Source organism: Bombyx mandarina, chromosome A1 (genome assembly GCF_030267445.1).
Source record: "Bombyx mandarina strain Sakado chromosome A1, ASM3026744v2".
Classification (NCBI taxonomy): Eukaryota; Metazoa; Arthropoda; class Insecta; order Lepidoptera; family Bombycidae; genus Bombyx; species Bombyx mandarina.
In genome coordinates, this window is record NC_143234.1 from 2745085 (window position 1) to 2817173 (window position 72089).

A 72089-nucleotide genomic window follows, 5' to 3' on the forward strand; every position below is an offset into this window, starting at 1 on the left:
AGTAACATTTTGAAGGGCATTTCATTTTCTCACCAAGGGCTACAATTCCAATAATCATCCTCTTTAGACTTAAGATTCCGATCTCCAACTTTTTGACATATTACCAATCAGTTACTTACAGTTAGCCTAACCAATCGCTGTTTGTTGCTTTCAACAGAGAGCCAATTGCTTGGAAAATGAATTTGTTAGAATTTGTTGTCTTTCGAAAAGTCTCTTTCCAGGCTAGTCGAGCGTCGTGAGGCGAGGGTAGAGGCCGCAGGCAGCGAAGACTCGTTTCTATAAATCTACCTTATCACAAAAATGTTCCGCCCTTCTTTAAATATACAAACATGTTCCAGGGGTATGTTTGGAGAGTTTCCATATTACCGTTTGCTTTGTTTTAGAAAAAAATATTCAAGCTTTAATTATACCATATTCAGTGATTTAAACAACAGGCCCGATTAGTAAGATGCTCTTTCGTGTCCATTTATCTCTGGCGAGACCCGTACCAATGTTCATATATATCTTTCTTTTTTTATTGCCCTTGTAGGCAGACGAGCATACGGCCCACCTGATGGTGAGTGGTTACCGTCGCCCATAGACTTCAGCAATGCCGGGGGCAGAGCCAAGCCGCTGCCTATCGCAAACCTTCAATCTGCTAAATTTTCAAAACATAGAAATAATATGATCGAAAAATGTAACCCGGCAATGTTATATCATTTCGCGTAATTATTGATGGTAGGTATTCCGTCGAGAGGATTCCTAGTGGACCGACCAAGTCAAGACTACAATGGTACCTTAAATGAGTACAGCAGAATTGCCTTAGAAAGTGATGGCGGCAACAATAAAATCTGCCCCTCCTATACAATGATATCTCAAGGTGGGTGGCGCATTTACGTTGTAGATGTCTATGGGCTCTAGTAACCAATTAACACCAGATGGGCTGTGAGCTCGTCCAACTATCTAAGCAATAACAAATTTAAAAAATATACACGACAACTATGTCAAGAGTGAAAGGACTAAGTAGAAGAAGTGTGCCTAAATTAGTAGGAACAACTTTCGTTTTTTTTTTGTGGGCGTTTGAAATTTACTGTTCTTTGGGCTTAAAGCTCTCTGCTCCAGCTTTCACCGTCAGATCTTCGTAAATCGCTTCATGTAGTCAACGATTAAGCTCAACATCGCGCTTCATAGACTCCATCGTAATTGAAATCCACATCCTAATTCTTTGAACTGTGCCAATAGGATTGAATCTCTGACGCATGACTGATTGCTTGCCAAGGTAACAGAGCTAGATCTATTGTTTGGCTACTTTGAACTATTCGAACTTCTATTGCAAACTTCTACATATCATCATCATAATATCCAGACAACACACTTATGTTTATATGTTGGGATCTGTGATATATCTAAATATATGAAAATGAATTGTTGTTCGTTAGTCTCGCTAAAACTCGAGAACGGCTAGACCGATTTGGCTAATTTTGGTCTTGAATTATTTGTGGAAGTCCAGAGAAGGTTTAAAAGGTAGTGAAATATATGAAAATGCTCGGAATTAAACAAAAATAACAATTTTGTTTTTCCTTTGATGTGTCCTCCGTTGGACGGATTCCTTTTGTTTGTTTTAAGTTTATTTTATAGAAAAGTTTAGGTCTTTTATTTATCGATTGAGGCACTAAGAAGTCTGCCGGGTCAGCTAGTATAACATAAAAATTAAAGAAAACCTTCAAAATCTTATCGACAACATAAAAACAAAGATCCGCTCTCGCCCTTAACCCGTTCGACTGAAAAGTCCCTCCCCTGAATCTTCAAAAGGCAATTAAGTACCTATATTAAATGAGCAGGTAAAAGAAATTCTGTCCCTTGCAAAAATTAGCCCCGAGGGAGAAAGGACTAGGGGTAGGGGGGAGCTTAAGAGCATCCCGAAAAGGGGCTATTGTTTCGAGTTTTTTTTCCCCGTAAGTGAATTTCGGAGATAATTTCATGTTCAGCGCTTCGTTTAGATTTTTAATTGAATTCAAAATAACACGAAAGTCCTCTTTGGCATTTATATATGAAGTATATTTATGAATTTATGAAATACCTACCAGCGGCCCGCTCCGGCTCCGCTCGGGTCTTTAACAAAAATTTCAACGTTGGTTTATTTTTTAAAATAAAAGAACACTTATTGCTGCATGACTATAATAGTTAGACATTTACTGTCGTGACACTTTTTGTAAATAATAATATGTTCTACAAAGTCGTAGTATATTATTTTATTCTATCATTAATAGTTTTCGCAGGGCACGCGATGTAAAGAATATTTTAGGTATTTTTTTTACACCGTGAGTTGATGTAATTATTGGAGTTTTAATAAGGGTCCCTAATTTTTTTCAAAAAAGATTATAGCCTATGTTACTCGGAAGTAGTGTAGCTTCCAAGCAGTGAAAGAATTTTTCAAATTGGTTCAGTAGTTTCGGAGCCTATTCAAAACAAACAAACAAATCTTTCCTCTTTATAATATTAGTATATAGGTAGAGTATAGATATGGTTAATTTTTTTTATGAAGGAAGGACTACTGGTGACTCGGAGGACTTTCCAGACAGGTGGGCAAGCATATTATACCTAGTTGATGCTTATGTTAGTCGAACATTTGTTGAATTTGTTGGTAGGTGGTAGGACCTCTTGTGAGTCCGCGCGGGTGGGTACCACCACCCTGCCTATTTCTGCCGTGAAGCAGTAATGCGTTTCGGTTTGAAAGGTGGGGCAGCCGTTGTAACTATACTTGAGACCTTAGAACTTGTATCTCAAGGTGGGTGGCGCATTTACGTTGTGGATGTCTATGGGCTCCAGTAACCACTTAACACCAGGTGGGCTGTGAGATCGTCCACTCATCTAGCAATAAAAAAAAAAAAAAATTTTTGCAACATATATTGGTAGATATTGCAATATATAACAACCATGGTAAGTCGTCGTGGCCTTTGCAAGTCGTCGTGGCCTAAAGGATAAGACATCCGGTGCATTCGTATCTAGCGATGCAACGGTGTTCGAATCCCGCAGGCGGGTACCAATTTTTGTAATGAAATACGTACTCGTCAAATGTTCACGATTGACTTCCACGATGAAGGAATAACATCGTGTAATAAAAATCAAATGATATAGGATTATGGATGAAGAAAACATGTTGCGCCGACCCCAGGTGACTGATAGAAGGGCAGGAGAATGATGATTAGCTTAATATGTAACGGAATCTTTGAACATAATTTTTAAAAGCTTCAAGTCGTCGGATTAATTTGTAAATTTTCACACGCATCAAGGACTGACAATAATACAATAATTTAATAACTTCGCCCTAAAATTCTATATTAACCGGTATTAAGAGGATAAACATAAAGATGAAATTAAGAGTTAGTCTGATTTGCTATTTACGTCTGTTTTTTATTTTTTTGTTTTTAAACTACTAATCTTATTTAGTATATAAGCACGGCGAATATAATAATTATACCAGGCGTTTTACTTATTAGAAGACAGACGTCCGTGGATATTAGCAAAATTCAAATAACAAGTACCCTTATTTGATTCGTAGATTGGAAATCGGTTCACTAAAGTTTAAGTGATAAACGAATTATTACACTGGACGCATTAGATGGAAATTTAAGTGGCATCTTAACATCGATTAACCCGTGCTTCAAATATAGGTTGATTTGCGTTAGTAACAGACTGTACCGTAGCATTGATCCGTGTATGCACTACCATGCGTATTGGTCCTAGACATATCCATCAGCATTTACTATTAATGACGCCAAAAAAATAAATTCCATCAATGTTGTCGTAGATTTTTTTTATCTTTCGTTTCAAGCTTTTCATATACTCAAATACGCGTAAGCTCTCCTCGAGAGAGGGTCCCTATCGGGCCGAACTTGCTGTAAGGGATTAAAATATTTATTTTTGCGATCCGGAAAGAAGGTCTGGTACAGACGCGCACGTAATATAAACAGTGTTTCATTAATTTGTTTTATTCTGATTTGATTATCAATTAAGATTATTAATTCAACAGAATAGCGTGGAAGAACAGTGTGTAATCTAGCTCTCAATACGGCTTATTACCGTCACATTAATCACTAGTGACGTATAATTGGGGATATCATGGTTTTTAAATACAATCACAATCTCATGCTATGACGATCACCTCAAGTTGCTATACAGCACCAAAGATTCATCGGTAGAGACTCGCAAAACCAATCGGCGTATCTCTGCGATCGATGGTTAAGATAAATTAAGCAAAGCTTTTTATAGAGGCTTGGTAACATTCTGCATTAAATAGGTCGCGACAAGACCATTAACCCCAAAAGACAGCGGTAGTTAAAGGTAGCGACTTGCCGCAGCCCCTGGCATTGTTGACGTCCATGGGCGACCATAACCACTCATCATCAGGTGGGCCGTATGCTCGTCTGCCTTTATGGGCTATTAAAAAAAGACAGTTCCAAACAGAGAGTCAAAAATAAATAAGTATGATCTGCTTAAATAGTAATCTTATACCTTTATACTAGCAATTCTTTTATATATATAATCTGAATCTCGGAAACAGCTCCAACGATTTTCATAAAATTTAGTATACAGGGGATTTCGGGGGCGATAAATCGATCTAGCTACGATTTATTTTCAGAAAATGTTGTTTTATTCGTGTTTTCAATAATCAACTTTATCGATAATCAACTTTATGACTCTTTCCGACATCAATTGGCGAATAATAATACTATGTTTTCTTGATTGAGGGCAACTAACCCCTTTAAAGACACAACAAGATGGCGTAATAAAAAAAAAAAAAAAAGGTCATCATCTAGTTTAATATTAAGTGCGTCTCCCTCTTTTGCAGTTTACTAGTCTGAAATAGCTGACGACGTCACAAGTAATTTCATAGGCGACTGTACCGAATCATTTTTCACAAGGCCAACCATGGAGACGATAATCAATTTAATTTGACGAAAAAAAAACACAACTAAATATTTTTGCATGTCGTTAAAAGAAATTGATGTTTGAAGGTCTGTCTCTGAACCAATTGGAGATAGCTGAAAGAATTTTCAACAAACAATGTAGATTATCCGGATAATTTTTATCGTCATGATAAACGTCGTGACCGGATTTTTTTTTATTGCTTAGGTGGGTGGACGATCTCACAGCCCACCTGGTGTTAAGTGGTTACTGGAGCCCGTAGACATCTACGACGTAAATGTGCCATCCATTTGAGACATAAGGTCTCAAGTATAGTTACAACTGCTGCCCCACCCTTCAAACCGAAACGCATTCTACGACGATCTAAGCCGGACCTGCTCTAGTAAAAAATCGTTGGCTTATTCTTATTCGCGGTTTTAAGTACTAATAAACTTAAAAGACTTAGTAGCTTATAAATCAGAGTTAGAGAAGCAATTCTGTACTTAGTGAGTCTATCAAAATAGCCTAAGTAAATAAAATGCTGTTGTGTAACTTGCATTAGACATATTGTCTCGGAAAATGTAAAATAATGTAACACGCAAAATTATAATTTGCGTAATTACTGGTGGTAGGACCTCGTGTGAGTCCGCATGGGTAGGGCCACCACCCTGCCTATTTCTCCCGTGAACCAGTAATGCGTTTCGGTTTAAAGGGTGGGGCAGCCGTTGTAACTATACTTGAGACCTTAGAACTTATATCTCAAGGTGGGTGGCGCATTTACGTTGTAGATGTCTACGGGCTCCAGTAACCACTTAACACCAGGTGGCCTGTGAGATCGTCCACCCATCTAAGAAATAAATAAAAAAATGCATGTCGATTAGCGACTCCATCACCTCTACTCCTGAGACCCGTCTAATGGAAAAAAGGATAAAATTTTCGGGGTATCCTTTTAATATTTTTTTCATTAAAGTTTTTAATATTAATGGAAACGTATCAGAGCTACGGTAATTATTTTCCGGGGCTTCCGGTTACACGGAACGCGCGTAAAGTTTCGTTTACACGTGCGAATTAATAAAAAGCTTTCGTAGCTACTACAGCTTTCATAGTTTAACGATAACGATTATAATTGTGGACTAGCTGAGTCCCGCGATGACGCTGCGGGGCGAAGCTAGTCTAAAAAAGTAGCCTAAGTTACCCCTTATATCATCAGCTACCTATCAGTGAAAGTCCCGTCAAAATCGGTCCAGCCGCTCCAGAGGTTAGCCGGAACAAACAGACAGAAAGACAGACAAAAATTGTAAGAAATGATATTTTGGTGTTCGTACCGTATATATATTCATATGCATGTAATAAAAAGAGGCTATTTCAATATTACAAACAAACACTCCAATTTTATTTATATGTATCGATGTATAGATTATAGGAAAACGGATAAATTTTTTAAAACAAATATTTATTAGTTAGCACGCTAACTGTCATGTAGGTCACCGGTGTCCTACGCGGCGCAGTGAAGTAATTATGTCGATTCCTATTACTAAAACTTTAATTGTTGCCGATGTCCATGGGCGATGGTAATCACTCACCATCACATAGGCTGGACGCACGTTTGCCCATAAAGAGAACATCATCATCCAGACGTCATCTGTTTTTATTTATATTTATTTATATTACACTAGCTTTTGCCCGCGACTTCGTCCGCGTGGAATAGTTCAAAAATAATGCTTTATTTTAGAACAAATTTGGTTAGCATAAAAAACGTTATAGTGAGCCAATGTTAACATATAGACATATTATGCTGTCGCGGACCTTTTTTTTTAGATCTTTTTAACGGGAACAATTCTGTAATATATTATATTATTTTAGCGAATCTTTAACCGTTACCGAAGCGCACGCAGCGGAAGCTCTCAAAAGGAAAAAAACCAACATTCTTTATTGGTGCTCCGCTTGTATTGGTCTTAGTGTGAAGTTATATAGCCTTCCTCAATAAATGGGCTATCTAACTCTGAAAGAAATTTTCAAATCGGACCTCGGACTCGGAGTAGTTCCTGAGATTAGCGCGTTCAAACAAACAAACTCTTCAGTTTTATAATATTAAGTATAGATTGCGTGTTACTTTACGTCAAGAGTGTCTGACTAAGAAGATGAAGACATTACTTAGACTGTGTTAGTTGAAGGCGATAATTCGATTTCCATCGGCATCTGACTCCTATGGTCTATAGCAGGTGTTCCCAAACTTATTTTGTCTACTACCCACTTTGAGGATAAATTATTTTTAGCGCCCTCATTTATTTTTTCACCTATTTAAAAACCACTATAGCGAGACCTCAGTCAGTGTATAATAGCCCTCCTAGATGAAATTACAAATCGCCTCCCAAGCCTCTACACAACGCCCCCTTTTGAAGTGAAACTTTTTTAGGCGCATGAGGGTAAAATTTTTATAGAACGTCATGCAGGTATGCAACGGAAGTGACATCAAACTACTATTGAAATTAAGTACTTGTCAAATGTCAGTAGTAGTAGTTGTTGTATTTTTTCAACTGGAAAGGCAAATGTATCATACCGTACAGTCTAATATTTTATAATTTTTTTGTGAAAAATGTTAATAGGAATTGAAATGAAATGAAAAGAATTTGGAACATTAATCAAATAGCATGAAATTAAATTAGTCAATTCAATTGGCAAAATATTAGTCATTTACAATTTAGAAATCTAAACATAATGTGACTGTCAACACTGAGGTTTGAGATTGACATTTGACAAACTTTTGGCGGGAACATATCTTCCTTTTTCCCTTCCTCTAAGTCTCGGAAATCTAAAGTTTTAGATTTATATAAATACTAGCGACCCGCCCTCGCTTCGCTTCGGAAACATTAAAAGACACATGAAACCAAAAAAAAAATAAAAAAAATAATAAAAAAAGGAGCCTATGTTCATCAGGTACAATGTCGGCTTCTAATGGAAAAATAATTTTTCAAATCGGTCCAGTAGTTTCGGAGCCTATTCGAAACAAACAAACAAACAAATCTTTCCTCTTTATAATATTAGTATAGATTATATAGTATAGATGTAAGAAGTATAGATTTTTTTACATGATTTTTTTACACCTTGGGTTACATTATTGGAGTTTTAGTAAGGATCCCTAACTTTTTTTCGCAGGGCACGCGATGTAAAGAATATTTTAGGTGATTTTTTACACCTTGGGTTACATTATTGGAGTTTTAGTAAGGATCCCTAACTTTTTTCAAAAAATATTATAACCTATGTCACTCGGAAATACTGTAGCTCCTAAACAGTGAAAGAATTTTTCAAATCGGTTCAGTAGTTTGGAAGCCTATTCGAAACAAACAAACAAACAAATCTTTCCTCTTTATAATATTAGTATAGATAAGCAAGGCTTATAAATTAGTTCGCCAAAAAAGTTTCACTTCTGACATGTGTACTTTGTACGCACGCACTTTTTTTTTTCTGGGACTCTTGCCCTTTACGTCTGTAGCGCCCTCAAGGGGGCCTTATCGCTGACTCTGGGAAAGGCTGGTCTATAGGCAGATAAAACGCAATGGATACACTGTGAGAGGTGTGTGAAAGCATCCTTACTGGTTCATACCTTCCCATATAAAGCGATTGCAGGCAGGTATTAAATTTAATTTGTTTTTGTGAACTGTCTGCTCCCAACTTAGTTCCAGACCGACGGGCCGGCGACTCAATTTTTCGGTTGTGTACTCGGCTGAGCTTGTTTTCTAATTAAGTACGTGTAAGCTCATTAGATTGTGTATTATTATTATTATTTTTGTATTTAATGCCTTATGGCCTGGTTATATCTATATATTAATACGTGACGCAAAAACTTTGTACCCCTTTTTACGAAAATTGCGCGGACGGAGGAGTCTGAAATTTTCCACACTCATAGAGAATATAGAGAAGAAGTGCAGGATGCTAATATATTTTTTTAAATTATGCATAAAAAATACATTAAATCAATAAAGAAAACATTACACACACTACCATGTTTTTGACGTATAAATGTACTCTTTGTGTATTGTCAATTGTGAAACTTTTGTTATTGTTTAAAGTATGTGGTCAAATTGAGAATAGATTAATATTGTTTGTCTTTATTATTATTCTGTATTATATAGAATATATAAATATCTGTATTACTACTATAGAACTATAATAGTGTTTGACAATATAACCATAATAATAAATAAAAAAATAACTTTTAATTTCAATTAATTATAGTCGAATTTCGACTACTGCGGGGACCACTAGTGGAATATAATAGCGCAGACCCAACGTTGTCTATGGACTTGTAATGTCAGTCTTTGAAAGACGCGATCGCATTTCTCGTAAACATCTTAAGATTTAGAAACGAAATGATCTCCATACCGATGTTGAGCTGTGTGATGGTATTATGAAAACTATTGTTATATATTTTAATAGTTATGAACTATCTTTAGAAGATACTAACTGTATTCGCCCGCTTCGCTGGGCATTTAAAATTAACATTATTATTTATTGTCATTATTATTAGGGAGTCCAACACTCATATAAATATTAATCTATCCATTAAGTACATGTATTTTCTACATGGATACCAAGTTTCAAGTCAATCGGATGCACGGTTCAGTAGTTATAACGGAACATCTGTAAAAACCACTGTAGATTTATATATTAGTATAGATAGCTTTTTTTCCGCAAATGGCTTGCACTCATATCCTCCTATTGGATAATTATAAGCAGATTGAGCTTAGTCGCTGATGTCTATTTTCTTCCCGAATGGTAATACGGCTCCCTTGAAACACGAGGTCAAGGTCTCTTTAATATTAGAACAATGACGATACCGCTATTTAGGTTAGAACGTATCCCGGTAGAAATACGAGTACATTATCAGTGTTATCAACCCGTACGCACTCTCGGTCCAATACAATCTTTTTAGATCCAATAACCTTTGCATTAGACGCCTTCAGCTCCAACACTAGGAGCAGGCTTAGGGACCCTGGTAACCGTACTCGTCGAACTCGACAAAGAGGTCGACGTGCAACCTAACCCATGCATCAGCCCGCTGAGTTTCTCGCCGGGTCTTCTCAGCGGGTCGCGATTCCCATCCGGTAGTAAATTCATTCGAGAAGCTACTGTTCTTGAGTTGTTAGGTCTCCTTTGGAGGCGCTCGGGCAGCTGTTAGCAAATCTCACTCAATCAGCCTTTGCTCGCCCACCTGTCCTGGTTAAGATGAAGAGGCCTCCGGGCCACCAGTAATCATTCAATCTTAAAAAAAAAAACTTTTGTAGAAAAAAAAATTAAATTTTTCATCAGTAAAAGAAAGTTTAATTTATCTCATTACTTATTTATACCGATTACTACAATGGATAGCATGCAAATCGACCATGAAGCTTTGTTCGGTTTTCCCTGTTAGTTTGGTTTCAGCAGTTACAGCGACATCTATCGTCAAATAGTAATAACAGCAACGAAGTTTGGTCTTATCTATCTAATTATTAATTTTTATAAAAAGAATCTACACAAAAATATATTTCTATAACTTTAAAAAAAAATTTTTTAGAACGTATTTTTAAGAATGTTCGTACAAATGTTTTCAAATACGAAGTGTAAGCGCCATCTTTTATCGAATAGCATAAATTAAGTGAAACAAATTTACAATTTTACTTAAATGTAGAAGCTATTAAATCAAATTAGATGCTAAGATATTTTATTATAAAAACTCTAAAAAAGTTGTTTTTTTTTGACTCACACAAACAATTATTGAAAACAGACTACAATTCTTTAATTCGTCAGTATTTAGTATGACAATATCAAACACATCAGTCAAGTGTCCGTCGATACATTCCTGTTTAAAAACTTGATAATATTGCTTTCTAGTCTTCATGGGTGACGGTAATGAGGCTGCGACTTTTCTAGACTAATGTTACTGATTGTCAACAGAGGGACCATAACTTAATTTCTCTATGTATAAGAAAAGAACATCGCAGTAAGTCAAAATTTACCCCGAATTGGTTCGTTTTCATGTCTCCAATTGGACACAACGTTTTCCTTCAATATGAGCTTTGGCTAGATTGTCAAAACACACTCAGTTATATTCCACTTAAGACAAAATAAACCTAATTGCAAACTAAGCAGTAACTAACGCTTACCATAATACCAATTATTGTTTAAATTCAATGAGACTGGATTTATTACCGACAACACCTCTTTTTTTAATGTCTTTCTATTTTTTGGTAAATCTTTTTTTTTATTGCTTAGATTGGTGGACGAGCTCACAGCCCACCTGGTATTAAGTGGTCACTAGAGCCTATAGACATCTGCAATGTAAATGCGCCACCCACCTTGAGTTATATATTCTAAGGTCTCAGTATAGTTACAACGGCTGCCCCACCCTTCAAACCGAAACGCATTACTGCTTCACGGCAGAAATAGACGGGGCGGTGGTACCTACACGTGCGGACTCACAAGAGGTCCTACCTAGTGCAAGCCTGTGGTAATTTAAAATGATTTTCATAGCTGTCTATTTGGCGATTAGATTAATACACTGAAGGCGTCACGAATGACTGACTGAAGTGACTGACTCCTTTATTTGCATAAAACAATGCCACGATCGAACATCAAAACAAAACAGGAGTGACAGTAACAAATAAATGAAAACGTAAAAATCGTGCTATCAAAATAAACAGCAGGTATTGAATGTAATCCCTCAATCGTAGCGCGCGTCGGTGCCGGCTACTGACTATATCAATGGTTTTCACGTCCGTGGCTCTTTTTAAATGGATTCGCAGTCTTTAGGGTTCTCTCTGTGAACGAACCTTACCTAAACTTCAAAGCTAAAGTATGAACGTAATATTTTCATGCTTTTTTTTTATATAGGTAATCTAATTTTTAACATTTTAAAGAGTAAAGAAGAATGGGTATTTTTATTACTGAAGTTAAGTACGATTTTACTTTTTTTTTTGTTGCTTAGATGAATGGACGTGCTCACAGCCCATCTGCAGTTAAGTGGTTACTGGAGCCCATAGACATCTACAACGTAAGTGCGCCACCCACCTCGAGATATAAGTTCTAAGGTCTCATTATAGTTACAACGGCTACCCTACCCTTCGAACCGAAACGCATTACTGCTTCACGGCGGAAATAGGCGAGGTGGTGGTACCTACCCGTGCGGACTCTCAAGAGGTCCTACCACCAGTGATTACGCAAATTATAATTTTGCTGGTTTGATTTTTATCTTCAAATTTTATCTTAAAATTAGTCATAAATTGAAACGGACCTTTTTGGTACGCAGTTCCTTACGGCAGGCTTGGAGGGGACAGGGATTTTGCTGCGCGACCGAACTGAAAAAAATGTGATAGTAAAACCGTAAGAAAAAATCCGTGGAAAAAAGTGCGTGGAATAAAACCGTTAAATGAGACGTGCGCAGGCGCGACAGTCGCATACACAAGCGAGTAGTGTATAATACCTTTCTCTTTCTCCCTCTTTCTTTTCGTTCTCTCATCCCTTCTCTCTCTATTTTGTAATTATTTCTATTTCTATGTAATTTTATGTTGTCAAACAAAAATAAAGAGACATATTTTGTTATTTTAATTGATAATTTGAATTACGATTTTATTTTTATTCTACGTAATTTATTATTTACTAAAATACTGAATTTCCTAAATACTTTCCTATACTTAAATAAAAACTAATCAGCAAAATTTAAGAGAAAAATCAAGAAAACCTACATAAAATTAAGCACGATTTTTTTTTGCAAATTGTGTCGATTCTACGTTAGCCGAAGGAACTTCGTTCCTACCTGGTGTCCCACGACACCACAACTTTTTTCACACAGAATTACTTTTAATTTTAACAATATGTTTTCTTTAGGCTCTTGAGTATAATAAAAGTTTTGGTATGTTCTATGATGTGCTAAGCGTTCGCTTGTAAAAAACCTTCAAAATACCTCTAGTATTTTGGTATATTCATTTACTTCAAAACTCTAAGCGCTAATAAATTTCCGGAGTTTGTTCGGGTCGTTGTTTTGCAAAAGCAAAAACCATCGTCACGGAACCCTCTGGTCACCATCAAGCTACAAAAGCCAGTATTTTTTCCCGACCTTTTGCAATTACACCGCGCGCGACTGAACATCAGCGAGTGACGCATTCCTCCCGCGTTCGTCCTTTTTTTTTTGTTTCATTTTATCTTTTTTTCCACAACGTAGCGGATTTTTCGCTTATTTGCTCGCTTCATTGGCTCGTAAGTGAGATGGGTACGAGGGACTTTTTTTCCCCTTTTGTTTTTTGTAGCGCGTTCGTACCGGCTCTTATTGGATTTGGGTCAGTGCTTTTCAAATGGAAAATATTCGAGGTTATTTTTTCAAATTCAAAGCGACGCATGTCCTATTGGAAATTGTGCGGAGTAGCGCCATCTGCTGTCGAATAGCAGTAGTGATAATTTCAAATTAAAAATATCAGAAGTATTATTAGTTTAATGAATTATATTGTATTTCCTTTTAAAGATATATCGCAACCTAAAAATGTAGCAATAATAGTAGAATTATAGATAAAATATATTACTATATTGACTTGAACTATATTGACTTGAATTAAATAGTTTACATTTTCTTGTAGTAATATTAGGTACATGCCACAATTAATATAGAGTGCTTTACAAAAATAGGCTGACCATACGGGCTTCGGCATTTTTCAGAAGCTTCAAGGATTAAATTTGATGTTTTAGCTCTTTCTAATTACCGTATTACAACACATACGATCTGTCTCTAAAGAACATCATTTGATTTGAATGCATGTTTGCTGACATCTATGGTCCGGTAGAAGAACCAATGTTTTCAATTTTCAAAAGCGCTTACGGATTGCTTTTGAGTATTTATAAGGCCTGTCATTGTTACTGTCGTAACGGTCGGCGGTGATGACAAGACGATTAATTCGCTAAGAGACAATCTTTTAAACCAGTCTAGTCTATAGCATTATCGTAGTCCGCGATAAGATAAATGCTTTCGTTCATTTAGATAGTCGAGGTGGACCTTACACTAGTGGTAGGACCTCTTGTGAGTCCGCACGGGTAAGGTACCCCGCCTATTTCTGCCGTGAAGCAGTAATGCGTTTCGACTTGAAGGGCGAGGCAGCCGTTGTAACTATACTGGGACCTTAGAACTTATATCTCAAGGTGGTTGGCGCATTTACATTGTAGATGTTTATGGGCTCCGGTAACCACTTAACACCAAGTGGGCTGTGAGCTCGTCCACCCATCTAAACAATAAAAAAGCCTTCAATAGGTAATAGCAGTCCATCTCGTACGAGTTTGCAAGATGCCACACTAGATATTCATCGACATACACATTGACTGTTACTCATAATAATATTATGAACTACATTTTTTTTTCCTACCTAAGCTGATAGATAGCCTTCAGAGGCTATATCAGCGGAACCTTAACTAGTAGGTGAGCTCGCGGGGCTCAAACCTGACGACGTTGCTAACACGGACCCCAGCAAGAGCCGTGCTTCGCAGAATCTACCACCGGATCGGAAACGCGACCCGCTGAGAAGATCCGGCGAGAAACTCAGATGGCTGTGTCTGATGGTTAATTTACTCGTCGAGCCCTTCGTCACAAGCGACGGGTTCGACGAGAACGGTGACCGGTGCTTGAGGTACCTAAAAGCACCGTTAGTGGATCGGTAGGATCCGAAATGACGTGTTTGGGGCAACGTCGACTGCTTTCCATTCTTTCCGCAGGGTCGGGAATGTAGTTACCGGCGGCCACGATGAGGGTTCTCGTGTCGTGCCGCTTTATCGAAGTGATGAACTACAAAGAAATCAGTGATTATATAGACCCTATAATGTTGAGTTATATTCATTTTTATTGCATAGTTTGGTCAAACCAGAGAATCACCGTGCAAACGGGTAGATGTTTATATCTCGCGGATCCCGTTTATATTTCAGGCAGAAACGCGACCAGCGAAGCTGTGAATTATATTTTAATTTAAAGTTTCTTCAGTTTCCAACAACGGTAGCACCTTGAAAGTGTAGGTACAAGTGTAGGAAAATTAAACAAAACCGCCGGACATAACGTCGCAAGGGTTTTATTAAAAGTCTCATTAAATACCTAACCACCATATTACCTCATTTCCTTCTTCTTATTTCGTGAGAATTTATTACCTTCTCAAATAAATCAACTTCATCACATTTTGCTCCATATATTTTTCATACAACAGAATATTCGTGTGTGTGATATATTATGATATATTTTGTATCTTATTAGTGAAAATTATTATCACATAAATGATTTTCTTAGGGGGCGACATTGAAAATAAATGGATTTTTTAATTATTAGTCGAATTAAGGATGAATGAACGGTAAATTATATCTAATATATAAAATTCTCGTGTCACAGTTTTCGTTGCCATACTCCTCCGAAACGGCTTGACCGATTTTGATGAAATTTTTTGTGCTTATCCGGTATCTATGAGAATCGGCCAACATCTATTTTTCATCCCCCTAAATGTTAGGGGTAGTCCACCCCTAAATTTTTTTATTTATTTTTTAGACAAAATTTTTAATTTCTATTTTTTTATGATACAACATACAAAAATACATACAATCCTCAATTTTCACTGTTCGGCTTTCCGAGGGATGATTATGAAAATAAACTTGGATTAGAAAAACTTGTATATTAAAGTAAAAAATCAATAATCTAGGATACAGTGTCACTTATGACAAGGGTATCATGACAACGGATTTGCGTATTACAGCGCTCTCTAGTGACGGTTTTAGGAGTTGGAAAAAACAGCGTGAACATTCCGCCCACCATGAACTACAAAAGTTCATAGCCAACAATGAGGCCATCAAATTTTACATGTACAATTAACATCTCCATGAAACCGTAACATCTTAACCTAATAGTAATCAATAAAGAACTGCTCAACATGAACTAAATATAAACTTACACATTAAAGAAACCATAATAACGACAAAGTTCAGTCAAGGGTTGCTTTTAAACAGTTCGTACTTACTTACAACTAAACAATAACAAAATACTTAATAGCTGATGCATCCAAAGATACATTTAAATTACATACATTGCATGAAATATCTACAGTTATTCAGGTAAGTAATGTTTAAAAGCGATAGGCAAAATGCAAAGTTTGGAGACTGGTCTTACAATTTTAGATTTCTTACATTTGATAGTACCCTTGTGACATTATCTGGAAGTCAGTATGCTCTGGTACGACCTTGACCATTCGATACATCTTAACTATGTCCGCTGCGAAACATATAGGATAAGTACGCCATTTCATAATTATGTGTCGTAACTCTGGTTGAAGCCTTGGACCTACCAATAAATCATTGTTCAATGACTTGCCGCTGGTACCCTTACACGAAGCGTCGAAAACAACGCCGACCTTCGTTGTACTTTTGTCCTCGCGAACAACCAACTGCATGATGAGGTAGATAAACGCATCCTGGCTTAGCAGCTTCTTGTTTGTCATTAATTACTTCTATATGATTCATAGCCAGGTGGCTACATTTATTACCTTGGATTATTCTTGCTTCAAGAATGGATTATTTTCAAGTTTCTTCTTGAGCAAGTGGATTGTTGTCGCGAAAAGGAAGACCTACAACATAACGACCCAAACTGTCCCTAGTTGTAGTGGATTCAAAGTATCTTTCACAGGATTCTTCTTCCTTGGATAAAAGTGGATGATGCTAGTCAGTTTCAATCTCCCAGAACTGACGCAGCAAATCATTGATTGAGTTGTCATGGGTATGTGCGCTAATAATGTAAGGAGTATCCCCACTAACTTAAACTCGTCCCGACAGGATCCATCCCAGCTGTGTATTTTGAGCTGTCAAGGTTCCAGGTGGATTTCTCAATATGCCTTCTGACAAAACCTGACCATACACATCAGCGCCCAGTAGAAGATCTATATTGCTTGGTGTACCATATCCTGGATCAGCCATCTGCAATTGCAACAATTCCGGCCAATCCTGTAATTGAATTTGCTGTGAAGGAAGAGTGGATGTTAGGCAGTTTAAAACATAGGCTTGAACGGGATAGCTAAAAGAGTTATATGTGGACTGTACTTTATATTGAACCATATGTTTTACTGAAATACTAGATTTTTCTCCTCCTAAACCAGATATGGTACTTCGAACTGGCAACCTTCAAAGCTGCAAAAGTTGAACTGCGTGTTCACTAATAAACGAGGCTTGAGAGCCCTGATCCAACAATGTCCTAAGTGTGTGATACATACCCTTGCTGGATACATTAACTAATGCGGTAGCTAACATTACTTGACTACTTGATCTCATTTCACTGTTAGAAAAATGGCTGACAACACGCTCCACGTGATCCGCCGCCTGCGGTTCTTGTGCTGGCTCCCGCTGTTGATTAGCGGGCTGACTAGGGCCCGCCAGGGTCGGATTGTGAGTGCCGCCTTCCTGGTGCAGCAGCGAGTGATGACGTTGGCCACAGCACCGACAAGCCGTGCGTCGTTTGCACTGTGTTACCGAATGGTTAGCTCCGAAGCAATTGAAACACAGTTTTCTCTTCTGGATGAAGTCCCGGCGATTCCCGATGGCTTCTTGTACAAATTTCTTGCATTGATAAAGCAAGTGATGTCCCGAACAGAATGGGCAGGATACAGACGTCGTCACGCTGAACACCTTCGGTTTATCCGCTGCATCTTTGCCTCTAAACTCTCTTCTTTGGTTTGGTTCTAAAAACTCGAGTGCTCGATATCTTGATTCCAGGAATGATTGGAACTCGCTTAGTGTAGGCAATCGATCAGCCTGTTCGCTTAGTTTTTGTTCCCATTGTTTCTGGGATTCATTATCCAATTTTATTGTGATGAGATATATAATCAGGATGTCCCATGTCGATACAGGTATACCAAGGTTAGATAAAGCGTGCAAGCAATCATTTGTCGTATCGAGTATTTGTTTAACACCGTTGGATGACTCTGAAGATAAAGCCCTTTGGCCCACCAGCCTGGCCAGAATGCTGTTCGCGATGTAACGTTTGTTATTGTACCTTTTGTTTAATAGCTATATTCGTTATTTTCGCATCCCAATATAACATTCTGGTGATTTTCTTCAAACTAACCAGTGTTGTTCCAATAATTGCAATCTCGTTTCGATATATTCCCTTGTTATTCTAGACGCAGGTGACTTTTTGAAATTAATCTTTGCCTTAAATATCTTATTTTGAATATCGGTTTTTTAATATAACTGTCCGGGCCCATTCTTCACATTCACTAGTACTTAGCAACGAAATAGTTTTGTGTTAATTACGGTTTGTAACATTCTTTGCACTTAAAATTGTTGTTTATCATTAGTTGTTTTCTTATCCGGCTCGTATTGGACCATGTTCGGCTTTCCGAGGGATGATTATGAAAATAAACTTGGATTAGAAAAACTTGTATATTAAAGTAAAAAATCAATAATCTAGGATACAGTGTCACTTATGACAAGGGTATCATGACAACGGATTTGCGTATTACAGCGCTCTCTAGTGACGGTTTTAGGAGTTGGAAAAAACAGGGTGAACATTCACCTTTCTACGATCAACCCTTATTTTTTATTTGCTAATTAAAAACTTTAATTTTTTTTGCGAGATTTTTGTTTTTTTTTGTCATGACGTAGAATAAAAAAAATCATATTACTCTGAAATTTTCACCCCTCTACGATCAACCCCTATTTTTTATTTGTTAATTATAAACTTTAATTTTTTTGGCAAGATTTTCATTTTTATTTTTATTTTGTCATGAATTAAAATAAAAAATCTGATGTTACTCTCAATTTTTCATCCCTCTATGATCAACCCCTATTTTTTGTTAATTATAAACATTAATTTTTTTGGCAAGTTTTTTATTTAGTTTTATCATGACTTAAAATAAAAAAAATCATATTACTCTCAATTTTCACTCTTATACGATCAACCCCTATTTTTCCATCCGCAATAAGATTGCAAGATGGCAATCAAATATTATAATTGTAGTACGATAAATTCTTATTCAGAGTTTATAATTTCAAGTTCCTTTAATTATGATTTTTTTTAAATTGAATTTGATCTCCCGCGCTCGCCGGTCGACTACTGATCAACTATCAATCGATCAGCTATCCCCACCAGGTGTCACCACTGATCCAGCAAACATCACGTAGTAGGGATGGGGACGAAGCCGGTCTCCTGTCTTACTTACTCACTATACATCATAGATTATACACTTAATATATTTGAGAGCTATACAATACTATACATTTTTCAGCCATGTTTTGTTGGTTTTATTTGTGTATCAATAGTATGTTCAGTAGGTCTGAGAATCGGCTAGGTACTGTCTATTTTTCATACCCCTAAGTGAAAAGGGTTGTCCACCCCAAACATTTATTTTTTATTTTAATTTTTTGGATATATTTTTTTGTTTATAATGAGGTATTATGTGGTTAAATGAGTGAGGTTTTTATTTCTACAGTAGAATTTCCCTAGAAATCTTATTTAAGGCAACACAACGTTTGCCGGGTCAGCTAGTAATATTATAATATCTTACAATGCACTAAAATTTGCATGTCAAATAATGACAAAGCATACACGCTGCTTTTAACTTATGTAATAACTCATTTTCACTATGCTTGGCGAATAAATGATTTCTTTCTTTCTTTCTTGTGAATTAAGAATTGAAGATATTTTTATAAATCGATACTGGCTACAATGGCGTCTTAAGAAGATAATTGTCATACTTAAAAAAGCGGAAAAATACCGAATACCAGAAAGATAATATCAATCTGATCTAACAACAAGTCGTTGTCACAGTACCTACTAGTATTTAGTAATCTCTTTGCAAATAAACGTAACTTTATTGAGGTTAAAGATAAAGATATAGCCATCTTGTATAGGGCAAGAGTTGAAAAATTGTCTTCCTATAGACAGTAAGCTATTGTACGAAGATTCATGGAAATAGCACTAGTGTAGTGGAAATGACATGAATATAGCAGTTTTAAACAGATTTGAATGTGCTGGATTGAAGTGAAGTGTGGTAGTTTTTGGCGTTGTATTAAAAATCATTCCACTTGCTACAGTGGCGCCATCTTAATTGGCCATGTCATAGCGGACACTTTTTATATGGTGCGCCTTTTATTACGCACACAGTACACATTACATTTGATTTATTTTTTACTGGTGGTAGGACCTCTTGTGAGTCCGCACGGGTAGGTACCAACACCCTGCTTATTTCTGCCGTAAAGCGGTAATGCGTTTCGGTTTGAAGGACGGGGCAGCCGTTGCAACTATACTGAGACCTTAGAACTTATATCTCAAGATGGGTGGCGCATTTACGCTGTAGATGTCTATAGCTCAAGTTACCACTCAACACCAGGTGGGCTACGAGCTCGTCCACCCATCTAAGCAATTAAAAAAAAATTTGAGTGAATGGGCTCACCTGTGTTCTCCAAAGATACATACGCGTTAGTCTTATTATATGTACAGTACAAGTTACTACAAGGAAGCTAATAGAAGAGCACTAATTAAAATCGTACGCATTTCCTTATTTATTCCACATTTTCTGCCCCACAGCGAAATCAACTAAGAATCTCCATAAAACGCTAAAACACAAAAAAACAGCCCGTCCAAAAACTCTCCCCTAGACCACGAACAACAGATTAATCTTGCAAATTAACTCGACCGCGTAACAGAGTAAGAAATTAGCTGTGTAATACGTGTGTTCTTTTTTTTTTTCAGTATAGCCGTGTCTTTATTGCGGAGAGCCGCCGGGGGATGATCACGGACGTGTGTTAAGTGGCGCCTGCGTTAGCAACGTGATTTATTGCAACGGCACACAGAGGCTGCACGAATGTGGATACGGCTTTATCGTGTATGGGGCGATCGTGAACACAAGTGAAATGTACAGAAAATTGGATATATTTTTTTAAATAAATATAATATATATTTACTAACGATCACTCCACGTTAACTGGTCCCGTGCTAAGTTCGTAAAGAACTTGTGTTATAGGTACCAGATAACGGAAATAAATGTAAGATTCTTATTATACACATACATATATTCAATATACATCTATAACCCTGGAAAAGACATTTTATATTTATCATACAAATATCTTCCCTTGGCGGGATTCGAGCCCGCGACCCTTATCTAGTGACCATGTCACTTACCACTACACCAGATGACCGTTAACGTTTATCGGTTGTTGGCTGAACGCGAGCTGGAGAGCGTGAATAATTGGACCACAATTTTTCTAATGAAACACGTACTCAAGAAATGTTCACGATTGTCTTCCACTGTGAACGAATAACATCTTGTAATAAAAATCAAACCCGCAAAATTATAATTTGTGTAATTACTGGTAGTAGGACCTCATGTGAGTCACCACCACCCTGCCTATTTCTGCCGTGAAGCAGTAATGCGTTTCGGTTTGAAGGGTGAGGCAGCCGTTGTAACTATACTTGAGACCTTAGAACTTATATCTCAAGGTGGGTGGCGCATTTACGCTGTGGATGTCTATGGGCTCCACTCCACTTAACACCAGGTGGGCTCTGAGCTCGTTCACCCGCATAAGCTATAAAACAAAACATGACTGCTTCGCGGCAGAAATCGTCAAAATGGTGATGATCCCTGTCAGAGCGAGTTCACAATACGTTACCACCAGTATTTTTTAAGCTACAACTTGATCATGAAAGTCTTTCATGAACTTGTTCCATAAAGTTCGTATTTCTTTAGAACAATTGGTATATTTCTGCGAGATTCGAACATCGGCATAGTCGCATCACTCGATAAGAGTATACTGAAAGTCTTATTCTTTAGGCCTCTCAAACTTAAAGCTGTTTGGTTCGCCCCTGAAATTGCTTGGAAACAATATCCGACAATCCCACTAGAATTGTACGATGTCTTCTTATTTACATGATTTAAAATCGATTTTCTGAATATACTTATATAAATATCTTTTTTTTTTAATTTACATGTGTTACGCGGTGAGCGGTTTTGTAGTTTTTAAAAAAAAACTTTATTTTAATACACACTGAATTTATTTATCCTTTACAAAAATCTGATGTTACACGGACAGAGTTACGATGTTATAAGTTTGAAGATTGATGACTAACTCCTTAGTTTCAAGGAGAAAGAGAATTTATACATGAATAATATTTACTAAACAATTAGTAAATGAGTCATTTAGACTATGAACCTTATCGGTAAACATATTTAGAATCCGTAAGGACACAATTAGTAAATGACGGAATTTTACCAATGTGAAAAGAATACAATATTAACTAATGTTCTAATTCCAAATGAAGATCTGATGTAAAGTAAACAATATACATATGATTTAGTAACATGAGGTAATAAGTATGTTATATAGTAACAATGATTTAGAACTTAAGAACTAAGAGTTAGAGTACATTATGTGTTTATGAAAATTGATATATGACTTAGGTACTAGTGTGAGGGGCATAACATAACACATGCAACAAATCGTAAATTACATAGTCGACCTATCCGAATGTCAATGTCACCCATTAGATCATTCAGCCTGTCAGTTGTCAAATTCATAAAACGTCAATGTCAATGTTTTTTTTTAATGCATAGTGGTAGGTGGACAAGCTCACGGCCCACCCGGTCTTAAATGGTTCCAAGAGCTCATAGACATCTACTACGTAAATACCCACCCGTGCGGACTCACAAGAGATCCTACCACCAGTATTTACGCAAATTATAATATCGCGGGCTTCATTTTCATAAATTACACGATGTTATTCCTTCACCGTGGAAGTCAATTCGTTTTATTTGTTTTAAGTTTATTTTATACAAAAGTTTAGGTCTTTTATTTATCGATTGAGACGCTATGAAGTCTGCCGGGTCAGCTAGTCGTGTAATAAAAATAAAACCCGCAAAATTATTATTTGCGTAATTACTGGTGGTAGGACTTCTTGTGAGTCCGCGCGGGTCGGTACCACCACCTTGCCTATTTCTGCCGTGAAGTAGTAATGCGTTTCGGTTTGAAGGGTGGGGCTGCCGTTGTAACTATACTTGAGACCTTAGAACCTATATCTCAAGGTGGGTGGCGCATTTACGTTGTAGATGTCTATGGGCTCCGGTAACCACTTAACACCAGGTGGGCTGTGAGCCCACCTGGAGTTAAGGCGTAGGGGGCGTAGGGGAGTGAGACAGGGGGATGTCATTTCCCCGAAACTGTTTACTAACGCATTGGAAGATATGTTTAAGACGCTGAACTGGAAAAAGATGGGCATAAACATTAATGGCCAGTACATCTCACACTTGCGGTTTGCAGATGACATAGTTCTCATGGCGGAATCGTTGCAAGATCTGCAGCAGATGCTGAACGGCTTAGCAGATTCTTCACGACGAATTGGACTACGGATGAACATGGATAAAACCAAAGTGATGTTCAATGGTTACATTAGCCCGGGTCCGATTGTCGTAAAGGGCTGCCCGCTTGAAGCTGTTGATGAATATTTATACCTCGGGCAGACGCTGCAGATGGGTAAACACAGCTTGGAGAGGGAAGTCAAGAGAAGGATCCAAACTGGGCTGGGCGGCGTTCGGCAAACTGCGTGGAGTCTTTTCATTGCACATACAACAGTGCCTGAAAACGAAAGTTTTTAACCAGTTCGTCCTGCCGGTAATGACTTACGGAGCCGAAACGTGGACACTCACAGTAAGGTTGGTCCGTCAGCTCAAAGTCGCTCAGCGAGCCATGGAAAGAGCCATGCTCGGAGTTTCTCTGAAGGATAAAATCCGGAATGAGATTATTCGACAGAGAACTAAAGTCATCGACATAGCTCAAAGAGTCAGCAAGCTGAAGTGGCAATGGGCTGGCCATATATGCCGTAGGACTGACGATCGCTGGAGCAGACGGGTTCTCGAGTGGAGACCGCGCAGCGGAAGACGTAACGTGGGACGCCCCCTGGCTAGATGGTGCGATGACCTCCGCACGGTGGTCGGCAAGAAGTGGATGAGGAGAGCAGCAGACCGGGCTCAGTGGTGTAGATTGGGAGAGGCCTATGTCCAGCAGTGGACGACTGTGGGCTGTTGATGATGATGATGATGATGGGCTGTGAGCTCGTCCACCCATCTAAGCAATAAAAAAAAAGAATAATCTTATATTCATAACCCTGTCGGTTCGCCCTTCATATATTTCATTCTCGTTGTACAATACCTAATAAAATGGTCGTTTTATGTCAAATGAATAAATCATGGTTGCTATATTCAAGTCCGTCTCTATATTTAGCGAGCACTATAATTTTTCTATTTTCCCGGACACCGGCCGGGGGTTGATCGCGACGCATCCGTTAATCGGTGGTTAACGTTTTTTTTATCCGGGTTAAGTTAATTTAGTGGTCGTTCGCTCGATTCCCTGGGAGGCTTTTAGCGGAGACATTTTTTGCGTTTCAAAACACTTTACTCCCTGATTTTTTACCGTGTTTCGTACTAAATTTATTTGTTAGGGATTACACAAAAGGAATTTGGTGTAGGATTATAAATGAACTGTGCTATTAAGGGTTCACCACAAAAACATCACAAATACACGTACATTGCATACACATTGAGATGCGAGACTGAAATATCAAATTTTGTATACACTGTGCTTAGTGCGAGCTTTTTAATTTCTCGTTCGCGTAAAATTTAACTCAAACTCAAACTTTAACTTTTTTGATACATCTCATTCGACGTCTCGAGTACTTTATAATATTTATGTAAATGTAAGTGTAAGAAAAACAAAACAAAACAAACAACTATCATTCGATGACAAAAATGAAGAACTAGAGGTGGAGCGGCGTATCAACATGAGTTGGAAAAAGTTTTGGTCCCTGAAGGAAATCTTGAGAGGGGAATTCCCCCTTTACCTAAAGAAAATTGTGTTGGATACCTGTGTCCTACCTACTCTTACATACGGATGCCAAACGTGGACATTCAGCACCAAAACAAAAAACAAACTAATAACATGTCAAAAAGCAATGGAAAGAAGCGTACTAAAAATAAGAAGAATACAAAAAGTAAAAAGCGTAAAAATTAGACAAAAAACTAAAGTTATAGATGCCTTACAATATGCTTTAAAACAGAAATGGCAGTGGGCAGGACATATAGCAAGACGCACAGACAAAAGATGGACATTACAGACAACTACATATGTGGAAAGGACCAAGAGGAAAAAGAAGAAGAGGGCGCCCTAGAAAAAGATGGATAGACGATATAAAAGCGATAGCAGGAAGCGATTGGATAAGGAAAGCCATCGACAAAGTGATTTGGAAGAAGCTGGAGGAGGCCTTTACCCGAGAAGGGGTTCCGATCATTGATACAGAAGAAAGCAACGTTAGCGAATAAAAGAAAATTAAAGAAATTCTACCCTAGTATATTTAGATATTAAATCGCATGTAATATATTATCATTATGGATTGGAAATAAACAGGCTTTATTATTATTATTATTATTAAGTGTAAGAAGTGGATGAGGAGAGCCGCAGACCGGGCAGAGTGGTGTGGATTGGGAGAGGCCTACGTCCATCAGTGGACGAATGTGGGCTTTTGATGATGATGAAGTGTAAATTACTGTACGTGAAACACTAATAATAAATTTAATTAGGTCGCTTCGATTTTAACCGGTGACATAATCCAGCACGCCGACGTAACATCATGTTATTACTAGATTGTGAAGATTGCGTGTTTCGGTATTTGAGACAATATTGAAATGCGTTTAGTATGTGAATAAAATTTATTAATAAATTTTTTTTTTTAAGACCTTAAAAAAACTATTTGAGGCCTCGGGAGACCAGATGGCCGGTACGTATTTTGCACAAAGAATTAGCATTGCTATCCAGCGTGGAAATGCTGCCAGCCTTCTGGGAACGCTGCCAACTGGCGGTGAGCTAACGCAGATTTTCTATTTATAAGTAGCTTTATCTAAATTATTATTAATAAATAAATAAAAAAACGTTTTGGCGATTGATTTAATTACACTAAAGAATTTTAAAATCATTTAAGAATATATAAGGATTCGTGTACTTCAGAATGAATAAACAATAAAGGACTTAATTACATTTTCTGTTATATAATAAGAAAACAATATTTAAAGCCCTTAATCTCTTTTAAAATTAATATTAAAAACTAAACAGTACCTAAACATTATTAATAAACTATACAAAACTCAACTTTCTGTTTACTGAATAACAGATTTAACTCCATGACACTGGAGAAATTTTAATATCGTTTTTAAAAACTAAACAGTTTTAGATAATGTATGTATATAAATCATTGCAAATCGGTAAAGTCTGAAGTGAAAATGTGTTCTATCATTATCACCAAAATAAAGTTGGGGTTTATCAGTGTAAGCAACATCTCGCGAGCTTCCAAAGCTTAGTTTAGCAACGTCTTATCCGAAGCGTTATTTAAATAATATGTTAATACAAACGTTTGTTTTGGCCCCAAAAACTACCGCCCCCGGCTATATTTCTTCATCCCCTCGCCGGAGGGCAGGGGGTTGTTTTAATTAAATCTCGCGGAGAACACGCCGAGACGTTTCAGGTTTTCTTTGTCCAGGTGTTAGGTTTTTGGGTGAAATAAGGGTGGTTTATTAAAGGTTATAATGCTAGATCTTATAGGTTATAACATCGCGCCTCCTACGCCTTCATTAATGATAATGAAAAGTCATTTATGAAAAGTTATCTTAAGCAATGTTATTTCTTTATCCAGTCATAAAATATGACACACTGTAAAACTGTAATGATTATTTTTTGTACTTATTTTCAGACGAGCTTACTGCACATCCGATAGTATATTGCCTTGCTCAAACTCCCAAACGAATCTGTGATTTCTGATGTTATATTCTAACTCATCACCTCATCATAATAATAATCATAATCATAATCATTAACCTCATCACCAGCATTACGAAAGCCACCGCATTTTGTTATTTTTTCCCTATCTAAGCTGATGGTCTTGAGAGACCATATCAGCGTCACCGGGCGAGTAGGTGAGCTCACGGGACTCAAACCTGACGTTGTTGCTAACACGAACCCTAGCAAGAGCCGTGCTTCGCAGAATCTACCAACGGATCGGAAACGCGACCCACTGAGAAGATCTGACGAGAAACTCGGTGGGCCGTGTCTGTGAGTTAATTTACTTGCCGAGCCCTTGGTCGCAAGCGACGGGTTCGACGAGAACGATGACCGGTGCTTAGGGTACCTAAAAACACCGTTAGTGGATCGGGAGGATTCGAGTACTCTTTTTTTTAATGCTTAGATGAGTGGACGAGCTCACAGCCCACCTGGTGTTAATTGGTTACTGAAGCCCATAGACATTTACAAAGTAAATGCGCCACCCACCTTGAGTTGTAAGTTCTAAGGGCTCATTATGTTACAACGGCTACCCCATCCTTCAAGCTGATACGCATTACTGCTTCACGGCAGAAATAGGCGGGTGAATAAAATAAAATACATTAATCTATTTTATTCAGATTCGATAATGAAATTGCCATTAAAATAGTAGAATGCTTTAGCGTTAACTCGATTCGGGAAACTAAATAAATTTATAAATTTTCTCCCCGAACGCTGGGCTCTTTACAAAGAGCGCCAGTAATTTCAGGCGCACACTTGTTCTGAATATGTGTACAATGAGAGATTGTGTTGCCAGATTTAGGGAAGAAAATTTGAGGTTTTTAGGTAAACATGAAGTATCATAATTTATCTTAATTCATATCATTATCGTTTTCTAATGGTAACCGCCTACTACTTCTTTTTTGAACTACTGTTATTCAATTATGAGCCTTACTAATGTTGTCGACTCATCAAGTCATTCTATCATTTCGCTATATAATTCTTTAAGACTAAGTTTTCCCTAAATTTAGGGAAATTAATGATTTAATAAAACTATTAAAATAACAAAATTGACGATATCTTGGAGTAAATCTGCAATTGGTTGATGGAAGAGAAGACGGTTATTTTTGATCCACGTGGCGAAATTACAGGTCTGCGAAGAGAATTGGGTGCTATCTATGATTTAGTCCACTGAGAATACTCTTTGTAATAGTAAAATTCCTTCGGAATTAAGGCTTCATGCTTAGCATGATGCATGGTTCCTCAATACATACTTCCTAAAACAAGTCTATTCATGCACAGCCCGTTTGTAGACTTATTACCACCAGCGTAATAATATTTGAGCCGAAGATGTCACGAATTTCGCGAAGCAGTGTTTTGTCAGCAAAACGACATATCGTTCTTTAAAGAAAGCTTAGAAGCTCGGCGGTTATAGGGGCTGGTGGGAAGCTGATACCGTGACGGGCGCTGACTGTTTCATGTCAGATTGGCATGTGATGATAAAATACGTGCTTTTAATTCACGTGTTTTTAACGCGCTTTTAGTAGGTAGGTTTTTTTTCTAATGAAATCTTTGATCGATATTTTCACTGATTTCAAGATGTTCGATTAACCTGAATGGCTACACACCAATGAAGTACCACTTATCATACAATAATTATATTTCAAGGTGGGTGGCGCATTTACGTTGTAGATGTCCATGGGCTCCAGTAACCACTTAACACCGGGTGGGCTGTGAGCTCGTCCACCCATCTAAGCAATAAAAAAAAATTAATTTCACTCTAAAATAGAGTATTAAGCGGTAGGCAGCGGCTTGGCTCAGCCCCTGGCATTGCTGAAGTCCATGGGCGACGGTAACCACTCACAATCAGGTGGACCGTATGCTCGTTTGCCTACAAGAGCAATTTTTTTTTTTCTTGAACGGTATCAACAGGATAAAAAAAACTGAAATTTATTGTTAATTCGTTTTGCTATTTAAACGTGTTTTGTTGATTTTAAATAGCATCTTCTATTATATTAACACTTTCACAGCAGGCGTTATATTTTCATAAGATATCTAAGGTACATATTTGCATCATTTTCTTACACTAAATCAAATTGACGTTACGGCGACAGAGAAGTTACGGTTTCTTAGCCCATAGTAACGGAGGCGTATTAGGCGTTGTTCCGCACTTAAGGTGATTGGGAATTGAATTCAGTAAAACCCTTGTTCCAGAACTGTCAAATAAATGTTCCCTGTACAAGAACGACTGTCAATAAATTGGTAATAAATTTTGGTCAAGATTTTTTTACGAAGAAATTGTTTGGTTTTTTTTTCTTGCGTGTGAACTGGCAACCCAGAAACACGGGCGTACCAACACATACATACACGTGCAATTTAAGATGAATAATTATGTGGCAGCGCCGCCTTGCCTCGCTAAGGAAACTGACGTACGTGATAACATGGATAGTACCGTGCATAGAATTTGTTTACTTTTTTTCATCAAGCAATTTAAAGTATGCGATGCCGCAAATAATTATACATTGCAACATTGTTTTGTAACTGAATAATATAATAATAAATAAGTTACGTGGTCGGTACTATAATTGTGCTGGTTTAATATTCACTTTAACTTTATACTTTGCAAAATCGTGGTGTGCTGTCCATTATAGCGATTATGATAAATTCAAGTCGAAAATTAAGAGAACTCATCGGGAGGTAGGGTTGGGTTTTAATTTCGCATTAGAATTCGAAAATTTTTATAAATTTACTCAGGATCTAATTTCAAATCTGAACCTGAGAGAAAAATGGCGGAAGGAACAGCTGAACTGATGAACGTTTAATATGTCCATGGCGAAGGAACCGATAGAAATTTAATTAGTTTCAAAATAATTTAATTATAACATGACAAATTACCAAAAACTTTCAGTTTTTATTTATTTATTAAAATCTAAATAATGAACTCTAATTTAAATTATACAAATGATTTTAAATGTGCTTCATCAAATTTCTGGTTTCCACCGTCGTTTTCTCTTTGATGTAATAGACAATGTACAGAGTATTCGTTGTCATTAGTCGAAATAATCGCAGATCGGAGCCCACCGTTTAAGCGGTGACTATACCCATAGGCATCAACCAGAACGCAATGGTTTTCATTAGAGCAACGCATTTGGCTATGCTCTCAGAACCTGGAAAAAAAAGTACAATTAAAATAGTCTTATCCACGCTAAGCCCGACACTTTCTCAAGAAGGGTACCCTAAGAAAGCACATACTACACTTATTTATCTACGCGGCCCCACTCTTTATGAAAGGAATGATTAATGTCTGCCAGCATTAGGGCTCGCTAACGAACGCCCCCATACGGCCCCTCGGCGGCCCCCGAATGCCCCCTTTTGTAATTATTCGCACTTATAAGAGTTTCGGAAGATAATGTTTGAGATTAAACGTGTTTTGTTTGATCTCGCGCGATCAAACAAATTTTCTCGTTGATTTTAATTTTTATAATAATAATTATATTTATTTACTCCACAATACAAATAAATTTTCATTTAATATGACATAAAAATTCTAATTCTAAACAATATTACAATATATTAGACTAACACAGTGGAGATAAAAAGGCCGCGGCTCAGCTTTGTGATAGCTGAAACTATCGCTGTTATTCTGCCGCTGCCTGTAATCTTAATCTATAAACTAATCTAATCTATAAAATAATAAACTAAACTACTAGAACTAAAATAATATAAACTAATCTATAAAAGAATCTAATAATACCTAAATTTAAATAATCTACAGAATCCCTGCCTCCGCACTTTGCTGTTTAAGTAGAAACTCCTTATAAAAAAGTATTTGAAGGGGTTTAATCCTTGTGAGAGTCTACTTCTCAAAGGCGGAGGCAAGTCATTCCAGATTTTGTACGATTATTCTTGATTTAGCTGCCGAGATGTGGGATGGATGGAGCTCGAAGTAGCTGAGATCGAAAACCATTTAAAAACCAATGAAACGGATTTGGCTAAATGCACGGACATCGACAGGACCGAGTCCATCGAGGACAGCGGCGCGGGGTCGCGGATTTACGCCGGCTTCGTCACTTCGTGCAGCAACGCCGCCCGCGACACTTACTTGTTTTCATCTTGCTCTTTTTATAAATTTACCAAATAATACAGTCCACTCTTTTATTTTATATATCACCGGTCTACCCCAGAGCAGTCGTAGCACTGAACATAAAAAAAAAACAGTCGTGTTAGTGAATTGAATACTGAATCAAGAACCAATACTAATGAGTTATAACCAAATTCGCTTAAAGTTGGAAACTGGCCCATAGCATCATAGTAGGATCTTCCTAGTACCTTCGAGCTGTTAGGCCTCCTGTAGGGGTCTTAAGACAGCTACTATTTATCAAACCTTCCCCTTCTGACGGAGCCCAAGGACGATAGAAAAAAAAAGATTTGCTTATGTACTCGTCTCAGCTGAAAACTCTCTTGGAGCAGGGTAAAATGGGGTATTGAACTCTGCAAGTCTAAAGAAATTAAATTCCCAAAATAAGATTGCTCGCATGACCATACAAATGGTCTGGCTATGTGGAATAGACCTAGTATCGTAGATGATGTACCAGTCATGTTGTGTATGGTAAAAGCGACTATGCGATATGCGTTTTATACCATCATACGACGATCGTCATTTCGCTTACCCGTTAGGAGCCGCAGATAGCTTCGCGACGTAGTCGCGTGGTCCAGTCTATCTATGAGATGGGACATGGATTATAGAACACAACTGAATCTTCAACCTTATGCCTCATGGGAGAATGACGGGATTCGCTTTGATCATATCTCACTAGACGGTACCGAGCCCCGGTCCAAAAGAAAAGAATTCAGCATACGGTAATTGGTTACTCACATCTTATTAGTAATTAAAATACTTTATTATAATACTATATACGATTTGTACCCATAATTATTTTTTGTGTTTCTGTCTGACTACGTGACTGTGTGACTATTTTCCTACCTAAGCTAGTCTAGAGAGGAGAGAGGCCATATTAGTGTCACCAGGCTAGTCGGTGAGCTCACGGGGCTCAAACCGGAGTGTTGCTAACACTGCCCCTAGCAACAGCAGTGCTTCGCAGACGCTACCACCAGATCGAAAAGCCTACCCATTGAGAAGATCCGGCGAGAAACTCAGTGTGGGCTGTTTCTATGGGTTAATTTACTCGCCGAGCTCTTCGTCACCAACGACGGGTTCGACGAGAACGATGACCGGTGCTTGGGGTACCTAAAAGCACCGTTAGTGGATCGGGAGGAAATATGTGACTATCGGACTATCTTATGACTATATGTGATTTTTTTATAGCTAATCGCAAGTAGGATCGAGAAGTTATTTCAGTTACGCATGGTTTGGTAGACAGGCTTACAGGGCTCAGTCTGAGAGCCAACACTGGTCCTAGCAAAGCAGTGCTTCGCTGAATCTACCACCGGATCGGAAACGCGACTCACTGCAAAGAAACTTATTAAGTTGTGTCCGTGGCTTAGGTTGCAAGTCCAACTTTACATTTCGACGTAAACTGTCTGTGAACATCAGGATCTGTTTGCTTTCCGTGTTGAAAAAGATCATTATCGGCCTTTTTATCTTGACTTGAAATTTGTTTTGATATTTCAAAGGCAACGAATTTTAAAAATTTTATTTTAAATTATTTACGCTTCGTGAAACAAATTTTAATAAACGTCAAAGCTTATTATGTTGGTTCTTCATTCGGCATCTCAGCTGTCAAACATTTCAAATCTAGATTAAAATGACGAGTAATGTTTTTTTTTTAAATAATCATTAATACAAAGAATTGTAACAAAGGAAAACGTACGAAGTTTAACATCTTTGCTCGCATAGTAAATAAAATGTTTGAAGTCGGTACAATTCAATTAATTATAAGTAAATAGTTGAAAGCGTTATGTAAGATTTTCAGTAAGATCGTACAGTGTGTGTGTGTGTGTGTGAGGCGTGCCTGAGACGGAGCGAGGAAGGTTTTTTGTGAGAAAACCCCTGCTACGACGGTAATTACTCGCTTGAGGAATATACAGGGTGTTGTTATTAGTACATAATTAAAATTAATTAATTTATACTATACTGAGACCTTAGAACTCATATATCAAGGTGGGTGGCGGCATTTACGTTGTGGATATGAATGGGCTCCAGTAACCACTTAACATCAGGTGGGCCGTGAGCTAGTCCACCCATCTAAGTAATAAATAAAAATATTTTAACTTTAGTGCAACACGCTTTGCTTTGGCTTATGCTTGATCGGTCATAAGTTCAAAATGAGTGTCAAAACCTTTTTTTATTTGGTGCACGGGTACCAACCCAATTGGAGGGTGGGGCAGCCGTTGGCTGGCGGCGTTTACGTTGTTGATGGCTATGAGCTATGGTGACCACTTAACACTAGGCGAGTTATGAGCTCATCCAGTTATTTATTTAATAAAAAAATACAGCTAGTACACAGGCGATCCCAAATTTCACTTCACAGACAAGCGTTTTCAAAGTGCACTGGTCTAATCGTAAGCCTCAATCTACGAGGTCAATGCTGAATCAAAAATAGAATTATAATCTAAATTTACAGAGCACAACACGCTGTATATGGCCGCAAAATTCGTCTAAGAAAACGTAGGCCGCGCCGGGCTCTGTAGCAATTTATCACGAGTCAAGTTATATTAATGTGGATAAATGGGGCGTTGGGTGAGGGAGGAGACGCCGGTGGACTCATCGAGAGATTGATTGATTTTTTTTTATATATATATTTTTAGAGAGAGAGAGAGTGAAAGAGAGAGAAAGAGCATACTCTATTGCACACCAAAACACAATTAACATTAGAAAACAGTCAACAAGCAGATAAATTTGTACAATAGACGGTCTTATCGCTAAAAGCGATTTCTTCCAGACAACCGTTTAATTAATAGAAATTCTGGAAAAGGTATAGATACAGCAGGTATGTTGCGGTGTACTATGAATATAAAATGAAAATACATACATACAATAAATAGATATATACAGTTAAATATGAAATCACTATATGATTTATATTGCAATATACTTATATTCTCTTAATAAATCGACAGTATTGATAAAGCATAAACAAGCAATAAACATTAGGCTGTTAAGTAATGTTTCTTCCTGAAAATAATTAATGAAGTTCCTTTTTTATATAATATATAATTAAATGGAATCTAAGCAAGGACTTGTGTAATACAATTAAGTAATTTATGTTTTAAGTTAAGGTTTTTTTATTGCCCTTGTAGGCAGACGAGCACACTGCCCCCCCTGATGGTGAGTGGTTACCGTCGCCCATGGACTTCAGCAATGCCAGGGGCAGAGCCAAGCCACTGCCTACCGTTTGCTACAAGTCGGAGCAATAACCACCATCTTGCCTATTCCTGCAGTGAGTTGATTTCAGTCTGAAGGGTAAAATAGTAGTTGTATTCCTGTATATGAGGGTTGAATCTTATGTCTTAAGAAGGACAATTTTGATTGATTCGGTTGTGCAGTAGTTAGTGGTTGCGACTGTTGCACCGAGAGTCGTGGGTTCAATTCACACTTGGACCAAAACATTTTTTGATGAACAGGTTTGTTTGCTCTTTGCCTGGGTGTTTATTATCTATATATGTATTTACTTATTACTGGTGGTAGGACCTCTTGTGAGTCCGCACGGGTACATACCACCACTCTGCCTATTTCTGCCGTGAAGCAGTAATGCGTTTCGCTTTGAAGGGTGGGGCAGCCGTTGTAACTATACTGACCTTAGAACTTATATCTCAAGGTGGGTGGCGCATTTACGTCGCAGATGTCTATGGGCTTAAATAACCACTTAACACTAGTTGGGCTGTGATCTCGTCCACCCATTGAAGCAATAAAAAAAAGCTTAAACATACCTAAATAATGACTATGGTGATTCAATTTGAACCTTAAACAATATTGTAAAGTTAAATTTGAAATTATATTCGAATTATTAAAGTAACAGTTATTTAAAATTTATCTTCTAACAGATGCTTTTGATGTAGAGTGATGTTGATATACTGATGAGTTGTACTTAACTCACACATCCTCACGTTACGTATGGTTAGATAGTATATTATATAGTATGTTAGTTTATCTATATATTAATACGTGAAGCAAAAACTTTGTATCCCTTTTTACGAAAATTGCGCGGACAAAATATAGAGAATATAGAGAAGGAGTGCACGATGCTAATATTTTTTAAAAATTATGCATTTATAAGACACTAGCGGCCCGCCCCGGCTTCGCTTGGGAAGTAGCGCTCGCGATGTAAAGAATTTTAGGTAATTTTTTTACACATTGGGTTACATTATTGAAGTTTCAGTAAGGATCCCTAATTTTTTGAAAATAAAATAAATATAGCCTACGTCACCCGGGGATAGCGTAGCTTTCCAACAGTGGAAGAATTTTTCAAATCGGTTCAGTAGTTTCGGAGCCTATTCAATACAAACAAACAAACAAATCTTTCCTCTTTATAATATTAGTATAGATATAGATTAATTCAATAAAAAAACATTAAACACACTACCATATATTTGACACACACACACATATATTAATAGTGATAAATACCCTTTATTTACTTACTAATAAACATAAGTCATTGCATTAAAGTCTGTGGTCAAAATGAGAATAGATTAATATTGTTTATCTTTAATTTGACTGTAGTCTTGGCAAAATCTGTGATTATAGAAGTATGCTAGTGTTTGACAATAGAACCTTAATAATGTTCAAAGCTATGTATAATTTCAATTAATTATTCGACTACAGAGGGACCACTAGTCATAATAAAGAAGTATGTTTATAAATCTCTGGTACCTCATAACACATGGAATTCTAAATTGAGACCTATGATTATAACCGTGCATGATTTGATCCCTATTATTGTTAAGAAAAATAGTATCTGGTTATCCAGTTCGATTACGTCATCGATGATGTCTGTGTACCGCTTATCATCAGGTGAGCTGTGTGTCCATTTTAACTGTAAATAAATAAAAGAAATTTATCGAATGCTTATTAATAAAAATCACCTTTAATTTAAGCTTAGTTAAAAAAGATAAGCTCCATAATAATAGCAAAACTTTGAAAATCTCCGCCCAGGACGTAGGGCAGATAACAAAAGCTCGTAATAAATATTAAAGCTGTCAATACTGGGGTATGTACAGGGAACTTATCTCTTAGATATTATATAAGCGCCCCGGGGTACCGAGGCGAGGAATTTTAAGGTGATTGCAGGATACAGTCACGAAACGCAGCGTTTGCTTAAACGCTTCAGTATTTGAATGGTACTGGAAGATTTTTATTTATTTATTGCGTAGATGGGCGGACGAGCACACACCCCCCTGGTGTTAAGTGGTTACCGGAACCTATAGACATCTACAACGTAAATGCGCCCACCCACCTTGAGATATGAGTTCTAAGGTCTCAGTATAATTACAACGGCTGCCCCACGCTTCAAACCGGAACGCATTACTGCCTCACGGTGGAAATAGGCAGAGTGGTGGTACCTACCACGGACATGCGGACTCACAAGAGGTCCTACCACTAGTAAGATTTTGTTTGTAGTCAGCAGATGTATTGCCGATTTTAAGACATGATGAACTCCAAGAGCCAATTGTATTGACTATACCGACCTTGAATTCGTAACGTGCAGCTGCTTCTCGGCAAAAACAAATAGACCGGTATTAGATACCGGTGGGGCTAACAAAGTAAAAACTTAATCAGATAAAAAAAATCGTTCTATCTCGTTCTCTCGTAGACTAAATCCTAATTGATTGTTGTTTTGTCTCTTTCTAATGTCGATTTTTTGTTTCATCAAGCATGACCTCAAATGTTAGGTGTCATAAAAAAATTGCTGATCGGAGTGTACCTATTGACCAAGCTATTTGCGTCTCGTATTTGATAGATAGATTTTTTTTAACGTAATGGACGCAGCTTTAATTAAAAGCTTTGTTTAATTAAAGCTGCGTCTATTACGTTAGTGTATATACCCGCCCCCTCCCGTAATGAGCCCCAGTACAACTTTCTGCAGAGCTGCGAAAGTAGCACGGAAAACTTTAACAGCGTCTTCGTTTCATACTACAATCGAATGGTTTTGATACTTTACGAAAAAAATATTTATGAGCATAATAATATTAGTAATTATTTGCGTATTTAAGGACGAATTGTAATAAGCGTTTTAGGATTTTAATTATTTAATGTAAATTTAAAGCTCGCATATCAGTGTCACTCTCACTAAATAACTTAAGCGCCGTTACAACAATGTGAATCACTCTTCCATTTTGTTAAAGTTGGAAAAACTATACCTATTATTTTAATATATCATTAATTGCTACTTCGGTCTTAGATATCAAGTTGTACCGTCGTGACGCCTAAGCATTCGAATAGCCATGAGCTCATCTATAATCAAGAAACGTCAACGGTAATAAAAGTAAAATGAAATTTATTCAAAAAAAATCCGACAAGAGCAATTCTAAGCCTAAATATTTTGTTCCATTTTTTTGTCCACCATTGTAAGTAATGTGCAGGTAGGGCCTACAGCGCTAACCAGATGAAAATTATTGAACCCTGATAGAATGGACCTGGAGGAATTCGAATTGCGTTTTCGACTCCTTCATTGTTGAAGTCCAAGAGCAACACTGACCATCCACCGTGAGACGGGGACGTATATCCGAACTATAATGATAATAAAATTATACAACAAACCTGTTTACACTTCAGTCTTTAATTGATCGAACCCTTCACGCGATCCGTTCCCACACTGACCATTGTCCGAGCAAGCTCAGTAACGTCTTCGGATAATTTTAACCCCTCATTACAAAACGGGTCAGACTAGTAAAAAACCTGTTTTTTTTTAAAAAAACTGAAATATGGTTTTTGTTCGTTCCTTTTTCTCACCACTGGTCATTCGAACGAGTACAGCAGGTTTCGAAGTCACGATACATGGATACCAGATTTTTATTAAGCGGTTTTTATGAGGAGCTTTTATTGCTTAGATGGGTGGACGAGCTCAACTGGTATGAAGTGATTACCGGAGCCCATTGACATCTACAACGTAAATGCCGCCACCTAGCTTGAGATATAGTTCTAAGATCTCGGCTTTTACAGTGCCACGGCTGCTCCACGCTTCAAACCGAAACGCATTACTGCTTTACGGCAGCAATATACAGGGTGGTGGTACCTACCTAGTGTAGTGAAATGTAATGACACTATAGTGATGTCCGGATGACGTTAGCACAATATTTTTCAATAAAAATTGACTTAATACGATTTCATCATGAGTTTCGAAGAATGAGACCGATCATCATTCTAAGGATTAGTACCTTATTGTTTGCAAAATTCCTAGCCGTATAGATACTTTTGAGCCTGAGTTATATCAATGGTCTTCTAAAAACCACTTGAGAACCTTTTTTTTAACGCTGGGAAAAGCAAATTACGTAATCACTTGATAACCCTCAACAATGGGAGCGGGGCGATTTAAAATAAGCGAACTTCAATGTGGCCACTACCAGCTGAGCTACCTCCTTTTGGCTTTCCTATTATTTACCTGTAAAAATCGTGTGTAAAAAGTGTTTTGTGCGTGAAAGGCAATAAATTCTAATATTAATCATTAATAACAGGGCGTGAGTTCGCTGGGGTATGTGCCACCACCCTGCCAATTTGTGTAAAATTGAGAACTCATGTCTGAAGGTGGGTGGCGGTATTCACGCTGCTAATGTCTATGAGCTCCGGTAGCTACTTCACTCCAGGTGGACCTTAAGCTCGTCCACCCATCTGAGCAATAAAAAATATTTGTTTATTAATATAATTAGTAAACATGTTGATTATTATAAAACAACTCTTCTCACATTTATATCCGTTGACTTATCTAGTAAGAATAGTATTAAGATTGGTAACATTAAGTTGATACAAAAAAGATCAGATTTGTATTGATAACGAGGGGTTAATGTACCTTAAGACGGCGGTCTTCAATCGGACAACGGTCAGACCGTGTGAATATTACAACAATAGGTAAGTAGCCCAACGCCAGGGGCTCGGACCGGTGGTGATTCGAGGCAGATTCAACAAATTGACAATGTCAAAACCGGTTTCGTGCGGACAGTGAATGTTCTAGCAAATGGTCATTTTATAATTTGAAGCCTATTGGTATAGTTACAAAATAGTTGATGCATTGAATTATCAGCCCACTGAGTTTCTCGCCGGATCTTTTCAGTGGGTCGCGTTTCCGATGCGGTGGTAGATTCTGCGAAGCGCTGCTCTTGCTAGGACCAGTGTTAGCAAAACCTCCGGCTTGAGCCCCGAGAGCTCACCTGCCGCTAGGGTAACTCTGATATAGCCTCTCAAGGCTATCAGCATAGGTAGGAAAAAAAAAATTGACATATTTTGAATTCCAAAAAAAAAGCACCACTCTGTAACATTGCTGAACTATAATATGATGTACAGGGTGTGTTAAAATAAAATTTAAAAAGTTTTTTTGTTATAAATTTAGCAAAGACAGGTGAACGCGTTTATGACCCATCTGATATTAAGGGATTACCTACCGAAGCCAATAGATTAGACGCTGTGAGCGCCACCACTGATTTAGTTGAATTAGTATAATGGCCGGGCCATCCTTCGAACCGAAAAACGAAATTAAGACTTTTACATTGACGAAAAGGTAAAAGACCAATTCTTTATTTATTTATTTTTTAGTGCTTTGCAGGCCGTTGCCTACCGTTAAGTACTCTCCAAAAGCCTCTTTTGAAAAAAGATCGAAATTCTTCATAAGAATCTGTTTCCATTACCTTCTGATACATACATTTGACACAATCCATACAAAACAAATACCGCAGGTCATCAAGTATCAAAACTAGTCGAATCACCTAAGCCGCGCCCGAGATAAATTTTGGAACGGCAGTGAAATTTTAATAACTAATTTTCTTGTAGAACTCGTGCGCCAGCGGCGTATACATCCGACTACGTATGTGTGTGAGTTTGTATGTGTGTGTGTGTGTGTGAATGTATGTACGCTTACGTAATAATAACTGTAACGTATAGACTTAAGAATAACAGAGGGTGGCAACCTTGGAAGAAGCGTAGCGGTAAAACACGTGCCTCTCAACCAAAAGATCAAAATTCCAATACTGAACAAATATTTTTTTTTTCATTCTCATGTCACTTACAAGACGTTGATTATAGGTGAATCTGTGATAAGCGGTTCTCTCGAAGTAAACGAATTCTTACATAGTGATATCAGATTAATGTAGGGTTGTCGACTTTAATTTTTAAATTCAATTCGTAACGCAAGGACCATTCTCTTAAAGTGACCGCGTGCACAAATGCTGCTTACCCATGTTTGAAGTAGTAATTACTGTTGTTATTATCAATAAAAATCTGTTGCGTATGAAAAAACGAATACCATGAAGAATATGCAGGGAACATCCTTATTCTAACAATACTTGAGGTATTGGAAGAGAATTTTATTTCACGCTGTAACTGATCGATTTGATTTTTGTTTTAGGGGTTTGAGGATAAGTCATTATGAGCACGTCTTAAACTAAAATTTAGCTTTAAAGATAAGTCACCCGGTATGCTTGATATCTTATGCCCCGTAATACTAGTACCATACTATTCTTGTATATATTCAGAAAGAAAAGAAAGACTCTTTGAAACTCAAGGAGTTCAACATAAATCTTCAAGCTTATAACGTCCTAACTCTATTCATGTAACATCAGATTCTTGTGAATGAGAAATAAATTCAATATAAAGTTCTGCTTACGGCCTAACCTACTCATATGAAGCGATGCGATGGTGTTCGAATCCCGCAGGCAAGTATCAATCATTCTAAGTTAATACGTACTTAACTTACTCATGAACGGTAAAGGAATAACATCGTGTAGTAAAAACCAAACTCGTAATGTTTGTGAGTTGTATACACTGGTAAGACATACTACGACTCTGCCTATTTCTTCATACTACGACTCTGTCTATTTCTTCATAGCAATCATAAGTATGGGCTTGAAAGGTAATACGGTCTTTGGTTATAACAAATAAGTCCTCATACTTCAAGACGGAGATATTCACATTGTGATATTTATGAGGATCTTGTTGTCATGGTGAGCGTTCGTGAGCACTTAGAATTAGATACGTTTTTAAATAGCACCTGGTACATAATTATCACAATTCAAAGCGTCATTTTTAATTAAAACTGACTTCAAAATTAACACAGGAAAACTTTAATTAGAAACCCTATTAAGTTCAGCACTATGCAATACATTAATTATAAATCAATTAAAAACTTACACTTCCATGAATACAAAATATTACTACAAACATATAAGGTTATCCAGATTATTTTGAACCTTCGTTCCTCGCGAAATCCGCCGAGAACGGCATTTTAAACGCTAAAGCACAGATCATGATGGAATGGCCGTTAGGAAATTACCTCCGAGGGTGGGAGGGGGGCGGTGTGCCGAGGGCGGAAAAGCGTGAAAATTACACAAGAAAATTTCTCCATTCAGCATCTTTGTGTTTTCCTTCAAGATGGCGGACGTATTGGCTGGAGCTGCAAGGTGTGGTAAATAAAAATAGGTTTATTAGTGAAAAAGTTTTGAGTTTAATTTCGAGTGAGCTTGTGCGTAATGGTACACCTTAGGACCCTGCATTGAGTGTTTCGGACCGGCATGAGTAATCGCCACGAGACGGGCATCCGGGGTTTTATAAGATTGTCAAAAAATCTTTTAAGATTAACAAACCCGTCCAACCCGGGTTGACGTCACTCGCCTTATCGAGGCGTGTAACGTGCTGCGTAAAAAATAGCTGTATATTCGACTTTATTCTAGAGTTATTTGGCTTAAGCGACGTTTTTGCAATAAACACCCATTTAAAGTTTAAAAAAATTGGGAAAAAATGGAGTGGAGTAAACTTAATTGGAGTTCAATTAAAAACATCGAACTGTTGATGCTTATACTAAATAAAAAGTTTATTTAATTATAGAGATAAATGTCGGGTGCTAAGCGAAAGTCCCTTAAGACTTTTCACTCCTCGATGTATTTTTTATTATTATACGACAAAATTAAATGTTAATGAAACTAATTAGATATTTATTTTTGTTATACCATCCAAATCGCTACTCATAGCTGCTTAACGACAGATAAATGTAGATAGGTCAGAATTTTTATTCGTAACTATACCTTAGAATTGGTGGTAATCCCCTGTACCTTATTTCTCGCTTAGAAATTAACTTTGTTAAGTGGGATATCCAATTCAGTGCCCACGTAGCTGCAAATTATCTCAATAGGTACTAAGAGCCTTTAACAATGGAACATGCATTTTTTCACACGTGCGACATATAAAATTGTAGCTTAATACTCGTCCTAATTACCTTTTTGGGTTTAGTACTACTGCAATTATACCATCATTGAAGATTGAGCTTTGCATAGCGGTTCTTATTTCAATTTTTGGATCGGGGATATGAATAATACGCATTATTTTACGCCGTGACCAAGATATTATACAGTTGTAATCGAATTTCCAATATCTTGATATTTTTGGGTATACATCTATGTATTATCTTCATCAATCCATTTCTATCACAATTGGTTTTTTTTGAGTCTGAAAAAAAACGGAGTTAAAATTTTAAATTGGTTTTTTTAGATTAATTAAAATTACTTTTACGATCCAATCTCGGGTTTATTGTTTTCGTCATGTAATTGCAAGCGCAGTTTGTACGGTCACCCACCAGATGGACCGATGACCTAGTGAAAATCGCTGGGTCACGTTGGATACAGGTGGAAATGGACCGGCCGCACTGGACATTGATTGGAGAGGCCTATGTTCAACAGAGGATAGGCTCAGATGGTGATGATGATGATGATGATATAATTTCAGATGTTTTGAATATTTTACACTTTCCGTGATTCCCGGACGACTGCTTGAAAAGTACACTTTTAATTATTATCTACGATTCGTTAAATCTATAAAATATACTAAGATTTAAATTATTTATTGAAATACCACACGTATAGTCATTGTTTCTGTATCAATGTGATGATCTCATGGACAATCATACACCGAAGCTATTGAAAGGAGTTTAATTTTTCATCCCTTGCTTTTAGCGTCATTTTCGTTTGTTCACATCTTCGAGTCAGCGCTAGGAGAAAACTGACTTTGACAACGTTGATATCGTGATAGTTTCGGAACTTTGAACTGATTTCAACCTAATATAGAACGATTAACGGTCGATTTTTAAATAACAAATTTAATATTAATAAAAAATTTAATTTTTGTCTGTACGTCTTTATTCGCGTCGATTAATACAGGAAGTCGGTACAATAGCATCGCTCGACAACGTTCTTTGATCATCGGTTTTAATTAAAGCATTATATATACTTACTCGTTTACTTACCTACGTACCTACATATTTTATTTGTTCGTTATGCCAACGGTACTATACTGATGTGACAAATATTAACACGATTTGTGTTAAGTAAAGTATATTTGCGTAATCGTGAGCACCCGTGAACATGACTACTCAGTTCAGTGCATGCCATTTTTTTGTATTTCATTGTACTATGTTAAATGACTTTGAAAAGTGGTAGCCCTTAGATAAGTAACTGGCATATTACACGACATGTATGAATTCATGGTTTATATAAAACATCACATCCAATCAGATCCGGTTCTAAAAATTGAATTTGGAACGGTTCTCTGTAACGTACACACGTGTACAAGAAGAATCCGGTAAATCAAGTATGTATTCTAAATTCGAAACAACAATATAAAAAATCGAGTTTCGTACAAAAATGTATTTTTCTATTTAGTTATTTAATTTTTGTGAAACGATAAACCGGATTTAACCCTTTTGAGGATGAATTGTTCGAATTTCGAAACTAGTTCGGTTGCACAATGAATGGTTATTAAGTAGAACGGACAAAAAAAAACTAGTTTTTATTTTTAATTTTTTTTTAATGAAACTTTCTACGTAATTTGTATGACTTGAATGATTACAAGAAGCTATTAGATTAGTCCGCGTTCGTGTCGTTCGGTATAGTGAACTGTAGGTAGTATTGATTTTAACTTTAATGAATATTTCTGTATTTTTGTTAAGATATTCTTTGACTACGACTATAGAAATATTAGACTATGTCTCAGTAATTATATTTCATCCCATATCATCTCATCTCATTTTATTTAATTTCATCTCAGTTGATAAATGTCTCAAATTAATCATCTTCATTTCATTTCACTCCATAATATAATTTTTCATAAAAATAAGAATATAAATTAAAATAAGACTTGATCTAAAGGTCTTAGTTACCAGGTCGTAAAATACCTTAAAATAATTTCTTTTTTCATATTTCCTTTGTTGGATTCTAATATGTACGAGTCATTTATGTACAATCCATAATGAATATTAATTACGTCGGCACAATGATTTGTAAACATTTATTTAAGTGTTACATAAACTTTAACATAATACAAGATCCCGACATCTTATCTTTTCGACCTCTTTTATCTTCCAGAAAACGGAGGAACCATTTTAATTATACCCCGGAACGGCATAACGGCAGTTTATCGCGGGTCCCTCCCCCTTCTCCTCGGTGGGGGCGAGGGGGCAAGAAGCACAGATTTTATAGCTCAGTAACGTCGCGGGCTTTTAATGGCTTATTTGCCCAGCCTTTGTGAATACTCCCCCCCTTCATCTGGGCTTTGTATTGGGCATTTTATTCTCGATGGAAGACAACGGGGTCATGAGTTAAGAAATTTTGCGTTGTGTTTTGTTTTAACGACAAACAGATGGTCAAGGGGCGTTATGTTGGAGCCGATAACGACTGATGCATCATTGTTAAATATTAATACGTGAAGCAAAAACTTTGTATCCCTTTTTACGAAAATTGCGCGGACAAAGGAGCATGAAATTTTCCACACTTATAGAGAATATAGAGAAGAAGTGCACAATGCTAATATTTTTTTAAAATAATGCATAAAAGATACATTAAATCAATAAAGAAAACATTACACACACTACATACCATGCATTTGACGCACACACGCATGCATACTACTTGTCAAACTTTTGTTCTTGACGTCTGTTGTCAAATTGAGAATAGATTTAATGTTGTTTGTACTTGTTAATATTTCTTATAGTGTAGTCTTGGCGAAATTTGTGATTAAAGGAGTATAAAATACAATCATAATAGTGTACAAACTTAGAATTTCAGTTAATTATAGTCGAATTTCGACTACTGCGGGACCACTAGTTGTTAATTAATACGGCTAATTTAAGTCTTAAAGCTAATTTATCGAGCCTTTTTTGTTTTTTTTACGAGATAAGTTTTATTGGTAATCATAATTGCTTCGTAGCGTGCATGGCCCCTGCGTTACCAGTCCTTACGGAGTCCAACCAATTGCTTAGGACTCCAATAACGTGTAGTCTAGGGTAAAACCTGGATAGATGCCGCAGCGGGATAGATGCCTCATGTTCTAAAAACCTAACTTCCCGCACTCATGACAAAAAAATTATTGAATAAGTAGGAACTACAGTCACCATAAACCTTATGTACCATTTGACAATCGCGTGGTGACGAAGTGTTTTCCTCGTGCATGTAATTTTCTCCGCGCGGAATTTCACGAACACGTCAAAGATTTAAAGGTTAATATTTAGCGTGGTATAACTTTATAATTAGTGTAAAATTCCATTATATTTTTTACTACGTGAATATATTGGTTCATTGAGTCTGCATCTAGGTGTAAATAAATGCTATTAAGTTTATAATTTATTTGCAAAAAAATTGGGTATCTATCCTTATCACAAAGGATAGTTGCCCTGATTTTTTGGGGTATAGGTGCCTTTAGGGGCATCTATCCCTCTATACTCTGCCATTTCAGAATATAGCTGAAAATGGCACGAAAACATAAAACACAAATAAATGAATATGAAGACAATCCACTTAACTATAAAATGAAAGGAAATAAAACAATAGATTTGCCCTTAAAGAAATCTAAGGGATAAACCTAAAACGCATGTAAATATATCTGCATTGAATGTTTTGAAAACTATAAAAATACGAAGTCGCAATCGGACTGGATTCAATGTTTAATGTTTCAGAACTAGCTACATGAAACGTGTTTTTCAGAAATGATGTAGAAGATGTGGAAAATTGAAAGCACTATCCAGTAAAACTTCAATTTGACAAAATAATAAAGATATCTTTATTGTGTTAATTTAATATAAAAAAATATGATTTTGCAATGTACACATTGACACTTAATGTGAATATTTTATAAACAATTAAGAATTTATATTTTTGTTGAATAAATATTTGTTAAATTTCATTTAATAAAAAAATAGGATAATGCATGTTGAAACTAAAAAAATTGTAGTTTAGCGTACGCTTACTGAACGCTTTAAAAATTTAATTATGATAATTTGTGTGATATGAGAATTATCTTTTAATTATAAACATTCAAAGACTTAAAAAATACAAAATATTTTTTATTATTATGACCCATGTTTCTTGGAGACAATTGCTCTGTTAGGAATAGAACTTCTTAATATTTGGATTGGTTTTTTCGTTTACACGGTATAAAGGGCATCCATCCTACACTGGAGGCATCTATCCTACTCAGTATTTTCTTGGTGGGGCAACTATCCATACAGGTAGGCATCTATCCTCCAAAAAAAGGTTCTACGAAAAACGAATTTCTGCAAAATCTGTATTTGATAGGTTTAAAAAAATTAATACTAATTAAACATAAAGGATTGAGCTAACTACATTAATAGAAATTATTCGTATAAAATTAATATTTTCAAAATTACATGACTATTTCAAAAAGTGGGGCATCTATCTCGGCTTTACCCTATATGACGAATGCGCTCATGTTTCACTTGGCGTTCAGTAGTCATCGGAGCACCTAGGCATCGCGATGTGAAAACTAAAACCGCCTTATTGAAATTAACCCGAAAATACAACTTGATATATAATGACTGGAGCTTCGAACCGGAAAGCATTATTGCTTTGCGGGAGATATAGGCCACACATTTATTGAATATGAGATTACTGTTTTAAAAAAAATGTCTTGCTATTTCTTTTTTTTATTGCATAGATGAGTGGACGAGCTCACAGCCCACTTGGTGTTAAGTGCTTACCGGAGCCCATAGACATCTACAACGTAAATGCCGCCACCCACCTTGAGATGAGTTCTAAGGTCTCAGTATAGTTACAACGGCTACCCCACCCTTCAAACCGAAACGTATTACTGCTTCACGGCAGAAATAGGCAGGGCGGTGGTACCTACCCGTGCGGACTCACAAGAGGATATCTATCTAAATATATACCTAGTCAGGTCATAAATTCTGTCACATGTTTAATGTAAAATAATTGAAACAAGTTTATTCATTATGTAACCATTCATATACCAAAATGAACTTAACAAAACATAGATTCTTATGACACTAAAGTTTATTCAAAATGACCTCCGTGATTTTGAATACAGGCCTTCAATCTGCGCGGCCAGTCGTCTATCGCAGCACGAACGAGGTCCATTTCAATATCGGCGGCTGCCTTAATCAAGGATGTCTTGAGTGACTCCAAATTGGGATGAGGCTTTGAGCACGCCTTTTCCTCCAAGTGTTGCCATATCTTGTAATCTAACGGATTCAAATCTGGACTGGAGGAGAGCCAGTCTTCGTGCCGGATGAAGTTGATTTCACGCGCCGCCAGCCAGTTTTGTGTGCTCTTCGCTCTATGAGCTGGCGCCGAATCTTGTTGGAATACCCAGTGCCTGTTATTGAACATGGTATGAGAAACAGGTTCCACAAGGTTCGTCAGGACTGTATTTTGATACACAACTGCATTCGTTTTTACACCTTTCTCACAAAAATGTATCTCTGTTAAGCCCCAATAAGAAACTCCCAACCATACCATGAGCGAGGATGGAAAATGACCTCGTTGGACACGCGGAATACGGTTGCTCGCTTCTTCACTACTGTGTGGGTACACCTTATCATTTTGTTTGTTGTAGCTCTCTTCTACGGTAAAAATTTTTTCATCCGAAAAAAGAATTTCCCGATATTTTTTCCCGCGTACCGCTTCAACAAAGCGCGGCATCTCTTCAGTCTCAGGTCCATTAGACGAGCATTCAAACGATGTCCTGTTTTTCTTCAATATGCCCGAAGCCCTAAGTCTTCATTTAACACCCTTTTCACCGTGGTTCTGCTTAACCCCATCTGAAGGGCCAACAGTTTCTGCTTACGTTTGGGATTTCTTTGAATTCGCGCCTTCACACCTTTTATCACTGCTGGAGTCCTAACAGACCGAGGGCGACCACTTCTTGACCTGTCATCTACACTAGAGTCTTCATTGTATCGTTTGATGGTACGATAAACGAATCTTTTGGTTATATTCAAATTTTTCAGTATGTTATAAATTTGAATCGGCGCGTAACCGCAACGATGCAACGCAATAACTGCAACACGGTCTTCTTTAAGCGTCCACTCCATATTTAAAAATGAGTAAAATTCTAAAAGTTATACATTTTTATTTTCATGAACAATTTGAAATTCGAATTCAATAAACTTTTTTGTGGCCAGCATTCTAAAAGAAAAGTTTTTACTGTGTGACAATACTTATGACCTGACTAGTTACATTATTACATAATTTACACATTACATAATTTTGTTTAATAATAGCCTAAAAAGAATCTAATCAGAAACGATTACTTCCGGAAAAAACTAATCGACAAACGTATTTTATTAATCATTTCATTATTAAATAATATGACAATAAGCTACGGCTTAAGAGTGAAGGCTCGCGTCAAACAACAAAAAAATCAATCCGCGACACATTCCAAATTCAAAACTTAAAATCGCGGGTGGACAGAAGAAAAAAAAAGCATAATTTCAACCAGCACAATAAAACCACAGAACAAAAACACTACAATAGGCGACACTGGCTCTAATCTCCAACCAAAATCAATACCTTTTTACCTCGAACGGGCTCCCACCCCCATTTTCACAAACTAGCCTCCCGCGCCCCCTCCCCTTTCAATTTAAACGACAAAGTATTATTTAATTTCTATCGTCTTTTCACCATTATCAAGGCGCGGAGATAGAAAGAGCGGCCCTCTCTTTTTCTCTACGCCAAGACATCGCCCGTCTCTTTCTATCGTTAAAGAAACATGTGCGTTGGTAGAGGACGGGTATACGCAAGACGAGGGCGCGTCGTTTTCTTAATGACGTCATATAGATTTATAGATGTACCGAGGGTGGCTTTCCTCCGTTGCGGGTGGGGGTTGAAAACTTTTTGCAACCCCTTTTATGAATGTTTTAGTTCGATGTTTTATAAGGGTTTTTCGTGTTCATTATATTTTGTATTCTTTGTCATGAAAATTTATACTCTAGTTAGTAGAAGTGACCTGTGGCTACCCCTACGCTTTATTTGGAATTAATGACAATGAAATGCGTGTTACTTTTTTGTTTTCTACAGACCAACATCTGTTTAATATTAACAAACTACATTATTATCCTATTTTGACTTGCGTAAGTTTCGTACTTACTCTATGACACGAAAATTAAAACAAAAAAATATGTATTGAAATGTTTAATTGCACAATAAACATTAATATTCTGTGTTACCCGATAAAACAATTAATTATAATCTATCGATTAATATTATGCTTCCTCTACAGTTGAGGATCGAATTCGAACACGTTCGAAATACAAAAAGCAAAAACCGGATATAAATATTTTTGAGTCGCTTAATCACGAGACTCATGACGTACATAATATGTCAGGCACGTCGGATACAAATCAAAGTTCAAATTACGAACGAACGCCATCTTGGACGTGTCACAGTTTAGGGGCATACAATAAAACAATGTGCGCTTAGTATTCGTGCTCTGCTTATTCGACTCGTAAATTTTTCAACTGTAACATTTGGGCTGTGGATTCGAAGGTAATTTTGGGAATCTTGGGTGTTCTAATCCTGCAATTACACATTTTAATGGCATTCGTTGGCGGATGGCTTTTAATATTCCCCATTCTTGTTTTACTGTCGACTCTAGTTTAATACGTGGGCCGGTATTATTGTATTAGTGATTTTAATTGTAATGTCTTGGAGCTGTAATCGGGGACTGATGCGTGGGCTTAAAGTGGAATTTGAGTTCGTTTTAAAACGAATATAAATGTAAAGTGTGCCTAATTAAAAAAATAATACCTGTAAGCTATTTTCAGTATTATACAGCACATTATAAAGACGGATTCACATTGAGGCATAAGGTAAAATTTTCGATTCAATTACAGATGAGGTAAAATTTCAATAACCGTCTTAGGCCGATGTTATCCGAAGCGATATTTAACTAAATTCCAATCATAAATTGTCTTCTGTCATCCGTGACCGCGAGTAGTACAAACTACCCACAAAATCGTTATTCGTATCGATTACGCAATTGAAAACGTCGGAATGCTTAAATAAATTAACACTTCGATTGCTACGTAGGTCACCGGTGACCTACGCGGCGCACTTTTTTTTATTGCTTAGTTGGGTGGACGAGCTCACAGCCCACCTGGCGTTAAGTGGTTACTGGAGCCCATGAACATCTACAACGTAAATGCGCCACCCACCTTGAGATATAAGTTCTAAGATCTCAGTATAGTTACAACGGCTACCCCCACCCTTCGAACCGAAACGCATTACTGCTTCACGGCGGAAATAGGCGGGGTGGTGGTACCTACTCGTGCGGACTCACAAGAGGTCCTACCACCAGTGATTACGTGAATTATAATTTTGCGGGTTTGGTTTTTATTACACGATGTTATTCCTTCACCGTGGAAGTCAATCGTGAACATTTGTTGAGTACGTATTTCATTAGAAAAATTGGTACCCGCCTGCGGGATTCGAACACCGGTGCATCGCTACACACGAATGCACCGGACGTTTTATCCTTTAGGCCACGACGACGTTTAAATAGCAAATCGAACTAGCAATTGATTGCGTGTTTTTTTTTAATTCTTTTGATATTAATCAGGATATTAATACGAAGTTATAAAGTTAATGTATTGTCAACAGTCCTTGATTCGTGTGAAACTATACAAGTTAATAGGACGTCTTGAAGTCGTTAAAAATGAAGTTCAAAAATTCGGTTACATATTGTACAAAGCTGATAAATAGTTTTAAATAAATATTGAGGCAACTTGTTACGATCAATGGTTTCCAAAATTTGACAGCACCTATCTAGACTAGATTACCAAACCTCCAGTGCTAAAAGTAGGTAAGATTTCAGTGTGTCAGCCATTTTAATACAAACGTTCTGTACGTCTTAAGATAAGTCTCGTGCTTAATTTACTTTTCGCAACATTTGCAATTAGTTTTATCTTGTATCTCTTCCTTGAAGTTTAGACATCCAGACAAGACTAGAGACAGTTCCACGTCTAGACAAATTATTCAAAGGAAGACTTTTCATGCAATTCATTACATATAATGACGTAATGCAAAAAGCTCACAGTCCCAAAACTAAAGAACTTAAATGACATAGACAAGCTCGTAAGAACTAATTACCGTTTTGAATTGACTATTCGAAATCATGCTATCTGACCTAGTCCCTTTAAGATCAAAGTTCATAGAGACACCAGCCACTAGACTGATGAATTTGACAGTTAGAGACGAGCTTTAAGCTTCAGCTGCGTCAAGACATAAAGTACCGCGTTCTCTCTACGAAACCGAAGAGTAAAAATTGCGAAAGAGAAAGAGGCAAAACCGTTTATTAAAACGCGGGTTTCGCGAAGTTAAAATTAAACATGAAAAACGGCTTCCCCCCTCCCTCCCCGTGAACTACGGGAGGACCGCCCCTCCCAACTATTTCGTAGTTGTAGGGCTGACAAAAATTTACTTGAAGCAAAGTTATTGCAAATGTCGAGCATTCCTGCAGCAGGAATTATAATGTTAGCTGCTGCTCTTGGAGGATCTGATCATAGAGTCCTGAACGCCAATGCGGCCGCTTTAAAGCTTGAGACCAAAATCGCAATTCCGTTCCAAAGACTGCATATCCTTCAGACCGGAACGTGTGATTTACTCCTGTTAGATATACCGGCTACACCGTCCTTCAGATCTAATACCTAAGTCCATTACCATCAGAATGATAATTACCCACTTATTCGTGATCGGAAATATTTAGTAATGAAATAAAGGAGGCGACGCTGAAGGAAAACCCGAAGTACAGAATTCATTCAGTCATGAACAATGCGTTTTATCTGAAAAATTAAATATAAAAAGCCTGATTTGTTATGAAAAGTTTTTTTTTTTTAAATATTGATTTATTAAAAATTACTGCCAACCCTATACAACTAATATTTTATTTCAGAGCGCGAAATTCGTAAATTTATGTAAATATTCCGCGTCTTCGTGGAGCGGGGGGGGGCGAGAAAGTTAGGGGAAAGGGGCCGAGAGGCGAGTTATAAGTGCGAAAGTATGGGGGGGCGCGGCACAACGTTGTGACTTGAATTAATTCGGTTCATTTAATTCTTGACAAATACCCGGATTATATAGATTAATGTAGTTGTGTATAGAACCTTCGTCGGCGTCTTGCGTGCGTTATATAACACATACAATAATATATCCTTGGATATATTTCAGGAATATTCATCATCAACAGAACGATCTGTCCAAGCCCGGATTCCTGTTCCAAAATCCGTTTGCTCCAAAGTGACGTCATATTAAAAAAAATAAAAAAAAACACGTTTCGCGCCTAATCGAAAGCTTAGGTAATAGTTTTGTTTTATCAGTACCTACCTTTTAATAAGTCAATGGACCAATTCATTGCTATTAGTCTCGCTGACAGCTAATAGTATAAGCTGACAATATAAAAATGTCATACAAATTGGTAATTTATAAACATCACGTTTTAAAAAAAAAAACGCTAGTTAAAAAAAAAAATACTCAATGGTTTTTTTAATTGATATTTAATACACTTACATGTATGTATTGTTCTGAAATAAAGTATACGCTACTCTAAGCAAAATAATTACAATATCCAAATTAAAATGTTCAAGACAAGATAGGGACGTTGTTCGAAGAAAACTCATTAAAACGAAACTAAATTCGATCGAAGGCCGAAAACGATACAATTTAAGTTTGAGAAAATAGAATCCTCTAGATTAAACTCAAGATATTTTGATTGAAAACACGCGTCAATTGATTAATCTTACTGCTGCTTTTGTATTAACTAAATAGTTTTGTTTGAATTCGGAATTCGATTGGAACAGATAATAATAAATTTTAAATTTCGACTTAAAAAAAGAATGTATTCAATTTTAATTCAAAAAAGATTAGAACGAAAAAAAAATTTAAATAAAGCTGTGCATTCCAGACCAGACTTTATAATAAGAGTTTTATTGTGTACATAAAGCAGTGTGATTGCCTTTGACTGTACGCGGCGCGAGTGGCAAGTTTTAATAGAAATTTAAATTAGGTACAGTGAGCGCCAAACGCTTGTATGTATTGCACTGGCTCGTGTTTTCGATATTGCTAGTTTTGAATTCGTAGTCGAAGAATAAACATTCCAAATTCAAACAAGCTGAATAATCTAAAAGATAGTTCTTCAAGCAAACGATTAATGTTTTGACTAGCGGAAACAAACCGAGTTATTTAATTCAAAAAGCGAATTTCATTTTTCAATATATCGAAGGGTGAGAGGCTTAAGCGACATTTTTGAAACTTTACAGGAGAGCCATTTAAAGTTTAAAATTTTGTTAAAATATGATTACGAGAAAACTTCATCAGCTATTTGCACGGAGTAAGCTTAGTTGAAGTTCAATTAAAAACATCGAACTGTCGATGCGAATACCAATTTTAATTACAAAGATTAATGTCGCGTATTAGCCCCTAGATATGTATGTCTCTGTAATTCATAAAAATAAATGTCATTTAACATTAATAAAAAAAAAACAACCGAATTAACGAACTAAAAAATCAGAATATAACTACAGCCGAGCCCGAAATGACGTCACTTCCTCTTCGAACTCGCGTTCCAAAATTCAAAATATCCGCGGCACCAACCGAAATTACCATATCCAACATTCCTATTCCGAAGTTAGAATAAGACGCAGGCAAAATAATGGAGCCATCAACTTATGATTGTCAAACAAGAGGCAAGACGGGGCTTAACTTTGAGCCTTCGTCCGCGGATAGAGTTGGGAGTAAATGATAACTTTAATCGATATTATTGACTAGTATAATTTGTAATACCTAGTATATTATTCAATTAGCGATGAAAATTTACAAAAACGATATCGGACTACAAACAAAACGTAAATAGCTTAAAAGTACCACTTGATATTAAGTGGTGACCTTAGAACAGAGGTCAATTGTTCTGAGTAACAGCTTCCACACCCTCAAAAGTAGAACACATGAATATTTCGCATTGGAACAAGGCCCAACCTATATAACCACTACTGGCTTTTGCCCGCGACTCCGTCCGCGTGGAATAGTTACTTTGGCATAACGCTTAATTTTACCCCCCACTTTGTTTACGTAGAAAGTGAAGATATTTTTGAATTGTAGAATGTTAAGGAGCTATTGAAACCCCTATTGTGAAGCATTTTTATTGGTGCTCCACTTGTATTCGTCTTACCGTGATGTTATATAGCCTATAGCCTTCCTCAATAAATGGGCTATCTAATATTGAAAGAATTTTTCAAATCGGACCAGCAGTTCCTGAGATTAGCGCGTTCAAACAAACAAACTTTTCAGCTTTATAATATTAGTAGACAGTCGCTTACGCATGGCGACGCATCGCCACACCGCACACAATACTACATATAGACTGTATATACTATATATTTATTATGCTAAAGCGCGGCTGCGCGTCGCCATGGCAGTAATCAGTTCTACGTGCGGCTATAGATGTTTCACATAAAACATAATATGTAGGTAATCACGTCACTATAGTGATACGGCTATAAATGTTTCACATCAAAAATGCTACTAGCCCAACATAATCACGTCCCTATATAATTTTTTTTAAAGGGATTTTATTACCTGGTAACTAAGACCTTTAAGTCATGTCTTATTTTAATTTATATTCTTATTTTTATGGAAATTGATAATATGGAGTGAAATGAAATGAAATAAGGATGATTACTTTGAGACATTAATCAACTGTGATGAAATTAAGTGAAATGAGATGAGATGTTATGGGATGAAATATAATCTCAGTAAAATGGTGGTCAATTACTGAGATTTTTTTAGTGGACTTTTTGGAGGATCCCGAGAAGCTACGTCCAGCGGCTTTGTTTCATTTTCCCACATTTGTGCACTTTAACAGATATTAAACAGTTAATAAACCACCATTATTACACATTTAAGCCTGAAGAAACACTAAATAGACAAAATAAAACAAATCACACAGCTTCACTCCTCGCATTCCCGCCAAAAAGTCCACGTCCCTATATCGACATTAATAACCACAGATAATACTTGGTCAAGACCGTGACGTATTTGAGATATTCGAATAAAATACTATAAGCGTCTCATCCGTCACTATTCGAGTAAGTACAAACGAGCTCCGTTGGCTTCGTTCGACGCAAGTTTTGATAGAATTTTCAATTACCCTCCTTTGTTCCAGAGTTACGCGGGCGTCGTCTCGGAGCCGCGTACTTTGCTACTTTGTCTTTGTAACTTCGTTAGGAATTCGTATTTTGCAACAAAAACCCTATATATGTATGTACGTATTTCGAGCCCGCCATTTTCACGATTACGGATTTTTTTTTTTTTTTTTTCGAAAATGGAATCTTTCGTTTTTTTTTTAATTCGGTTTTTTAATATAACGTTCTAAACATTTAAATACCATCATTAGGTGAGTACCATTAGCGTTATTGAAATGCTTTTAGTTTAAAAGTAAGTAGTAAGTATACAATAATTAAACGGATCGTAAACTGTAAAGTTGGTATAGCATATAAATGTCTGGAATGTCATTAATAAATAAACAAAATTCAATTCTCAATATTGACGGCTAAGTGAATCGATAGAAGAAAGCTTCAGTTTCCTAGGCTATCGGGAAGTTACTCAAAAATCATTAACTAAAAAAGATATCGAGAAAAAGATGTTTTACTGGTGGTAGGACCTCTAGTGAGTCCACACGGGTAGGTACCACCACCCTGCCTGTTTCTGCCGTGAAGCATTAATGCGTTTCAGTTTGAAGGGTGGGGCAGCCGTAGTAACTACACTGAGACCTTAGAACTTATATCTCAAGGTGGGTGGGCACATTTACGTTGTAGATGTTTATGGGCTTTTGGGAATATACGACGAAAGGAAGATCTTCCACCGAGCGGATGATATTGCTCGGTAGACCGACGGTCCGAATGTTGTTGTTCGGAACTTGTATATATGCGCTTTATCTTGAAAATGTCGTAAGCGAGATTCAGGCATCTGTCAATTATCTTGCGTTGTATGATGGCTACCCGCCACATCACTCCCCTCCGAGACTGGAGGTCGTGTCATTTTTTTAGTTAGTGTTGTCCGTGCTGAGATTAGCTTGCAAGGGCCAGTGCTGCTCGAAGCCTGCGGTGAGTCGAGGCTGAGCTTGAATGCTGCGTGCGTGTCGCCAGTGCTGCTCGAAGTTTGCAGTGAGTCGAAACTGAGCTGAATGCTGCGTGATTGTCGCCAGTGCTGCTCGAAGTCTGCGGTGAGTCGAGACTGAGCTTGAATGTTGCGTGCGTGTCGTGCGTAGTCCATGTGATGCAGAGCTGCCACGCCGGAGATATGTGACACCAAGCGTTGATGATCCGGTCGTGGGCTGCGATGAACTGTAGCGGCGTGATGAGGCAGTGAAGTTGCGTGCCGTAGGACCAGGAAGCGCGGTGAGTCGGCTGCGATGGTCCTGTTGAGGCTGCGATGCTGGCTTGCTGTGGGACGACTGTCAATGACTTGCTTTTATCTGCGAGAATGCGGGGATTGTGGTAGCCGAAGTTTTTTTTGATGCGCTGATGATGAATCAGAAGGTTGCGATTGTTCCGTCGCAGGTCACCAGTTTGGGGATAAGCGACGAAAGGGAGATCTTCCACCGAGCGGATGATATTGCTCGGTAGACCGACGGTCCGAATGTTGTTTTTTTTTTTTTTTTTCCTACCTAAGCTGAGAGCCTTGAGAGGCTATGTCAGCGTAACCCTAACTTTTGTAGGTGAGCTCACGGGGCTCAAACCTGATGACGTTGCTAACACGAACCCTAGCAAGAGCCGTGCTTCGCAGAATCTACCACCGGATCGGAAACGCGACCCACTGAGAAGATCCGGCGAGAAACTCAGTGGGCTGTGTCTGGGAGTTAATTTACTCGTCGAGCCCTTCGTCGCAAGCGACGGGTTCGACGAGAACGGTGACCGGTGCTTGAAGTACCTAGAAGCACCGTTAGTGGATCGGGAGGATCCGAGATGACGTGTTTTGGGCGACGTCGACTGCTTTCCATTCTGTCCGCAGGATCGGGAATGTAGTTACCGGCGGCCACGATGATAGGGTTCTCGTGTCGTGCCGCTTTATCGAAGTGGCGCATTGACGCCGACTGCATATACTTACTGATGGACTCTAAGTCCAGGTCGTCATGGAGGTCGACGTTCCTGACGAACCACGGGGCTCCGACGGCTATCCTGCAAAAACGGGATTGAATGACTTGGAATGATTTTAAGTGTATGCGGGCCGCGTGAGCGAACACTACACTTGCATAGGTCATGACGGGGCGTATGCAAGTTTTGTAGAGTGTCACCTTATTTCTAAGGGACATTTTACTTCGCCTACATATCATCGGGTAGAGACGTCCTAGAATGAAGGTGGCACGGTCGCGTACCGTCTTGATGTGGGGGCGGAATGTCATCCTACTGTCGAGGGTGACGCCTAAATATTTGACCTTCGGGGCCCACGGTATGGGCTGGTCGAACATCGTGATTGGGCGAACGGCGGGGGCGGGGGTATTGACGCGCCTAGTCGGGAGGGGGATGCTCAGCGTGGTGTTCGGAGGGCGACCCCTTTTGAAGAGCACCGCTGTGCTTTTCGTGGGGTTAATGTCGATGCGCCACTTCCGGAACCACTGTCCCATGGTGGTAGCTGCGGTCTGAAGTCGTCGATGAAGCAACGCCTTCTTCCTACACGAGTAGTAGATGGCGGTGTCATCGGCGAAGAGCGCCAGATGGGTCTCCGGAGACCGGGGTATATCGTTGATATACAAACTGAATAGTAACGGGGAGAGGGCGGAGCCTTGCGGGACTCCGGCTGTGACGTGACGGGGCCGGGAACGCGTTCCCTCGACTCGATATCGGAACGAACGGTTCGACAAGTAGTCTCGTATGATGAGCACGAGTCTGTCTGGCACTCCCATGTTATACAGTTTGTATATCAAACCGTTGTGCCAGACTTTGTCGAACGCCTTCGCTATATCGAAGAAGAGGGCTCCTGTCGGAATGGGTTTCCGCCTGTTCAGCCCTAGTAAGATGTGCTCCGTGAGGCGGTGCACTTGATGGACGCACGAGTGTCTGGCGCGGAATCCAAACTGCTCGTCTATAAGAATTTTATTCGCGGATACGAAGTCCCAGAGGCGTTTACGAAGGAGCCGTTCGTATAGTTTGCCTATCGCCGGGAGGAGACTGATGGGGCGGTAACTCGCGGTTTCGTTTTTCGGTTTGCCCGGCTTGTGTATGCCGATAACGTCCGCTTCTTTCCACGCCGCGGGAAAGATGCAGTTCGTCATAGCAGCATTTAGTATGGTGGCCAACATCGTTATCAGTTGGGCTGGTAACAATTTAAGCGCGCGGTTGCGGATGCCGTCGGAGCCGGGAGCTTTCCGTGGTTGTAGGCTATCGATCGCCTCCTTAACCTCGGAAGTGGTAATGGGGGGTAACGCGTCCGAGGGCGGCAGGGAAGCTCTGCGCTCGACCTCCCTGTCGACGAACTCGGTGTGTTCGGGGTCCGCGTGTTGAGTGCTGGTGCACTGTTCTTGCGGTGCATCGGCCAGCAACTCTGCCTTGTCATCGTCATCGTAAGCCGGTGGTTGGCCTGAGGGGCGTACGAGAGGCGGCATAGTGACGATAGTTTCGGACTTGAGGGTCCTAGCTAGTCGCCAGTATGCTTGGTGAGTGGGCGCGAGTTCTTAATAACTATCACAGTTTTCGTTTCGGGCGTCGCTCAAGCGGGATTTGACCTCCCGCTGTAAGCGACGCATCCGAGTCCGTTTTGAGTCCGTGGGATATCGATCGTAGGCCCGGATTGCCGCGTTCCTAACTCTTACGAGGTCCCTAAGATCGGGGGAAAGTCTGATGCGGTGGAAGCAGTCCTCCACATCGACTTGCTTTGAAGATCTTGTGATCGCCGTCGAGACGTGATCAGTGAAGATATTTATGGATTCGACGGTGTCCTCGGGGGATGGAGTTGAGTCCGGGCCGCAAGGGAGGATTGGTGGAGCGGTGTCAGCTAAGCACGTGCCCAGCTTCTTCCAATCCACCATGGTCCTCGTATCTGGTTCGCGGTTGAGTGGGCGACCGAGCTGCATGACGACAGGTCGGTGGTCTGAGTCGAGTTCTGACATTGCCTCGATGGAGCGTAAGCGCAGAGTTACGTTCCTCAGCAGTGCCAGATCTATTGTGCTCGGACGACGCGCGGCGTTGTACGGATAGCACGTGGGGGTCGGGGGGTTGAATATTTCGAATGTGAGGTCGTCTATGAACGCGTCGAGACGCCTACCGTTCACATTCGTGCGATGGCAGTTCCACCTAGTGTGGTGGCAATTTAAATCGCCTGCCAGAATGACCGCGTCCCCCATACCGAGCAGTGTCTCGAGGTCACTGCTCAGGAGGGGTTTGTCAGGAGGGAGATATACGGATGCGATGACGATCGGCTGGTGTCCCGTCAGCGCGATGCGGCACACTGACGCCTCGATATGTAAGAGCGAGGGAGTATCGAGAGGGACGCAGTGCAGGGCCCTCCTATAGTAAATGACAGTCCCGCCCTTGCGGGTGGAGAGTCTGTCATTCCTAACCATGACGTAATTCGCGACTTTGGGGTCGCGACGCGAGGGCTTTAGGAAGGTCTCCTGCACCAGAAGGATGTCGATAAGATTGTCACGTAGAAACTCATAAACCTGGTCGCGCTGACGCGCGAGTCCGTTAGCATTGTAGAATGCTAACTTCAAAGAATGGGGTTTTAATCTCGCGTTGCACGCCATTGATTACCGGTAATCAAACCAGCGTGCGCTGGACGGACTCGATGACGTCTATGTATTCGAACGTCGCGTTTAGGCGGTCTTCGGCCGTGACCGCTCTGCGCATGGCGTCGGCGAATGCACGCATGCGGTCGATGTTTATCGCGGCGATGTAGTCGCGAATAATCGTAAAGTCGTTTGAGTGCGCGGGGCCGGGGCGAGGCGCGGGACCGGGCGCGGGCGCGGGGGCGGGGCGCGGCGCGAGTAGAGGTTGCGGCGCGTACCGCGGTTGGGGTGCCGGTGTCGTTCCTGCCTTCGTGAACGGCAACGGTTTCGCCCACGCGGAGACGGTGGGCACCGGAGCCGGTACGAAAGCCGGTTTCGGCGCGCGGGGCGCCGAAGTCTTTGGGCCAGCGGTTTTAGGGGGCGCGTTTGCCGGGCGCTTCCGTGGAGCCTTGGGGCATCCACGGTAGTTGGCCGTGTGTCCCTGCTTGCGGCAGAGTACACAGCTCGGCGGCTCCGTCGCTGTCTCCTTTACGCGCGAGCAATCGGTGGTCGCGTGATCGTCTAAACACTTCACGCAACGCGGTCGCGCGTTGCAGTTACGCGCGGAGTGGCCATAGAGCTGGCAACGGTGGCACTGCCCGGGAGTGCCGCGTTTGTAGGGGGCCTCTACGGTGACCTCCGATAGGCCGCACACGGTGCGGAGACATGAGGCAATTTTCTTGCCCTCCGGTGTGGGTTCGAGTGCTACGAGCACCATGTCGTACGCGAATTTGTCGCGCCCGCTGTGCATCCGGTGCACGCTTATGACGGGGTAGGACTGACCTACCAGGTCATTTTTAATTTGCTCGACGTCGAGCTCTTTTGGGACTCCGTGTACTACGACGCGGAGTTCGCGCTCCTCCTGGAGCGCATAGGTGTGATAACCTATGCGTTCCTTGCGGAGGTATGCTGTCAAAGACCTATGGTCGTCGGATGTCTCTACTTTGATTTGTATTCCATGCGGGATATTCCTCGCATGGACTACATTGATCTTGTTGGCCTTAAGGGCCAGGGATACGCGATCCCAAGAAGACTTTTCCCGAAGGATGACCGGCGGCGGCGCGGGAACTTTTCGGACGGGCGCGGGCCCGGGGCGCGGCGACGGGGTTGTGCGGCGAGGGGAGTCCGGGGTTGTGACGGTCTTAGGCCGCGAGGCGTTCGCGGCCTTGGGTTGCTTGGGCGCCGTGGGCGGATCCACAGCGCGGGCGCGTTTTTTGCCGCGCGCGACGGTTTTGAACCCATCCGAGGGTCCGGGTTCCGGGCTGGCGGCCGACTCGAACTCCATCTCCGACTCGGAGTCGGAGCCGGAGCTCGATGCCGCGCAAGACGTGATCGACGCGGGCGCGGGGGTGGGGGGCGACATCGGCGAGTCACGGAGTGCCGGCGCGGGAGGCGACAGCGGCGAGTCGCGGAGTGCCGGCGCGTCAAGGCCGGCCTTGTAGGCTTCGAATTGAGCGATGATGTCCGGACAAAAGTCGCGGACGAACTTAAAAAAGAGCGCGCCGTTGGCGTCACTCATGGTGATTGTGCCCGGGGGGGGCGTCCCCGGGACTTAAGCAAACTCGCCGAAAGGCGAGTCCCCTGAGTGGGAGTTATACCCCCTGCGCTGTACTTGCCAGCAATGATTTGCAGGGGGGGGATGCCTATGCCGTGAAAACGGCAGTCAGCTGGGATTGGGGTGGAGAGTTTGGGGAGGTGGGGCCCCACTGGGTTGTGAGTGCCACAACAAGCGGTGATCGCAGTGGGGGTTAGTCTCGAAAGAGACTGTTTTTTAAAATGATAGATAAATAAAATTAATAATGACAATGAATTGGATGTTTTGGTGATAATATGAAATTGTCGTTTTCGATTGCAGAACTACGAATTCGAATACGCTTTTCTGATTCAAGGTCGCGATGCCAGCGACAGAGCGTCCGGAATGCAAAACAAAGTCGCGATCAAAGCGACAACGACGATGTCGTGCAAACCAAACACACAATCGCGACAGCAGCGACAATTTCTCAGGAAAACGCGTCCGGGCTCAACAGCGTTGCGATCGGAACTGGCGAATGTTGTTGTTCGGAACTTGTATATATGCGCTTTATCTTGAAAATGTCGTAAGCGAGATTCAGGCATCTGTCAATTATCTTGCGTTGTATGATGGCTACCCGCCACAGGCTCAAGTAACCACTTAACACTAGTTGGGCTAAGAGCTCGTCCACCCACCTAAGAAAAAAAAAAAAAAAAAAAAAAAACGATTTTTTGTGTCGTTTTTTGTTATACCTTTTTCGCTCTAGTCTCTTTCCACGCTCTAAAAAATCAGTAATTTGAGTTATAATTTCTGAAGTTCTAAATTTAAAAAATATTTAGAACGACCAAAATGTTGTACTATTTAAAACTCCTTTTTAAATCGAGGATTCCAATTTTAAACTTTGGCGTCGATGTCTTGGACGTACGGTCCACTCCGCGCCCCGCGCCCCGCCGCCTCGCGGTAAAACTTTCACGTTTCAGAACGTCCACCGCCGCGCTTAATAAATTTTCAACTAAGTTTTAAATATTATTCTGTTCTGTTTATAAATACATATTAGTGTTCCGTCCAATTATCCGATGCTTGTTTTTTTTATTAAAAACGCACTGGCCGATAGTCAACGAAAAAAAAGAAGAATTCGATTCACAACTAGAATAGAAAATTGTACTCAACTCTAAAAAAAAAAAAAAATGTCGCATAAATATCATTTATATTTTACGTTTTAATTTACCATCAAGACAAGAGATCGCGGTGATGTCAAAAAAGACACTGGTCGAATGAATGAAGATAAAAAATTGTAAGATATAATAATATTATAGTCGTAATGAGATGTGATCTACATATTATAAATATTTAACAATAGTATTTACTAATGAACCTTAAACTTGGTTTTACAAGTACAATTACGACTGCGAGTATTGTGCTTGGTATACTATAGAGGTCAGTAGAGAAATATTCGTTTGCTCACTTATAAACTATGTTTGTATTATAAGTGTACTTCCTATAGACTTCATATGTGAGGAGCATTTGTAATTTGAAGCATGTCATTTTGTAGGAAGGCTTAATGTTATAAGCTTTAGGTCTCACCTGATGACGCTTACCTTAGTATTGTATGTTTGTCATATTTTTCCTGTGAGATTTATGGGATCGGAATTTAAAATACTGAGAAGTTAAAAATACCGTCACAATTTAAACACCTTCGCCTTCGTTTTCACTCTCTGTTAAGTGTATTATCTGTGCTCTCCGTCCAGTCATCTGTCAAACTCGGACAAACTACAGCTTGTCAAACTCAAAACGTTCCGTTCCTACATAAGTATATAATTAAAAATATAGCGATAGAGCTGCTTATAACGATAATCTTTGGACTACAGAACATAAACAAATTTACAAACAGATTACCTATTTCATGATTGAAAAAATAACACTAAATTCAAATTTCAAGTTACCGAACACAATATTCAAGGAAAGCTTCAAACAACAAAAAAAAAAACAACATTAAAATAAAACGAAACAATTCGAAAAACAAACATTTAAAAACGGAACAGTTCGAAATGTTAATTTACAACAATTTTACATTCCGAAACTATCCCGGTCGGGTAAAAAAGGTCGGCCTAACCAAACACGTACCCTTATAAACCAGGGGGGAAAAACGTCCAAAAAGGCAGTAAAACTAAAGGAATTAACAAGGGGGGGAACTACTTTCCGAACTCCCCCACGGCGGGGGTTTGACCGAAATATATGAATCTCAATTTATATTTTCGCACGGGTCCAGTGAAATTTCGAATGTTTTTCGAATAATTTGTTTCGTTGCTTTTGGTTTTTCGGAATAACGTAAATGTTTTTTTTTTTTTTGAGATCGACTTTACCTCTTTTTGCCTGGCGGTCTTGAAAAGATAGCTGGTAATTTTGTTTTAAGTGTAAAATTTTATGGTAAATATGGAATACCAATTTAGTTACATAGATATATGAGCATCGCTTAATGGAAAAAAAATATTTATGCACTATGAAAGATGATGATGATTCCTTGGTTTTGTGCTGATTTTGGTTATAAATTATAGGTATTAGGTATGGGTGTTTCGCTAATTCTTTGTATATTGCATATTTGTCATTTTTTTTGAATTCTAAATACTCAAAAAAAAGAACAAGCAAAACAATGTTCGTCTAATCTTTAATAATGTAGTATTACATACATCAGAGAATAGGCATCTGAGTTAACGTTACAAATGTGTTGTCAATAACGTAGACAATACACACAAAGGTCAAACGCTACCTTCGTTTACTTGCTTATTAGTGCCTATTTAAATTTCTTAGGCATTTATGTTTGATGGTTCTTGTAAAAAATGGAGATGATGGCGGGATTTGATACCACATCCACGCAATGACTTACGAAGTCTTGCATAACGGTGATATCACTGTGAAATGAGTAGAATGGTGGTACCTGCCTAGCGGTTTCACGATACGTCCCACCCCAAGTGTTTTTTTTTTTTTTTTTTTTTTTTTTTTTTTTTTTTTTTTTTTTTTTTTTTTTTTTTTTTTTTTTAATGTGTGTGTTAATGTTTCCGAAGCGAAGCGAGGGCGGGTCGCTAGTTCGAAATTTCCCGGAAGAAACAAGAGCAAACCAAAAAAACATTATTAAAAAATTTCGAATTTCGAACGCCAAGATGGCGACGTAGCGCGTCATTTACAGTCTGCAATATTAACTGTCTACATTCGGATCACGAACACCTGACAAAAGTACTGCATCCCGACTCCAGACCGCTCTCGGAACAAATTCAATAAAGTTCAGCCGAAACTACGCTAAGGGGAATACATAATTTCTTAGTGTCTCTTTGTATGGAGTTTAGGGATGGGACGACGCAGACTGGAATTCGATTTTTTTTATATTCGCCTAAGCAAAAAAAAAAAGAAAGCAAACAGAATCCTCGTGTGCAAGCTAAATAAACTTTAGTCATAGATTTCTAATTTATTTGGGATACTATTGCCGTTTTAATATGTACTGCAATCCATCAAACCCTCAAGACATTGAAACTTGAAGTTTATTATCGATTAACTCACTTTCCTAAACAACAACTGATTTCATTGGATAGAATTTGAAATCCATGTTTTTTTTAATCGATTAAAATCTACATTTAATAAAATGTTGAATCCAATGCGACGCTTATAATAAAAAGGTAAAATAAAAAAATATTGTTTTTTCCCACCTTACCGGTTTTTTTTACAATAAAATCAAATTACACAAAATAAATAATAATTTTTATCACACTTTTATTGGCTTGGTGCGTGCGTGTGTTTGTTTGTATCAAACGAAATCTTTGAACGTCATTTTCGCCAACTTCCAGACCTTAGATTAACTTGAATAGTTGCACACGCATCAAGGACCGATGACAAAACAATAATTTTGTAATTTCGCTCCAATATCCGGACTACTCTCAACAGAATAGAAAATATGAAGTTAATTATTGGTTTGGTTTGCTCAAGCATTTTCTTTTTATTTTTTATCTATTAGCAAAATTTCACATTCACGGTAGCAGCGGCTTGGCTCTGCCCCCGGTATTGCTGAAGTCCATGGGCGACGGTAACCACTCACCATCAGGTGGGCTGTATGTTCGTCTGCCTACAGGGGCAATAAAAAAAAGACATTTATCTTTAATTAACGGTGCGTTTTATTTTTGTATTAGCATCAACAGTTCGATGTTTTTAATTGAACTTCAATTAAGTTTAATCCATTCAAATTGCTGAAGAAGTATTTTTTTAGTGATATTTTCGCAAATTTTAAGCCTCAAATGGCTCTCCTGTAAAGTTGAAAACATGTCAGTTAAATCAAATAACCTTTCACCTTTCGATACATTATAATATTTAGTATCAATACCGTAATGGCGCCTCCCTAGAAACAGCAGCGTTACTATTTAAATCCAGTTACGAGTTCTGAATGTATTTTGTTAATTACAAGTAAGTTGTTACATGAAAATTTCTGAGACGCAGGTGCGCCCCGCTCCGTACCTACATACCTAGAGGACTTTAATTTGTTTCAAGAAATGTCTTTATTTACCATAACAACGTAAACGTACCTAAATATCGTTCAGTCATTATTACATAATTGCGAAAGGGGAGACGAACTTAATTGGAACTCTGCGGGCTACGAATTACATACCTTTATTGTTTGACACATAAATGTTTTATAACCATTTAAAAACTAAACAATAGAGTTTCTTCTTTTTTTTCTAAATTCGAAAAACCTGATTCAATTCGAAAGTGACGTATAATAATTCGTAGCATCACGAGAGCCCACCGGGCCGCCATATTGTATTTAATTCCGACCAAGTCGGTTTAATTTTCGAATTTGGAAACTTGGAGCGCGCCGTTCCACGTTTAAATTCAAGTTTGAATCGAGCCGGCTCCGTATTCGAGGCACGAGTTTTCATATCGCGCCTTCGAGAGGGATCGCGACTTGTTAAATTGACTTGTCGAATAACTTTCACGAGAAAAAGCTGAGCCACAACGATTACATTAATATTCGTGCTGCGATTATCAATGTTACTCTAATGTGATTATTGATAATCGATTTACATTAAGACTATATTCCGAAATCAAATCGTTACGTAATCGATTCCTCAACACCTAATTATTTACAAAAACAAAAAATTCTAAATTCTAAATTTAAAAAAAAATTATAGGTAGGTATTTAAAACATTCAAAACTACATGCGTTCTAGAACAAAGAATTAAACGTTTTAAATGTGGAAACGAAACGAATCCCGGGCGAGTTCCTATTTCAAACGCTTCCTCCCGGATGCCGGGCTCCTTGCCGAGAGAGAAGTAAACAAATTTTCTGCAAGGATATGAGGGCCCACCCCCCCGGGCGGGGGGCACACCCCCAGGGTACGCGACTAGTTAACGTTTTTTGCATGTGTACTCCGCACGAATGGGGATTTTTATTCGTGTGCGTAGTTTTATAGTTACGTAGCTCTAGGAAGGGCGGGGGTGTTCGGATAAGCTTTTTAACCCCCGGAAAGGGTTAAATTTAATAGACGGCTTTTGAGTAAAAACTTGTAATATGGTCGTGTACGGGTTATGTTTCCGGGGAAAAGTTTCGGGTGGTTTTAATGAAATTTTTCGTAATTCAAAACCGTGTGGTTCGCTGCGTCAGCACTTCGCGACATATTTTTTGTTTGTTGTTTGTAACAGGAATTTTAGTTTAATTTTAGTAATAAATAAAAAAAATCTTAACTATAACTAGTCATTGAATTAATTACTTAGGTACGACCATATAAAATGGTGTTAATATTTTGTTTAAGTATTCAGAGAAAGCGATCGAAACGGACTTTACAATTCCATAATATTTCTACAATTTCTTCCAAATTCGATTTTTTAGTAAAAAAGTTTTTATTCTAAATGTTAATGAGTTAAAAAAACGAAACAAAAACATATAACATTTAGGTACTATAAAATTCCAATTTCGAAAAAAAAACTTACCGTCAACCAAACGGCAAACAAACCAATAAAACAAAAACAAAATAAAAACAAAAAAAACCAACCAACCAATCGCAACGGATTCTAAATTGAAACTCGACGCGCGCTTATAAAAAATACGATCCCCGCCATAGTGGCTTGCTAAGTATCCACCCCGATTCTAACCCAAGAATAGCTAAGGCGGGCCGCGGTGGAATGGGGAGGGACGCGCGGGGTTTTTTCACCCTTTGAAGAATTGCCCCAAGGCGCGGGGAGGTTTTTGCAAGCGAGGCCGCGCCTGTGTGAGTTTAGTTGTAAGTATAAAACGAATTGAAAAGGGTGAAGTTTTTGAACGCGCCGCGCTCCGGTCGATAGCGCTAGAGATTCATAGACAATTAAAATTTACTATTATAAATTCGAATTTCGAATATGTTATGAAAATTATTACTTTTTTAAATGTTTAATGTCACTAATCCGCTCGTCTGTATAATGTCTATTTCTAAGGCAAAGGATTCGCCTGATCCGCGGATTGTATTCATATTATGGTGTATTTATTTTTAAATTATTAATGTTGAGTAAGAGCGAACCTTGATATAAATTTTAATTTATAATTTTTGCGATTTTTTATTTATTATACTAAACAATGTTCTGTGGAAGTCGTTCGTGAACATGAGTTAAGTACGTACTTCATTCAAAAAGGTCGGTACCTAAATCGCTCGATGCGAATGCACGAACATCTTATCCGTTACCGTCCGAACGAATTATCTCCTGGTGGGTGGCGGAATTTTCATTTTAGACGTCTATGGGCTTCAGTAGCCACTTAACACCAGACGGGCTGTGAGCTCGTCCACCCATTTAAGCCCTAAAAAAGTACTTACGCCATGAGCTCTCGAACATTTTTAGTGGCTTACCCACGGCTGATATTTAAAATGAGAGTACCCCATAACACATTCGCATTACAATTAAAAAAATTAAACTACTTTAAGCAATAATTTACTGTAATAGAATATCCAAAGAATGAACTAAGAAACACGCTTTAGATCAACAGTCAAAGAACACAACAACCATGCATCCCTTCGTGCTACAGGATGGAGCCCTTTGCTTAATACATTGCAAAAGTAAGCGCCCTCCGTGAGTTTGCGATGTCTCAGATACCAAATGCAAACGAATTTTAGATACTTGTTTTGAATTCGTACCAGAAGTCGATACAGGGTGTTGCGAAATCTCAAAAAAAAAAGCTTTGGTAATAGAAATATTTTCATATTTTAACGCAGGTATTTGTGGTTGGATAAACACAGTTTCTTGACTCTTCAACTCTTCGGATAAGACTCTTCATGCGGATACCTGTAGACGTCTTCTTGATTTAGAAACATACTGGTGTTAGGACCTCTTGTGAGTCCGCGCGGGTAGGTACCACCACCCTGCCTATTTCTGCCGTTAACCAGTAATGCGTTTCGGCTTGAAGGGTGGAGCTGCCGTTGTAACTATACTTGGGTGGCGCATTTACGTCGTAGATGTCTATGGGCTCCAGCAACCGCTTAACACCAGGTGGGCTGTGAGCTCGTCCACCCATATAAGCAGTAAAAAAAGAAAAATCAATTGTCTAAAATCCTAAAACAGCGCATCAATTCAATTACACTTAGAAGAGCTATGGTGTGTTTAAATGCTAACGTATTCCACTCCAGTATTCCGTTTTTGAGTAACCATGCATTATGGGACAACCTCAATGTAATTCCCGTTCACGGACTTATTGCTGCTGCCTTTGCAAAGTCCTTGCTCATTTCCCTCGATGCCAACACGTCCAGGTACCCAGTACGATCTACTCCATTCAAGACTCTTCACCATTGTGCCTCCGTAGAGTCCGAGTTTTTTGGCCACATCAGAGTTTTCTGAATAAATAAAAAATAGCAACGACTCTTGGTTCAGTATCTGTTAAACAGATCTCTTCATGAATGATAAAGACGACGCGAGGGGGATGAGGTGACCACAGATAGTGAACCAAGAGTCGTTGCTATTTTTTATTTATTTATTGCTTAGATAGGTGGACGAGCTCACAGCCCACCTGATGTTAAGTGGTTACTGGAGCCCATAGACATCTACAACGTAAATGCGCCACCCACCTTGAGACATAAGCTCTGCGGTCTCAAGTATAGTTGCAACGGCTGCCCCGCCCTTCGAACTGCTGTTCGCATTGCTGCTTCACGGCAGAAACAGGCGGCGTGGTGGTACCTACCCGTGCGGACTTCTTGTCCTACCACCAGTAAAAAGTAGCTTGTCACTAGTTGTAGCTAGTTGCTACTCTACAGTCGTGAAGCCAAAATCTTATTTATGTTAGAAGGAATCTCTTACTCTTTGCACTAGAAGCCATTATGCCGATTTCCCCGCAAATACATTTGATATCTGATCTGATGATGAAATGAGGCGGTAAAATTTATTATCGAACTATAGCTGTACAATTGTGCCCAACTTCGAAGATTAAGAGGAAGGCTGACTCATGATCCACTGGATCCACTATAGACTGATTGAGATGGATATGTCACTGGACATTGTGAATCCACTGCCTATGAAATTGTTCTTCTGAGAACTACAGTTGAATGTTTAAATATAGCCTTAATATAGAAAATAAATAATAGTTTAAAAAAAAACAAAAAAATACGCTTTTATAGAAAATCCAACTAAAGAATAGAAATTTGTAGTCGTCGTGGCCTAACGGATAAGACGTCCGGTGCATTCGTGTTGAAGCGATGCACCGGTGTTCGAATCCCGCAGGCGGGTACCAATTTTTCTAATGAAATACGTACTCAACAAATGTTCACGATTGACTTCCACGGTGAAGGAATAACATCGTGCAATAAAAATGAAACCCGCAAAATTATAATTTGCGTAATTACTGGTGGTAGGACCTCTTGTGAGTCCGCGCGGGTGGGTACCACCACCCTGCCTATTTCTGCCGTGAAGCAGTAATGCGTTTCGGTTTGAAGGGTGGGGCAGCCGTTGTAACTATACTCGAGACCTTAGAACTTGTATCTCAAGGTGAGTGGCGCATTTACGTTGTGGATGTCTATGGGCTCCAGTAACCACTTAACACCAGGTGGGCCATCTAAGCAATAAAAAAAAAAGTGAATTTATTGTAAAAAAAAGCGTGAGGTGCTTTTCAGGATATCATCAAAATAACCCTGCAACTCATATCTGTTCATAAAATATTTATAACTACTGATACCACGCAACCCACGCTTTTTTTACAATAAAATATTTTTTCTTACACTATTTTTAATTCAAATTTATTAAAATTTATTTCTATTTTTTATTTGGATTTTCTAAAAAAGCGTATTTTTTTAGTTTTTTTAAACTATTATTTATTTTTCATTTTTTACAAAAATCATAAATATCTTGGATGAAACGCACGTTGAATATTAACTATGCGACGAGTGGATGCTTTCATAACTATCTGATAGGTACTCTCAAATTGCGCCGCAGCCTTCCAATATCCCAATGAACTCAGGTAGCCAAGAAATTCACCAACAATTAAAGTTCACCTCGCTGGAATCACACAAGAAACGTAATATAAATTATCACCCTATATAAACATTTGCACCCTTAGCGAAAATCTTTGCGAGTCATTACTCGCAAGCCGGGGGTGGCTTGAGGCGGTCGGTTAAGGTACAACGGAATTTAGGGAAAAATATGGCCGACTGTTAAAGTAATCGAAGATTTTAACGGTTACGGTACAACGAAATTTCTGGAAAAATATGGCCGACTGCGAACACTAACTATTCGAAGATTTTAATTTAAGAACGGCCTAATTTAAATTCAGAAGTCGCGTATGTGATTACAGATTTAAAATTTGAATTCGATTCTTTTTTCGAATACAGTTAAAATATTATTTTTTATTTTACTGGTGGTAAAGTGTCTTATAAGCCTACATGGGAAGGTAACACCACCCTGCCTATTTCTGCCGTGAAGCAGTAATGCATTTTGGTTTGAAAGCAGCCGTTGTGCTGTAAAAATAACTGAGATTTAGAACTCATGTCTCAAGGTGGGTGGCGGCATTTATGTTTTTGACGTCCATGGGCTCCGGTAACCGCTTAACTACAGGTAGGCCGTGAGCGCGTTCACCCATAAAGCAATAAAAAGAATCTACAGAATATGTTTGCTTTTTTCAAGTTTTTTGAATAAACATGTCGATTTCTATAATATGCCAGCCATTCGTCCGGCTGTAGTATCAATGCGCCGGTCACAGTCTTCGTCGAACCCATCGCTTGCGACGAAGAGGTCGACGAGCGAATTAACCCACAGACAGAACCCACTGAGTTTCTCGCCGGATCTTCTCAGTGGGTCGCGTTTCCGATCCGGTGGTAAATTCTGCGAAGCACGGCTCTTGCTAGGGCCAGTGTTAGCAACACTCCGGTTTGAGCCCTGTGAGCTCACCTACGTCTTAGGGCGAAGCTGAAATTGCTTCTCAAGGCTTCTCAGCATAGATTTAGCTTTTAACACATTCAAACTTATTTTATTCGTGACGTAAAATCTCAAATCAGCTTTCTATGGCAAATCCTTGTTATTGATTTCCATGGAAACTTTTTAAATCGCATTAAATTAGACATTGAATCACATTCTCTTAGATATTAAAGAAAACTGATGACAACAGTAAATGCAATAACGATTTTATCAACACAAGACACATCCCCTTAAGGAGCGGGGGGTG

General features: G+C 38.6%; 2 protein-coding genes and 1 long non-coding RNA gene across 3 annotated transcripts; 1 reads left to right on the plus strand and 2 right to left on the minus strand.

Annotated features, from left to right (window-relative positions):
• Positions 1 to 15235: 15235 nt before the first annotated feature.
• On the minus strand, positions 15236 to 20336 carry LOC149499463 (uncharacterized). Its single transcript, XM_089739745.1, has 3 exons — positions 20316 to 20336; positions 17136 to 17928; positions 15236 to 16869 (listed from the first exon to the last, which is right to left on the minus strand). Exons 1-3 carry the CDS (start codon positions 20334 to 20336, stop codon positions 16835 to 16837), a joined length of 849 nt encoding a protein of 282 aa, XP_089595871.1. The 3' UTR covers positions 15236 to 16834.
• Positions 20337 to 29698: 9362 nt separating this feature from the next.
• Positions 29699 to 42319, minus strand: LOC149499464 (uncharacterized). Its single transcript, XR_016325702.1, has 3 exons — positions 41905 to 42319; positions 41157 to 41276; positions 29699 to 29885 (listed from the first exon to the last, which is right to left on the minus strand). It is a non-coding gene; the product is annotated as an uncharacterized LOC149499464 (long non-coding RNA).
• An 18472-nt stretch (positions 42320 to 60791) lies between these two features.
• LOC149499465 (uncharacterized) lies at positions 60792 to 61374 on the plus strand. The gene has a single exon (XM_089739375.1). The coding sequence runs from the start codon at positions 60820 to 60822 to the stop codon at positions 61372 to 61374; it is 555 nt and encodes a 184-aa protein (XP_089595501.1). The 5' UTR covers positions 60792 to 60819.
• The last annotated feature ends 10715 nt before the right edge of the window (positions 61375 to 72089 follow it).

Coding starts and splice junctions, on each gene's coding strand:
- LOC149499463 (XM_089739745.1), bottom strand. CDS start 20,336: ATGTATCTTTGGAGAACACAG. Junction 17,929..20,315: donor TGTATCTTTGGAGAACACAG/GTGAGCCCATTC, acceptor TAACGAATATAG/CTATTAAACAAAAGGTACAA. Junction 16,870..17,135: donor AGTTAATGTATCCAGCAAGG/GTATGTATCACA, acceptor ATTCAATTACAG/GATTGGCCGGAATTGTTGCA.
- LOC149499465 (XM_089739375.1), top strand. CDS start 60,820: ATGCGTTCCTTGCGGAGGTATGCTGTCAAAGACCTATGGTCGTCGGAT.